The sequence below is a fragment of the Lygodium microphyllum genome, chromosome 24 (genome assembly GCF_053477565.2).
Source record: "Lygodium microphyllum isolate KBCC chromosome 24, Lygodium_microphyllum_v1.1.10, whole genome shotgun sequence".
NCBI lineage: Eukaryota > Viridiplantae > Streptophyta > Polypodiopsida > Schizaeales > Lygodiaceae > Lygodium > Lygodium microphyllum.
Genome location: NC_141158.1, coordinates 81,427,007 through 81,499,095, shown reverse-complemented (window position 1 = coordinate 81,499,095; position 72,089 = coordinate 81,427,007).

The following is a 72,089-nucleotide window of genomic DNA, read 5'->3' as shown; positions in this document are numbered from 1 at the left end:
GATAAGTCCCCCGAAAGGTAATCGGGAATGTCAAATGAAGAGTCTTCTAATCAAGACCCAAAAGAGGATTAGTCTGATGATAAATCAAAGGATGAAACCTCAAAAAACTAACTAGAAATGTAAACCATGACATTGGGGATGACTCATAAAGCAAATCTTAGTAGATCCATCTCCTCTGATGAAAGTAATTGTATTGTTAGTCTATGGTCAATGTTTGAGATAAACTCAAAATGGGATTGGCTAGTCAATTCTTAGATGCCTTTAATATGAAAAATGAAGACTATATTTACCAAATCTAGCTACTCTATTTAATGTAGGGGCACACAAACTAGGCACCACCATAGAGAACAATTCAACAAGTGGTTCTTCAATGTAAACAAACATTCATGATACTGACCTAAAATTTCCTTGATTTGCCAAAGGTAAATCAACAAAAAGGGATTTATCATGTTACTTACATCAATTAGAGCTTAAGTAATTAAGGAATGAAAGAGATTCTAACACTAAAGTGCATAAAAAACCTCAAGATGTTCCAAAACAATTAGTCAAATGCAAGAGAGGAGACCAAGTACTCATGATGCCAAGGGCCAAGAGAGAAGGCAATACTAGCAAACCTATAGAAGGCCCTATTCATATGAATGAAGTAAACTTGGTCGAAGAGGGTGGAAAAACCTAACCAACTTTTTAGTTGACAAACTCACCAAAAGGAGGAGGAAATAAAAGTATCGGACTTCAAAATTTCTTAGATCTATTTGCCTAGTCTCAAAGGAATAGCCCTTGAAATGGTTGCACATACCATACTAATGGCTCCTAACCTAGGCATACACATGAGACATGAAGGAGCTAATAAGCTTCTCAAAGTAGGTTTCATGAGCAAAATAGACACACCTATTGGGTATCACCTTGTGGCTATATTGACAAAGAATGCCCAAATCTAAGAAAATGAATAACGTAACAAAGAGACACAATTATCTGCTTCCATTCATAGAGGTTATGCTTAAGCATGTGTGGCAAGAAAGGAAACATATAGCTTTCTTGATGGATTGTTAAAAACAATTAAGTGCAAGTCCACTCGAGCAATAGGCACAAAGATAGCTTTTATCATGGGTGATATTCCAATGCTTAAGGTATACTATATTCAAGCACACATTGAGAGAGTTTCTTGAGGTGTTTATCTAAGACCTTGTTGTCAACCCCAAGTGGTAGGGACACCTAGATAGACTCAGACAAGTCTCCAAATGAAGCAATAAATAAAAACTCTCATTGAACCCCTTAAAATGCTAGTCTTGGGTGAAATATGGTTGTATTATAGACACGTGGTATTGGGAAATGTAATTGCAAAAATTTTCTCATAGGTAAAGGTTATAATGTAACTTCCACCTCTAACCAATGCCAAGGGTATTTGATGCTCTCTCAACCTTCTAGACCATTATTGATGGTTTTTTGTGAGCTAAGCAATCATTACTAGACCTTTATAGAAATTGATTTAATGTTAAAATGGACTAAGTAGTGCTAGGATGCATATTAACATTTTAAAAAGATCATGTATCAGCACCTATTCTATAAACCCCAAATTGAACAAGCATGTTCCATATTAGTGTCTGTAGGTCCATTGAAAGTCATTAAACGATGGTGGAAAACCTATGAAGGACCAAGGGCATTTTATATAGGCAAAAGGACCAAATAACAAATAGTAAAGAGATGAGGGAAACTCCTTATGAGATCCATATATTTTGAGTTCAAAACTAATAGAAAATCTCATTTTTGTATGTGCAAACTTGAGAACCAATGTTTCTCTACTTCATCCCCTTCTTCTTGCTTCCACCATAGTTTTTTGTGAGGTAGAATGAAGTGAGTCAAAGAACGCTTTAAAAAGGCTTCCCTTGTCTATTACCTTTCTTCTATTCTTCCCTTTCATCCTCCATTCTTACTCATGTGAAAAGCTTGAGGCCATTGGCATTGCTTGAGTGATAGAGTGAGAAAAAGGGTTTGGGAAAGAGTCAGTGTGCATATGTTTGGAAGAAGCTTCCTTTTCCTCTTCTTTTTACTTTTTTTCCCCTTATTCTTCTCCTTACCTCTATCATTATGAAGAATGATGATTCCCAAGGTATGTGTCTTTCTCTTCTTTCTCTCTTTTAGTAGGACATCTAGTCTTATGGCTTCTTCAAATACTTTATTCAACTTGACTCAATCTAGACTCGAATCTCTGACCATGGCTTTATATAGCTCTTCATCTTTGATCCCATTAATAGAGCACTTGTAATAGACTTGGGTTCTTTAATGAAAATTTATTTTATTACCATGAAAATTAGATGTTATCTATTTATTTACTAGATTGTAATTTTTGTATTCGCAACATAATTGTGACTTATTGTACATTACATGAGAGTGTAACATTGGTCACATTGTACCTAATGAGATGGATAAATGGCAATGAATAAATATCTTTTATGTTTTTTGTGAGTAGATTATTAGGCAAAACAAATGTAATAATTTTTATCAATGTAATGCAATTGGTGTGCATGATTATTGTTTGGGAACTATTACATGAGTTTATTTATGCGCTTATATGAAAAATTACTTGTTATTATTGTAACTTTTGTAGTATGGCCTTAAGATAAGACAATTATTCTTGTAAGGTTAAGTTTATTATTTGGGCCTTAACAGAATTATACAGATAATAGAAATTATTGTATTAAAATAATTAATTCATGCAAGGAAAGAAAAGGCCCAAAATAATTATTTTCATGAGATTTTAGCATAAAGGCATACAAATCCATAAATACCCACATGAGGGGAGGTGTTTGCTTATACATGGGCATAGATTGCACCCATTCGAGACCCATTCTCTTACCATGTACTCTTGTGCCTTTTTTTTATCGTGCTTTATTTGTGTTCATTAAATTTTTTATGAAGGTAATGTTATGGTAATTTATTTTATTACTATGAAAATAATATGTTATCTATTTGTTTATTTTGTGGATTTTCATTTGTATATTCTATGCATACTAGTGACTTGTTACACTTTGTGCACATATGTAACACTAGTTACATTGTGCCTAATAGATCAATGGCAGGGAATATATGCATTGTGTGTTCTAAAGGTATATAGATGCAACTATTTTTATCATAGTAGAGTGCATTTGGTGCACATGATTATTAGTTTGGAAGTTATTACGTTGAATTATTTATGCATTTATATGCAAATTTTTTTCATTTTTACTATAACTTTTGTATCATAGGCCTAGGGTAGGCAAGTATGTTTGTAAGGTTAGATTTAATATTTAAGCCTTAGCATAAATTAGATGCATCCTGGAAATTATTGGACAAAGGCAAGTCATTTATTTAAGGAAATAAAAAAACCCTAAAAGAATTCTTTTCATGATTTTTGAGCACAAAGCTAAGCATAAAATCTATAAATCCATGCATGAGGGAGGTGCTCTCTCCTTCATGGGGGCCAATTGTACCCAGTCTCTTATCATGTACTCTTATCTGCATTTTCTATCTTGCTATGTTTGCATTCATTCAAGTTTTGGTTAATAATTGGCTAAGCATAATCAAGGGAATAACAATTTTGGCCATTTAGGAGCATGGATTAGAGGCCACAAACATTGGTCACATAGTCCTTAATAGCCTCATTTCCCCTTTCCTTACATTCGTGATCTTGATTATAAGGTTGTTTGCATAGATTGTCTCTTAGAATCTTCCAATTAATAGGTCATTTATGATGATAAAAGTTCTTCTCAGTTGCATCTAAGATCATAAATCAAGTTCATCCTCTTTTCCTAAGCACAACCAAAAAGAATATGCTTTCTTCTTGCTTGTCTTAAGATAATTAGCCTTGTAGTAGACATGCTCAAACTATTCCAAAAATTTATAATGATTTTCTTTGGCCTAAAACTTCTCTTGATTTGCTTAGCAATAATAGGGATCTTAGTTTGTCTAGTCCTAAGACATTGATCAACTTTGTGACAAACGTCCCACTATGTCGGGTTGCCATGGAGTTTTCTATTACCTTTTTGAGTAAGAGATCAGGTAAGGGGTCAATGGAAAGTTCCAACAACTTCTCCCAGAGTAGTCATCTTTCTCATGCCCTCCATTTTCTTATCTGGTTTCTCTTAATCTAATTGTTGTTAGATGGTCCACTCAATCACGGGTTTTATTAGGCTTCTACAATGCCTTGGAGGTTTCTACATTAGTCAACTCTTTGTATATTGATCTTCCCTCAACTCACACCTTTTTAGTCCTCAAGGACTCACTAAAATAGGTGTGTATACTCTCTAGAAATTGGTTAAACTAGTCCTAAAGTACTCATTAAACTAGACTTCTATTCTCTCTAGCAATTGATTTACATGCTCTTCCACCATCTCAATGTGCTCTTCCTAGTTTATGAGTTCATCTATAAAAGTAAAGATTCATAAGATGGGGGCTTATTGAAGGAAGTGGTCTCTTGATTGACACACATTCAAGGTTTATATCTTCAAGGTATGGAAATTGAATTTTCCTTCTAGTGTTACAAGGGGTGGCTTTTGAACCTTATCGGCTTGATAGGCCTTCTCAAGTCTTTCTATAAGGTTAAGTTTGCATTATGAATCTTCAGTCACTTGTAGGTAGTATTTGCTTCTTGAGATCAAAGATAAGGCCAATACTTATGCTTCTTGACTTGATTTGAGAGGGTGGAAAACTAACTCTCTAGGTATTGTCATAGGCAAACCCTTAAGTGAAGGGTCAAGTGGATTTTTGTTAGATCAAGATTGATCCTTTGGTTTCCTTAGCAAGTGTAGAAGATCTCTAAATCAACTTCCATAGTTTTTCAAGGGATTCAATGTAACTTGGACTAGAGCTCTCTATTGATCAAGAGATTTTACCTCTATTGTCTATGGGGAGTCTATGGGACAATCGTCTCTGATTTTACTTGGCCTTCAAAAGTGATCCTTACAAGGGTAAGATTTATTAGCCCTCTTCAACAATGCTACCCAGTCTTCAATATAGTCAAATGAATATAAGATCCTTGATCCAAGACTATTAACCTCATAACAAGAAAAAAGCGGAAAAAGTGGAGTTGCACAAGTCAAGACTTAAAAGGGGCGGCCCAAAAGGAAATTAGACACAACGGAAGAAGCAGGAAGGGAAATGATTGAAAGTGCAAGTGTGGCCTCAAAAGCTAAGGCAAAGGCAAAAGCGCATTTTTAAATGTGAGGAGCCCCTAAAAAATTTTGTAAAAGAGTGAGAGACTCCCTCCTATGCAAATTGTAAAAGTAGAGGGGTGGGAGGAAGGAAGTTAGGAAGAAAGGAGGACAATGGGAGAGAGGGCCGCCATGGCCGACCATGTAAAAAAGGGCATAAGGGGATGATTGCCCAAAAGGGATTTAGGGTTTTGTATATAAAGTCAAAAAGTGAATGAGGAGCTCATTCTTTGGTGTGCAGCAAAGTGGACTCATCTTCTTCTCTTCTCTTCTTGCTTGCTTGTGTTGTGTGCTTAAGAGAGGAAGTATGAGTGTGAGGGAGTGAGTGTGTGAGGGTGAGGGATCTTGGAGATGAAGCTCTCCATCATCTCCTCTTCTCTTCTCTTCTCTTCTCTTCTCTTCTCTTCTCTTCTCTTCTCTTCTCTTCTCTTGCGTGTGGCTATGGAAGATGGAGCTTGGAGGTGGAGGCTTGAGGATGCTTGAGCTCACATCTCAAATCGTGGAGCTACCGATGTACTTGAGGGAGGAGGCAACTCATTTGGGCATCAAGGTAAGCTCACTACACCCCAATAGGATCAAAGGTGCATCGGCTAGGTGAGAGATAGACATAGGTGTTCACTTGAAATTCTTGAACAATAAGTGGTTCGTGGATCTTGGCAGTTGAGCGTGAGCTCCACCCCTACATTTTGGTTCAATTGTCGCGACTAACAAATTCAAGCTTGAGCATTTTCACACCTCAAATTGAGCAACAAAGTAAGGGTTTCATCCCCAAACTGGAGCTTGAGATAGGTAGGAGGTTTTTGGTTTTTAATCTTTGCAACAAGTAAGTATTTTGGTTTTTTTATGATTAGGCTAGGAGGAACCATTTCAGTATTTTGCTTTCAATTTTTGTTGCAATTAGAGTAGGATAGGACCAAGAAATCAAAGGAAAAAAACTTTAGGGTTTCTATTGTGAAACAGAACCAAACAAGGAAAAAATGGAAAAAAAGAGTGCTTAGAGGTGTTAGAATTGCACGGGGAGTGATCGGAAAGATTAAGGTTGAGTCTAGCAAGGGTTTAAAACCCTGGGATACAAAGGGAGACCCCATTTTTAGGTTCCATAGTAGAGAGAGAGAGATCTTGGGAGCTTGTGAAAGACTTGGAGCTTTCGGTGAATCAATTGACGGCCACAAGAGTTTTTTGCTTAAATCAAGTGTGTAGAAACCTTTATGTGTATCTATCCTTGGATTTTGGAGAATCTTGCTTGTGGGCATGGCCAAAATCATTGCTACAAAGTGATTTTTGTTGCGGCTATTTGTTTGCATGCCAGCGGAATCAAACATGGTCCGTAGGGGTCCAATTCCCAAAATCAAACGCTCTGACACCCTACACCCATCCCATTTTGAGAATTAGACACAACCAACACTCAGACCAACTTGAATTATCCAATCAGACTCAGTAAAATTGGACTCAGACACTGGGACATGCCAGACTTAGACACCCCAACAATCGGACCACTGCCACATGTCCGATCTTGAGGATTGGACACCTGAACCTATGACCACATTTGATTTTGAAAATTGAACTCTTGGACCACCTTGTCCAATTTTGACAATCAGAAACACTCAAATCAGACCAACCCATCCTATCCAATCGGACATACCCTGTCTGATTTCAAGAATTGGAAATCGAACATCTGATTCCTGAGATCAGACATTGCAGAATCGGACTAGATTTTGACACATCAAAATTGACAAATCTAGTGCATCCAAGATGATAGAGAGTACAACCCACTATAGGAGAATTAATTGAAATCCTTACAGGCAAATCTAACCCTAGAAATCACAGCCAAATGACCAAGAATAGTGCTAGCACTCATGTCAGTATATTCGACACACTTAGACCCGTAAGCTAACCAAGAGACCCCATTTGACCCTGATCAAGGGAAATGACATAGCACAGATGCTAGAGACCAAAGGAAGTGGCCAGTAATAACTGATTGTGAATCCCTATTCAGTTGAGAACTTAGACAAGAGTGCGAGAGCTACAATTGTCACTTTATATTTGCACCCACATTGTTTTCCAGCACTTGTGAAGTGCACTTAAGAAAAGCTGAAAGCTTGATTTTGCATAGTGCATGAAAGAGAGTATGCACACACACATCAAGTGAGTGTAAGTTGAGGGCTATCTGTAAATAATAAGGGACTTACTTAAACCTAAAAATCAGAACAAACCCACCCGTAGGAGAAGATCGTGAAACGTAGTGGGTGATCAAGAACCCCAAGTATAGGACCAAGCGGGGACACGACACAGGGGTAAAATGATGTAAGGACTGACACCATTGGAGGAGTGGATCTACCCCAAATTGGTCAATCTCATCGACAACCTAGTGGACAATGAGACCGAGAATATGGTAGAGTCAAGCACTAACCACGGATGTGGCGAAGAGCTTGACCTAGGCGATTTCTCGACGGAAATCCAGTAGCTAGTCACCAATTATGATCTACAGAGCCGGACAGACCGTCATGGTAGGACATTCGAGGATATCATAGCGGACCTCGAAGAGGAGAGGAGACTAGCACAGGAAGCTTTCTTGGGCATAGTGGCCTATAATCAAGAAGATCAACAGGCTAGAAGCTTGCGACAAAACAACAAGTAGAAATAGAACAGGACCTGACACAAAGAGGGAAAAAGCACTGGAAGGCAATCTCACATTGAGTGAGCTTCTTACAAAGCAACTACTATACAACTCGTCAACAAAGTAGAGCTCCGCTACAATGGAAACCTCATTGCTTGTAGGATTAGAGGTAACCAAGGCTCTAAGATCCAATCAAGAATCCCTATTGTGGGGTTAAGCAATTAGACAAGTACTAGCCATACAATGACCCATACAGCTTCGTACAGCATTTCAAGCAAGTCTATGAGGCCAACAGCCTCACCGATCTTACTTAGTGCTCACAAGCTTTCGGTCTATGCTTAGGAGATAAGGGTGGGACCTGGTACACAAGTCGAGCGAATTGATTTCAACAACCTCAAGAGTCTCTTCATTAAGAGATTCTCCGAGCCTAGGTACTCCGATAACCTTCTAGTGCAGTTGATGAATGTCAAGTAGAAAGACAAGGAGGACATTAGAGACTATGTCACCCATGTGCAGAGTCTCTTCAAGAGAATCCCAACTGGTGAGTGACCCACCAAAAGAGCGATCTCCATAGTCTTCATCAATGGGATACAAAGTGAGGAACTCTACAAGGCCTTGGCAAGCAATTCAAGGTTGCAGTGAGATGCACTAGCTAGGGTCTTTAACGAGGCGATTAGAGTGGATGACCAGCTCAAAGAGAGAAGCTCCAAGAGCTCGACCCAAGGGAAGACTAACGCTTGAAACTTTGAGAGAGTTTCAACTTCAAGTGAAAAATCAGGCCCAAGTACTTAAGATAAAGGAAAGGGCACAGATGCAAGTTAGGAGCTAGCGGAGATAAAGACGGAGCTAGCTAAATTACAAGAAATGATGAGATGACCAACACGCCCTCACTTCCAATGCATGTAGCCAATGCGTGTATTGTGGCAGAAACCACATGCCAACTGAGTGTCAGGACTAGAGGTTCCAACCTTGCATCCATTGTGGTAGGCTCGGCCACGATACCCTGCATTGTTGCAGGCTACCAAGGTGACTCCCATACTCGCAACCATACAGATAGCCTTACCTAGCAAATAGACCACAAAACTTTTTTGAGAGGGGAGCCCCATTGGCACTCCCAGCACCTAATGGCACCAAACTGGCCATTCCTAGGATGGAGATAAACCCCACATGCATACCTAGACCACCTGGACCCTACATAACCCATCCATCGCAAGCGATGCTCTAGTCCACTATGTGGAGGAGTCGAACGATGAAAATCCTTATGTGTACCCCTACATATTGTATGACGAAGAGGGCAATGCAATCCTTATGGATTACCAACCTATATTGGTGATGGCATTAGGTAGGGGTAGAAGCAAAGGCTTAGGGGTGCAGACCCAAGAACCCATTTCTTGTTGGAATTGCGGTCATCCAGGACACATCTCCTCATGCTACCCCAAATGGGAGAAGGCTAATCGTGGGAAAAGGCCAATCTTAGATGCCTAGAGTATGGAAACACTCACCTATTTGCCAAATGCCCTAGACAAAAGCCACCCTGTGTGGCAAACAAGCCATCTATACCATTGGGGTTGTTTGAATTTGAGACATTTAATGGAGAGGACACACCCATCCCATTGCATGTCATGACCTACGCATAGACAAAGTATGCCAAACCTAGCAACTTAGACGCAACCTCAATCGAAAAGAAAAGTTGTAGGTGAAGGAGAAAAAAATCTGACGCAAAGGTCATGCTAAAAATTGAGAGTGCCACGACGCTACCTGCCGAAAAAAAGGTGACAAACGCAAAAGCAGAAACATCATCTCCAAGGACAGCCAAAAAGGGGATGCAAAGGTCAGTGAAGTGCCAACTTGAAGGCCATCAAAAAGATCAAGGAGTGGGTGAAAGAAGCCCAAGAGCACCTAAAGGATGATGAGACCATATTGGAAGATGAGATCGATGATCTCTCAAGCGTAAGCACACCAGTCTCGCCTCCATGACCAAAGTTGAGGGATGTGGCTGTACCACAAGCAGTGCCACTTAAATAGAGCTTAAACAGAGCCTATACGATGTGGGCCAGCAAACCAGTCAAGGCCATTGGCCAAGAAGCATAGAGTCAGCAAAGAGGCAAGAAGCTAATGACCTCCTTACCATGCTAGTGATCACCCGGTGCTCTAAGCCTAGGAGATATGCTTAGGTAGCATCTGACACTATCGCAAGAATTGAAGTAATGGGCTAAAGAACTAATGGAGCAAGGGGCAGTTGATCTACACGATTCATGATGCGATAACTTAGATACCCAGTCTAACAATCCACTTGGTGCCCAAGTCCTTACATGACAATGCTTTTTGGGAAGGCACCGAAATGCATGCAATCTTGCCGGTCCTAGCTCTAGGAGACACCACGAGAAAGGGAATTGTGGACACAGGAGCAAGAGTTAGTGTACTGAGCCATGAAGTACTCCAAGTCTGGGGTAACCCGCCTATTGAGAATGTTAAGTTCAATATCACCCTAGCCAATGGAATGAAAGTGCAGCCATTTGGAGCATTAAAGAACTGGCCATTGAAAATTGCATGAATCCAATTCTCTGTTGACTTTATAGTCATGAAGGGAGTGGACTATGACATCCTATTAGGCCATCCCTATATGTGTAATGCATGGGTCATAGAAGTTTGGGGTAATAGTCTAACCTTCTTAGGCAACCAAATGGAGGCAGTAAATGTAGAGATGGATACATAGAAGACCACACTAGTCAACATGGATGCTATCTCCACCATGCTGAAGGGTGATGCACAAGTTATGAAATCTTATGGGCCACTGACCAAATATATCCCTTTTCTTGAAGATGAGCGAGATTGGATGCACGTGCTCGCCATGATAGATCTTCTATTCTCAGATAGTGAGGAATATGAACAAGCTACTAAGACAGGTGATAAGCCCAAAAACGCACTGTCAATGCCAATCTGCATGATGGCCAAAAGCTCAAATGGACGATCCAACCCCGTCGAACCCATGTCCCAAGTAACAAGAGAGAAATCCTGGAGATCCTAGAATATTTGACAAGGAAGCTAGCTAGCAATCTATAAGCTAACCTTAAACCTCTCCAAGATCTCTTGGACGGAACCTAATGGCAATGGACCAAAGTGCATGACTTAAACTTAATGTACAATTGGGCCTTAGTCACCGACGAGAAGGAAAGGACCTATCAAGATTTAAGAGACGACAAGCAGTTTGAGGAGGATGGTTCTAGCGAAGAATACAAGGATTGTTGTTCCTTCAGTGATGGAAGCAAAAGAATTCGATGGAATGTGACATTGAGGGAAGGGTAATAGAGTGCATTTGAGCTGACTCCAACCCACGTAGAAAGAGTATCTTTAGAATCGAGAGAGGAGTCATGCACATAGGGGCAATAGGCTACGAACAAGCAGGCATTGTCCAGTCAAGTGCTTTGTCAGTGCTTAGGACAAAGTTGTCTGAACTATAACCACCAGGAAAGACTCCCTTTTCTAGTGAAGACGAAGAGTTTTATTTTGAATCGAAGGTAGGTTCAAATAGTGATCCTGAGGTGCCACAACCACCTAAGTCCAGATGCACCAAAGGGGACCTACCAATCCACTTGAGAGGTGCTGAAGGTTGAAGGAAGAATGACACAAGTAGCCAAGAGATATGCAAGCTAAAGAGCAAAGAAAATCATAAGACCTGCCAAAGTGATTTACTAAGTTTAAGAAAGGCGATAGGAGAGTGATCTTTCTAGAAGCCAAACGACAAGGGAAAGCAAGAAAACTAATAGAAGGACCAGCCAAAGGAGGTTAATCTAGCTAAGGAAGGGGAGACATCCTGACCTATCTTTATTTCTGAGATGACTTGACCAAGGAAGAGGAGGCAAGTCTCATTGCTTTCTTGCGAGAGTACATGGACATCTTTGCTTGGTCTCTCAATGAGATGAAAGGTGTAGACCCCGAGTGTCGTAACTCATAATATCCCCATGACCCTCGATGCAACATCGGTCAAGTAGTGACTATACCCCATGAATCCCAAGTGTGCTCACACTGTCAAGGAAGAAATTAACAAGATGCTAAGGGTAGGATTCATTTACAAGATTGAACACACGGATTGGGTATCACCCATAGTGATCATAGTGAAGAAGAATGGAAGGATTAGAGTGTGCGTCAACTACAAGAATGTAAACGTTGCTACCAAGAGGGACAATTTTCCATTGCCATACACTCAACACAAGCTCAAAAGAGTAGCGGGAAAAGAGGCCTACAGTTTTCTAGACAAATTCTTATGATACAATCCGGTGCAAGTGCACCTTGACGACAGGCACAAGACCACTTTTGCCACATTGAGTGGGGTGTCTTTGCCTACATAGTCATACCCTTCGTGTTGACTAACGCACCTACTCCTTTTCAGAGGCTCATGTGCACAATATTCAAGGACATACTCACGAGAGACTTAGAGGTCTTTGTTGATGACTTGTATGTCCACTCCAATGGGAAGGAACACTGAGACAAACTCCGAGCAATCTTCGAACAATGCAAACTATATCGTCTCTCATTGAACCCCTTAAAGTGTCAGTTTTTCTAGGTAAAGCACAAATACATCCTGTGGCACATGGTGCCCAAGAATAGCATTGCCACTGACTTCTCAAAAGTTAGGGTTATTGTCGATCTTCCATGCCCAATTGATTACAAGGGAGTTCAATGCTTCCTCGGCCATATCGAATACTATGGATGGTTTTTGCCAAACTATGCATTGATTGCCAGACCCATGTATAAGCTACTGATAATATTCAAATGGACCCACGAATGCCAGCACGCATATGATGATGAGCTAAGGTCAAGGAGATAAACCTAGCACAAGAAGGGGAGACACCCCGACTAGTCTTTATTGCCGATGACTTGACTGAGGAAGAGGAGACGAGTCTTGTTGCTCTCTTGCAAGAGTATATAGACATCTATATACTCTCTTGCGAGAGTATATAGACATGTTTGCTTGGTCCTTAGAAGAGATTAAGGGGGTAGATCCGAGTGTAGTGACTCATAACATAACCATGATGCTAGGACGCAACGCCAGTCAAGCAGCGATCATACCTGATGAATACAAAACATGCTCATGCAGTCAAAGAGGAGATTGATAAGCTTATGAGAGCAAGATTTATTTACGAAATTGAGCATATAGTCTGGGTGTCACCCATAGTCATAGTGATGAAGAAAAATAAAAATATTAGAGTGTGCGTCAATTACAAGAAGGTGAAGGCTGCCACTAAGAGGGACAACTATCCATTGTCATACACCGAGCACATGCTCAAAAGAGTGGTAGGCAAAGAGGCCTATAGCTTTCTAGACGGCTTCTCTGGATACAATCAGGTGCAAGTGCATCCTGTCGACAGGCATAAGACTGCCTTTGCCATTGAGTGGGGCGTCTTTGCTTACATAGTCATGCCCTTCGGGTTGACTAATGCCCCAATCACCTTTCAACGCCTCATGTGCACCATATTTAAAGACATGCTTTGCAAGGAATTGGAAGTCTTCATGGATGACTTGTGTGTTCACTCGACCTAGAGAGAACACTTAGACAAACTCCGAGCAGTCTTTGAGCGGTGTCGCCTATATCATCTCTCCCTAAACCCCTTGAAGTACCAGTTATGGGTGAAACATGGATACATCCTAGGGCACGTGGTGTCGAAGAATGGCATTGCCACTGACTTCTCGAAAGTCAAGGTTATTGTTGATCTTCTGCCCCGAATCAATTATAAGGGAGTTCAATGCTTCTCAGGCCATACGGGATACTATCGGCGGTTTGTGCTAAACTATGCATTGATTGCCAGACCTTTATACAAGCTATTGATCATCTTCAAGTGGACTGAAGCATGCCAACAAGCGTATGAGGAATTGAAAAAAGCTCTGACTACTGCATCAATTCTACGAGCCCTAGATTGGACCATTACCTTCCACGTGCATATTGATGCTTCGAAATTCACTGTGGGGGCAATGTTGTGCCAACCTAGCGAACACAACCTCGACTATCCAGTGAGCTTTGCTAGCAAAAAACTCACTGAGATTGAAATGAATTACTTGACGACTAAGAGAGAGGGTTTCAATCATTGCCCCATCTCAGGCTCCAAGATTATATGGTATTTGTTGTAAAGAAGTTTCGGCATTATCTGTTGGTTATGCCTTTTACTTTCTTTGTGAACCATCAAGCCTTGCTATATCTAGAAAACAAACCCTGTGCTACAGGATGCATAGCTTGATGGCTCCTTCTATTTTTAGAATTTGACTTCTCTGTGGTTGTACGGAAGGGAAAACAACACTACATGGCTGACCACATGTCACGCATTCCCACAGGAGAGGCCGTTGGACAAGGCATTGCCGATGAATTGCTAGACGCTCATCTGTTTAAATTCAAGGCTGATCTAACGCCATATTGGGCAGATGACATCGTCCAAGTGCTGGAGCACAGACTGCCTAAGCGACCAATAGAAAAAGCCTGACTTAGGCGACTTATCCTCAAAATCCAAAAATATCAGTTGATAGCAGGCCAACTATATAGGATAGGGCAAGATGGGTTATTGCGTAGATGCATATGCAAGCATGAGATGCACGATGTGCTCGTAGAGGCACACAACGGAATTGCTGGAGGACACTTTAGCAGAGACACGACAGCCCGCAAGGTGCTGCAGTCTCAACTGTGGTGGCCCATGCTTTTTCGCGACGCAGCACGATTTGTCAAGCATTGTGACGAGTGTAAGTGGACAAAGGTCCCAATTCGCAAGGATCAAATGGAGCTGATCCCAATCATTGCACAACAACCCTTTTAAAAATGGGGGATCAACTTCATAGGACCCATTAGTCCTGCGACACAGTATTCGCAGGCCAAATATATCATTGTGGCCACAGACTACCTAACAAAATGGGCAAAAGTGAGAGCGACATGAAAGAATGATGCTAGAACGACTGCCAAGTTCTTATGGGAGCAGGTGATCTCATGATTCGGCTGCCCCATCAAACTAGTCAGTGACCAGGGCACGCACTTCATCAATGAAGTGATAGCGCATCTTCTATCCACCTTTCTAATTATCCATCAAAAATCCTCTCCATACTATCATCAAGCAAACAGGCAGGCAGAATCCCCAACTAAGATCCTTGTAAACATCCTAACCAAAGTAGTCTCTGCTTCGCACAGTGACTACGATAACAAGCTGATGGTAGCCTTGTTGGCTTACCGTACATCTTATAAAATGGTTGTCGGCCAGACTCCCTTTAGGTTGACCTATGGGACTGATGCAATTCTACCAGTAGAGTTCTTCGTTCCTAGCTTGAGAATAGCTCTTCAAGAACGATGGGAAGGGAAGGAGGCATGGACGCAATGCCTGGTTGAACTTGAAAGCCTCTCAAAAACTCGTCTTCTAGCCACTCATGCACTCATTGCAAGAAGGCCTGATGCAAGAGCTGGTTTGACAAGCATGTCAAGCAGCGCGACTTTGAATAGGGCGACTTAGTGCTCCTGTACTCAATTAAAGGACACAAGCAGAAAATGAAGTTTAGAGGTCATGGGCCTTTCAAAGTTCATGCAATCAGCTGCATGAGCCACCAATGTTAGAACCCCTATCAAAATACGAGTCGCCACAATCACGAAAATTGATGATGAGGATGAGGAAGCCGTAGAACCCGCATACCTCCACATCACGGTCACTGCCAAGCAAACATGCGCTTTCAATGCCTTGATCGACGAGGGAGCAGACTTCAATGTCTCAACTCACGATCCTAGGACCCAGCTTGGTAGACCACCACTACAGCCCACTAGTGCCAAATTAAGCCCATACGGGGGTTGCTCAGACACACTTCCTGGCAAGTGTAGGACCGATGTTGCTATTGAGTCTGAGACTGTACCAATGATCTTTTACATGTTGCGAAACACTAAAGACGCATGCACAAAGTTGCTAGGGCAAACCTTCAAGAAGAAAACTCACTGCAATGTCGATTATGAGTCGCAGCACATCCACATCACCATAGGCAACATCCGCATTATTACAGCCTTCAGCAAGGGCTGCGCAATCTCATCAAAGTCCGCAAGGCCACCGATAGAAATACTCGCAGCCAAGTCTATGGAGGGGGATAGTGCTCGGCCACCATCCATTGAATCTCACGAGCCAATGATCATAGAAGCAAAAGCTAAGTCCCAACAGCCTAAGTTTCAATGGAGGCCTAAACAACCGCAACTGCCACCTAGGAGTAGATTCTCACATCCTCATAACACAAGAAACTCTAAACCTAGGAGGCTGAGACGTAGTTACAGAAATTGAAGCATGATCAAGCCAATATGGGTTCCTAAAGCCCTCTTGCATGTGCAAGGCTACTATGAGGAAAATTCCTGGATATGGATCCCTAAGGCCCAAATGGCCCAAGGCACTACTCACACGCCGCCCTCAAGCTTGATCACCCTAAGCCCTATAAAACCTCAGAACTAGAAGCCGCAGTGCTTCCAGGACTCACCTCCTACAAGCTCACCTACGCATAAGCCCAGAAGAGTTGAGAAAGCCTATCGGCCCAAACCACAAATGCCTTTACACACTTCAACCCCCGCTAGTGCCGATAAGACTTGCCAAACCCTATCCGAGTGTAGTAGCCCATCTGTAGTAGCTACTACTTCGATGCTCATCCATAATATTCAGCCGCCGCTTCATGGGCAACTGCCACCATCTACCGCCAAGCCTTCTAGCCCCATCAAACCCTAGCCACATGCAGGCCTTAAACCTTCCTACGAGCAGAAATCATTCTTAACTCTAGTCACAGACCTAGCAGCAACAACTAAAGTTCGCATGATGCCTTGTTCCTAGGAAACATTCGAATTCGCATTTGTCAAAACACCCCATTCAGCTGCCGAGTTGCTACACACTGAGATATCAAGAGAACAAGCCATCAAACAGTGCCTCATTACATCCTATGATAAGCTCATGACTTCTTCCATCACTGACAAAGAAGTCGAGGAGTTGAAAGTGTTAGCTGACACCAACTCCCCATTTTTATGAAACTGGTACACTCGGTGATTGCAGTGGGAACTCAAAGGATGTCAAATCATGACCAATGCTGAGCAACGCCGCGCAATCAAGACATCGGAGTATGACCCAACCTATGTCGCACCCACCTCATATAGAATGTTAACCACTCTTTGTGGCCGACCCAGGGAAGAGCACGTTAAAGGACACCCATATCTTGATCGTCTCATGATCGAAGAAGAGCTACACATCGCTAGTCATGTCGATTTTGGCAATTTCCTAACGAATGTCCTTACTTATGTCACATACATAAGTATCCGACCCTTTGATTTGAACCGCAAGGCTCAGCTGGAGTATAACCCAAAAATCTATACTTCGCTCATGGGCAAATAACCCTTATATCTAAATATTGAATGCCCTTGACCTTCTAACCTTTAATCCTAGGAAGGATTCTTCTCAATCTGGAAGGGGAGGGGGTAAGGTGATCAAACAAACGCATAAACACATAAGAAACTGGTGATCTAGGAGGAATGTCACAAAAGCTTTGAAATAAAAGGCAAAAAGTCTGAAGGGAATAATCTATGTTGGATCTTAATGCTTTCATTCAACAAACATAAAGTCTTTCTTTTTAGCAAATTATTATTTTTAAAATCTCTAATGGGAATTATGGTTCATGACAGGAATGAAAGATGTTGCAACAAGACCGTGCCCACCGACTCCCCTTCATGGAAGAGAAGAGAACCTAGTACGGCATCTCCTTGGAAAGTCATGCCTACAACCAACTAAAATTTCAAACCATCCATAACATCGAGGAAGTAGTGGCCAAGGAGGAAGCAGCCAAGAGGATCGTAGAGCAGTGCAACCTCGCTAAGTACCTTGAGAAGTTTGCACAAGAGCCTGACCACACAAAGTGTGTGGAATTCCTCAGAACTTACAACCTAGATTAGGAATGTGGAACTGTAACAGTGGGAAGGGAAGCGAAGGAAAAATAGATACAGATACCCTTGAAACTAGGCTTGGTGGATAAGGCACTCGGGCTAGAGCCTAAGGTGGAGAAGAAGTAGAAAAGAGATGTCTATGCCATGCTTAAGATGAAGAGGGAAGAGGTGCTGACCAACGACAGCATTAGCATCCAGGATATCCCTGATGCTGAAGCCCACATGCAGGCAAAACTAGTGCACTCACTGTTCTCCAGCCAGCACTACAATTCCCTCATGCATTGGATCAGCGTGCCTGTGCTCGAGAACATGGCAGCTCGTACCCTGGATGAGGTTGACTGGAATGGCTATGTGTGCAAGACCATAAACCAAGCAGCAAAAGCACTAGCCTTGGGGATCAAGCCAGCAGGTAGGGAGTCCCCAGCCTCCAAAAGCACTGAGAGGAAGAAAGCCTCATCCAAAGCCTCTTTCATCGGCTATGGAATTTTTTTGACTGCCCTCATCTAGGAGGCAGTAAAAGAGGCACAGGATGCAGAGGAAGGAGAAGGAGAAACACTCGATAGATCGCCCCCTCACTAGGACCAAGAGTTGTCTAGTGACAGGATCGAAAGTCACGAAGAAGGGGGAGAATAGAAGGAACAGTCAAGCAAAAAGCAAGCAAAGAAACCTAAGTAGAGGACGACACAAAAGAAGAAGCAGGATGAAGGCTGCAAAAAGGAGAAGGAGGACTTAGAGAGAGCAACAAGGGAATCCCTCAAAGAGGCAGAAGAGAGGGAGAAGAAGAAGAAACAGGAAGCAGAAAAGTCGAAGGAAGAAGCCAAGAAAGCCAAAAAGGTGTCAAAACAAGACGCCGAAGAGAGGAAGAAGAAGAAAAAAAAAGAAGCAGATAAATCGGAGGAAGAATCGAGGAAAGCAGACGAAGAGACAGAGAGAAGGGCTGCTGAGGAAGAGGAGGATCTGAGAAGGAAGGAGGAGGAAGACATGGCTGCAGCCACATGACAGTCTATAGAGCAACAAAGCAGGGTAGATGGCCTAGGAGCTCTGAGCCCGCCTAGGGAGGAGGGGCCAGGCTCAAGCACTCAAGTGCCGAGATCATACCACTAGCCGTCACTGAAGGCAAGGATAAATCCCCCATCCATCCTATCCCAACCCTCCTGGTGCCTACCATCAAAGTAGCCACCCTCACCCCAAGCATCCCCACTAGTGATGACGTCTCAAACTTTGTGGCCTGGATGCAATATTTAATCAATAAATAATTATCCCAAGGGAAGAGCATGGAAACCATGGCCATGGGGCAGAAGAGGCCGACCACAGATGCCAATCTAGACAAGATCCAAAACGACAGAAAGTGGAGGCCTCAACGACTCCAATCAACACGACGATGATGCCACCAGCTAACTATGACGAATATGTTGCTGAATTGCTCTCTCAACTAGAGAAAGCTAAAGAGGAGAGGAAGATAGCTGTGGTCGAGTTAGCTGCAAAAAAGAGTCAGTAGCTGCTTTTTAGCTTGAAAAGACTCGACAGATAGCCATGCAACAAAAGGAGATCTTTGATCTCAAACAGGAGCTGAAGGCTAAGGATGACAGGGAAGGAAGCTGGAGGCAGCGGCGGCTGGAAGATGAGAATGAGGAGTTGGTAAGAATGCAGAGGGAGTATAAACTCTTGATCATGCAGCATGAAGAGCTAACCTCAAAGATTGATCAGATCGAACAAGACATGGAGGAGTTTGCCGCCGAAGAAGAGGAAATGAAGCAAGAGAAAGAACAACATCACAAGGAGATGGAGACCATGACTAAGAAGCTAAACTTAGAAAGAAAAGAGCAGGAGAGAATGAGCAAAGAATTGAAAGACCAGGAGCAAAGACTCATAGCTCTAGTGCAAAGGCAGGGGGAAGGCATGGAGGAAATGAAGAAGAGAGTCAAAGAATGGGCGGGATAGAATGGACGGAGGATGAGGACCTTGGTGTGTTGCTTGGCTCTCGTGGAAAAGGAGAAAATCCTCATAGAGAGCAGAACAGAGACCGCCCAAGTAGCCTTCAACAATCAACAGAAAGCCTTCTTGGATACACTAATGGATACCACCCACTCAGAGAAAGGGGAGTCCCTCGAGGTGGCAAAGAAGAAACTAAGCATAGCCTGCAGGGCCCTGCAAGTAGGACTGCACATGCCACCCCAACCCGATGTCGTGGGGCTAAGCCTTGATGATCAATGGAAGTACTTATTGATGGCCGACCTAACCCCCCAGGAGGTCGATGCACTAGGCTTTGAAGAAGAAACACAACAAGCAGACCGATAGAGAGATGAAGATCAACTCCAATTTGATATGGGCAGATTTAAAGAAGAGGTGATCCCATAATCCCCCTTGCCACATTCTCAAGAGCAGCCACCATCAATTGACACATATGCGGAAAGACAAGCTGCCCTCAAGGAAAGGAGAAAGAACCTGGTGGAAGAAACCAAGAAACAAATGAGAGCCAAGCCAGTCGTGCAACCATCCGCACCCCTACCACCATGCCCAGATGACCTCCCAGTAGGTTTCCATGCTAAATTAATAATTTGGGAGCGATAGGAAAGGGACAAAAAACCCTTGTCCTTTAGCTTCCTTCTGCCCAACAGCCTGAGGAGAGTCATGCCACTTAAAGTAGTGGAGGAAGTGATTGTGATTGGAAGCCGACTAAGCTAGCAATGGCTGAAAGACAGAGAAAAGAATCCCACTCTCTGGGGGACCGAAGAGGCAAACTTTTGGCAAAATAAGGTCTTTGAAGTGCCACATTCTGTACAAGGCTATAACTGCCAGTCCATGTGGAGGAGATGGGTGTGTGACATTAGCATGCTCGCTTAGATGGCCTTGCGTAACACCTTACCCTATGAGAGGAACAACCTTACATTTATGGCATACCCTCGTAGGGTAGGAGTGGATTTTGACACTACCCTCCATGATGCTATGACTTCCCCATGATCTATAATCCTAACAGTGCCTCTTTTGAACAAGCTCTCACCTTCACCTTTGAAAGCCTCGACTTTCCATGACCCGCTTCCTCGCCGACTTTTCCTCTTGCCCCAATCCAGCCTTCATAACCACCTGTAACTACCTTAGGCTTCTTAAATTCTTACTTAAGCAGGACACTACCCCACAAGAACGTGGCCTCCCACCCCTCTGTTTTTATCCTAACGCCATTGATAGTTGCCCCATGATGCACTTGATGATGAGAGCTAGCCTTCTATCTTCTTTTTGCCTAGTTCTTCTTGAAGATATGAACGATAGCCAGTTCACCCGATGGAACCACTCCTTCCTCTCCACCACTTCACTCCATGTTCGCATGAATCTCAAGGGATACATGCAGAGCTGGCAGTTTTTGAGCAAATCTATCCGACCCCCTTCTCCACCTTACTTTGACGATGAAAGTTAGAAACTGGCTGTCATCCTGGCTTAATACACAAAAAAAAGAAAAAAGAAAAAAAAGAAAAGAAAAAGAAAATAAAGAAAGGAATGCAAGAAAACACATCACAAAAACAAAAAGACATGGAAAGAAAGACTCACATGAAGACACAACCAGGACCACACAGGACATGATCACTACACCTAGGGGTCCTCAAGTTAGGCGTGTCCAGTGGCTTCGATCAGGGGCCAATCCATTCCTAACCCCCTGGTCCCTTTTTGACCCCCCACTTCACGCTTAGGGCACATCAAGGGCAGGACATACCTAGGGAGGTAACACTCGCCTATGGTTAGACCTGTCACCCTATGCTACACACACCGCACCTCCCTACCATATGAACGGGGTCCTCAAGTGTGGGACATCACCCAGGCCTGCCCGTGGTTAGACCTAGCTCCCCGTTCCACCAGCACGAGCACAATGCACCACACAGTAAGTTAAACACTCCCCTTAGGTAGAGCACCACACCTTCTCCTTTCAGGTACTACAAAATGTGACAAACCACCAACTTTGGAGGCCCCATCATCCACTTGACATCTGATTGGCTTCTCCGTCAACCATCATTGCCAAAGCTTTCAAAGCATCTGAGTCCACATGTGGCCCTACCATCACCTAACCAATAACTTGCCAACTACCTACCCTTTTCCAACAAACAGCTAGAAGTGCCATGGGACTAGCACCCGTCTCGAAGGGGGGTAATGTTAACCTCAATTCGAGATGGCGAAAAAATGAAGGAAAAAGCGGAAAAAGGATGGAAAAAGAGCAAAGGCATAGAGGCGGGCCGTAAAGCTAAGCTGAGGTAAAAAGCACAATTTTAAATGAAAGGTGCCTCAAAAAACTCTAAAAACTCTTGTAAAAGAGCACCAGGCTCCCTCCTGTGCCATTTGTAAAAGAATAGACGAGTATAGGCTTAGGGCATGAAGCAATAAGAGGGAATTAGAAAAAAGACCTTGCCACAATAGCCGATCATGTAAAAGGGATGTGTGCCCATGGGATTTTAGGGCTTGTATATAAAGTTCAAAAAGTAAATGGAAGCTCATTCTTTGGTGTGTGGCTAACAAGAGTCCTCTCTTCTTCTCTTCTTCTCTTCACCTTGCTTGTGTGTGTGCTCTTGAGAGAGGGAGTGTGAGAGTGTAAGGGAGTGAGTGAATGTGTGGGAGTGAGGGATCAAGAGGGTGAAGCTCTTCACCATCTCCTCTTCTCTCTTCTCTCTTCTCTTCTCTTCTCTTTTCTCGTGCGTGCGACTATGGTGGATGGAGCTTGGAGATGGAGGAGGCTTGAGGATGCTTGAACTAGCATTTAGGATCGTGGAGCTACCGGTGTGTGTGTGAGAGGAGGCAACTCATTTCGGCATCAAGATAAGCTCACTACACCTTGAGAGGATTGATGGCACTTCGGCTAGGTGAGAGATAGCCATGAGAGCTCGCTCGAAATGCTTGAAACAATAAGCAGTCCATGGATCTTGGCGGTTGAGCGTGAGGTCCCACTACAATTGTCAATTTCAAAAACGGATCCGTCCATCCGCTATTCTCCAAGAAGGATCCGTCTAACATGATCTTCAATTTCAAGAGACATATCCACCCAAGGTCAGCATTAGGGAGGGACCCACCCCAACTTTATCTTCAATTTCAAGGGAAACTCCATCCAACACCCTCCTCAGCAAGGGCTTGTATACAAACTCAAAAAAGCCATCTAGCTACACTCATCCCACTTTCCAACTACTACCCATTAGTACCATGGGACTAGCACTTTGCTAGGAGGGGGCTAATGTTAACCTGAGAATAAGAAAAAAGTGGAAAAAGTGGAGAAGCGCAAGTCCGGACCTAAAAGAGGCAATTGAGAAGGAAATCGGACACAATAGAAGAAGTAGGAAGGGAAACGACCGAAAGCATAAGGGCGGCCTCAAAAGCTAAGGCAAAGACAAAAGCACATTTTTAAATGCGATGCACCCCTAAAAATTTTTGTAAAAAAGTGCCAGACTCCCTCCTGTGCAAATTGTAAAAGTATATGGGCTGTAGGAAGGAAGCTAGAAAGATAGGAGGACAATGGGAAAGAGGGCCTAGGCCATGGCCGGCCATGTAAAAAAGGGGATAAGGGAATGAACGGCCAAAAAGAATTTAGGGTTTTATATATAAAATCAAAAAGTGAATGAGGAACTCATTCTTTGGTGTGTGGCAAAGTGGACTCATCTTCTTCTCTTCTTCTCTTCTCTTCTTGCTTGCTTATGTGTGCTTGAGAGAGGGAGTGAGTGTGTGAGGGTGAGGGATCTTGGATGTGAAGCTCTCCATTATATCATCTCTTCTTCTCTTCTCTTCTCTCATGCATGGCTATGGAAGACGGAGCTTGGAGGTGGAGGCTTGAGGATGCTTGATCTTGCATCTCGAATCGTGGAGCTATCGATGTGCTTGAGGAAGGAGGCAACTCGTTTGGCATCAAGGTAAGTTCACTACACCCCGGAAGTGCATCGTGCTAGGTGAGATATAGCCATAAGTGTTCACTTGAAACACTTGAACAATAAGTGGTCTATGGGTCTTGGCGATTGAGCATGAGCTCGCCCCTACAAAGACTCGAGGTGAGATACAAGTAGTGAGAGAACCAAGTTCTAGGTGCTCAAAGAGTATTGGACAAGAGATTTGAGCTATATCTTTAATCCAACTAAGGTGTTTAGGATATGAAAGTTGCAACCCAAGTCTCATGGATGGATTCAAGTTACTCTAAGGATGAATGCTCAAAAATCACTAAGGTTATTTCAAAGGAGGAATACCCCAAAACCACTTGAGGAATAAGGGTTTAATCTCTATCCATCAAGCTACTGTAGAAGGGTAATGTGTTGAATGGAATATCATTACTGTTTCACTCAAGGTTACCACACTAGGATTACACTCAAGGCATTGATAATCTAGGAATGGAAATCAAGGAATTACAGGTCAACCTTCAAGAAATTGAGACTCAAGTTATCAAATGATTCTTTCACCTATAGACTTCTTAAGGTATTAAGTCTTTCAAGCTCCAAGGTTATGAATGATGTGATGGATAGCTAGAGTCATTTGCACTCCAGGTAATAGTAAGAGGATATCAAAGTATTCTCTCCCTAATAATATTGAGAATAATTCATTTACACTTGCAATAATAGAAGAGGATATCAAGGTGTTATACCAAGGATTGTCTCCCTCAAGATAAGGCTTGCATGATAAGGTTTTGGAGATGTGGTTCAAGAAAATAGGGTATTTCTAATTATGGGTCTTTACTCAATGCAATTTATGTATTCCAAGGGGGAGACTAGCCTTAAGCTATTGAAAGTCTTTGTTCATGTGGTCAAGGTAATCAAGGCAAGTGTGAAACACTTGAGGTATAAGAGAGACTAGAGCACTAGAAGCACAAAAGATAGGGAATAAAATCTACGCTTGAGGTACTATAGTAATCCAATCAAGGTATCCCATGCAAGAACTTGAGATATTAATAAAAGAGACTCAAGAAATCAGCATATCAAAGCCTAGTTGAGGTATTGAAGGCTGTACTACATGATGCACTCTAGGTATCATGCACTTCAAGTATACACAATGGAAGACATTATGCATACGACACTAGTTGAGACCATTGAAGTAAGCCAAAATCCAAAGAGGTATTAGCGGTCTAAGGTCAATACTTGAGGTATCGAAACCAATTGAGGTATCCCTAGTTAGTCAAGGCATATAGCAATCAAGGTGTTGGTGAATGAGCTTCTCGTCAAGCTGAGATATTTAGGATCATCAAGAGTAGAGTTATTATACTTAGCTAGGTATCAAAATTAAGCTCGATGTATTACCCTACAAGTCCAAAGTAATTAACATTTGATGTAATACATGATCAATCCGATCAAGTTATTTTGTAAAACTGGTTAAGATATTCAAAAAAGTTGAGGATGAAGGTGTTGTGTGAGTCCTCAATTGTGGTATTTCATAGGGACTTAATGTATTCTTTACTTGAGATATCAATGATAGTGGTTGGCTAAATAAAACAATGGTCTAGGTCATCTGGAAGGCTTATTTTGATGAGAATTAACCAATCATACAAAATTAATTCAAGATGATAATTAGAGAATCTTAGATAACAAAAAACAAATCATGTACTTATAGTGGGTTGCTAAATGTAAATGTAAAATCATCAAAATAGGGCCAAAACTTGGCTAGAACACAATTTTCTATCTTTTTTTGTGAACAATGCCTTTAGAGTCATTTTAGGACTAAAATATCTCACTTTATAATTCAAATTTGTAAAAACTATGTCTAATAAGAGTTGTGATCTTAGTATGGACTAAAACTTGTGTTTACACAATTTTCAAATTATGAACCAAGAGAAAGTTAAAGTACCTACAAAACAACTACATAGAAAGACTTTAGGCAATAACATGGTGACTTGAGAGTTGTGGATGCACCATTGATTGCCAAGCTATCTTAGGAAGGAGTTTCACATCCACATTAATGAAGAGAGGGGAAACCTTACATTTATGAACAATTGGATAAAAGCTTAAACCATCAAACAATAGCACGCCTCTTGATGATGCTCTTCATGTATAGGATGAAGCTATGGTTGAAAACAACCACTCCACCAATCACCAAAGCTCTTTTACCATATAATAGTAAATATTAACTAAAAATTCAAGAGATATCAAATTGAAGAAGAGAGAAAATAGAGACAAATAGCTCAAAGTCCAAGACACAAGCATTGGGTATAATCTCTCCCCATGCATGGGCGAACACCTCCCCCATTTATGTATTTATGAATTTTTATTAGCTTTTTTTGCTCAAACTTCATTGAAAAGCATCTGATTTTTAGGCTTCTTACTTTCTTTGCATAAATGCCATGCTTTCATATAATAATATATCATTTCTATCTAATTAATATATCATAAGGTTTACAAAATAATAATAATCTAGCCCTTTAGGTCTTGCGCAAAGGTTGTATTCAAATGAATAAATTGCACATATATGGATATGATATCTATGTGCTAGAGAGCACCCAAAAAATATAATAATTCCATGCTATGAAGCACCTAATAATAAATAATTCTTATGCATTGAAATGTGCTCCACAAAATAATTATTCCACATAACTTTGTTTAATAATATAAAACACATGTTCCCTATTATCTATCTATGAGGCACAATGTGACTAGTGCCACATGTAGTGCCACACATAATAAGTCACTATTATGCAACAAATAGACAAAGAAAATCCACAAAAATAAATAAATATAAAATTATCTTGTTTTCATAGTGATTTTCATAACATTTCTTGGGGATTAAAAAGCAACTATCCTTATTTGATTAGCAAACAAAACTACACGTGTGGGGCCAACTACATGCTATAACTAAATCTTAGAGAGAAAAGCTATAGCCAAATCTCAAAGAGAAAGGCAAGATGCAAGTCTTCCAAGACCATAAATGGTGTCCAATTAAAAACACTTGAGCTAAATCATAAAAAATAAAGCTTCACATAATCTTACTCTAAAAGAGAAAAAATAGAGTAATGAAGTATGAGTGAAGTATATTGTATCAAATATCATTGATGCAGGGAGTGCATCTAAACTACCCCCATTGACATTCAAAAAACCATCCAAGGCATGAGGTTACTTGAACCCTAATCACCAATAGAGATCATAGATAGAGTGAGAATTGCGTCAAAGAAGAAAAAAACCTATTTGAGATAAGAGTTGAGGAGACGGAGATGGAGATTAGCAATGACAAGATCTTAAGCACAAAAACATATTCAGATCTCATTGATATCAAAATTATAACCTTAGGTGGTATAGAAAGAACCACTTTGAGGAATCATACATGAATATGATAGAGGATTTAGCTTCTATCGATCATTCACTTTGTCTTTAGTAGAATTACTTAAAGATAATATGGCCATTTTGGATTATCTTTAAGCTATAGATAGAAGGGAGATGAGATGGGGACAAGATGAATCATGAAAGATAGAAATGGAAGATCAACCTAGCCTATTAACACTAGCTTAATGCCAATTCAAACCCTCCATGCATTAGGAGTCAAGGCCTTCTAGGAAGGGGTTGAATGGCATGATATTATTCTAATCATAGCCCTAAGCGATACTACAAGAAGAGTTTTCATGTCAATAAAAAACTGGACTTAGCATAGTCATTAATTGATTTCTTGAAGTATAGGGAAGTCCATCAATAAAAAACATACGTTTGTAACTTGATTATGATAAATTCATTGAAGGAGAATTTCATAGAAGCTTTTTGAAATAATATTGGATTCTATTAATAACACCTCAGAGAAATCCCCCTTAGCTAAAATATGAAGTACAAGGAACTTTGCAAAGAGTGTCTAAGTAAGTTATAAATACAATGATTTTATGAATAACCGGTGTGGTGGGCTATGATGCCATTATAAATACAATGGGTTTGTAAATAACTAGTCTAGTAGTGGGCTATAATGCTAGGCCATATAAGGGGCCTTATGGAGAAAAGTACTCAAGTCCCATGTCCACAAGAAGGCCTCTCTCCTCCTCATCCTCTTAGAATCACCTTGCATCCTTTCCCATCTTCCCATGAAGAGTTTAAATGGTCTCTATCCAAATCCTAGAAAGAATATTTGCAAATGCATCTTGAAGCTGTATAGCATGACTGTCCAAATGTACTAGGCTATAATCCTAGAAATTAGCTTCCATCCTCCCATTAAGAGTGTATATGTTCTCTATCCAAATCCTAGAAAGAGTCACTATCTACAAATACATAATGAAGTTCTATAGCATGGCTGCACCTCATGGATAATACTAGAAATCAATTTCCATCTATGATATTTTCATTGGGTCCATTGTGCTTACAAGTAATCTAAAGTGAGGATCGTACTCAGATAATATCCAATATTGAGGAAAGACAATCTCCCTTGAATATCCTCATAGCCACATGCTAGGCCTCTATCTTAGACCCAAGCTACAACCTCCTAGGTTGTAACCATGGTCTATGTTATGAGTGGAATATCATCTAGAACTCTAGGACAATACCATAGATAGCATATTTGTCTCTCCTCTAGCTCACAACATCTCTCACATGCTAGTGGGCACCCACCATATCCAACCCACATGCCAAGTGTTAAGCTCTTGTGTAAAGAAATTACATGATACATCAGATAGAATCTGAGCGAGTAGAGAACACACAACAAATATGAGAAGAATAGAGATAGCTTTAATTTCAAACAAACTGATACAAAGATGGCTCTCTCCACCCATGTGCTTCCTCTGTGAAGCTTAGATGGCAATCCAAACCGATGATAGATGAAGTGCTTAGGGTAGTTGGAAGAACTCTGACTTGGTGCAAGATAGATTGATGATGACTTTAGAGGGGTCTTCCTTTTATAGGCCAGGAAGGTAGTCTAGCTGGCAAGTCTGACCATATTATGAACCCCTTGCCTAGTTGGCCAAGGAATATTCTAGGGAATATTCCCTTCACCATCGAGCTAGGGGCACTACCCCCGGACCCTTGTTAGAGGGGCTAGTGACCCCCCTGAAACTCCGGAGCCAAGGCCAACCACTGTTATAGGAGCATTAGATTGTGCTCGAGAGACTAGACTAAATGCAAGATTTGTTACAAGATTTCTTATTGCAATATAATCCCATGTAGGGGCACAAGGTATAATGATAGCTTAACAAGATATAGAAAATCCCACAACCCGGGACCATAGGTATAGACAACAGGACTTGATAGGATATGAAGGATCCCACAACCCGCCACTATAGGTATGGATAAAGATATTAGAATTACAAGATCTCCCTCAATGAGGATGAACAAGATATAAGATAGTACTAAACAAGATCTCGTACTACAAGATTACAAGGTGACAAGACAATAGGAGTATAATGGAAGACAAGATAAGACTAGATAAGAATTAGAACTTGAACTCGAAGTTATATTTGGAGGTCTCGACTCCTTGAGCTCCCAAGACTAGCATTGGCAAGACTGAGGAGCACTATAGCGAGCCCCTCCTTTTATAGGTGTTGGAGGGCATCTAATGGTATTCTAGAATGTTCGATGATGACATCATCAATGATACAAGTGATAACATGGTATATCTTCTAGAAGGTTCTATGATGACATGGCAAGGCTGGGTTTGCATGGTTGGCTTGAGGATGTCCTATTAAGGGTGTGTTCGCATGGGGTGTGGATTCATATGGCATGAGCAGGAATTAATCTGTACACTTGTTCATGGCATGTCCATGACAACCACTTTTGCGGCCCTTGGGCCGCCCTAAAATAGGGGTCCCTAGTAACTCCCACATCCCCCAACTCAATGCATTGTGCCTGGAGTTACTACCATCATAACTACTCTATCTAACCTGAAGGCTAGATCCACAAAGGTCACCTTTTTGCCATCCGATCACATAACCTCATCTGACATACAAGTCAAGACACCCACCCAATGTTAGTGCTCACACATGGCTTCTCCTCATAATGGGGCCTTTACAACTTAAAGCACCATGGATCATTGGTGGCACCTTACAAGGGTGGGGCATTGAGCATATCTAACAATGCGCACTTGTTAACCTTGAGTAATGTTCTCTGTAGGACTAGCCACAATAGTAGACTCCACCACAATCAATACCTACTTTGTGATCAAACCCTTCTCAAGAGGACTTCCTTTTGGATGTCCACCTCCTTATTAGATTTATCTCCAATCTTACCTATCTTTTTATGGAAAAATCTAGCAAAATGTCCATTTTTCATGCAAATATAGGAGGAATTTAAGAAGGGAGAGAATATGATTGGACAAACAACTTTGATACTAGACAAATCCACAAGCTCTAACACCTTCGGTGGCTCCATCCTCCTATTCTTAAGGATGCAAGCTTTCTTGTGATCTAATAAATTAGCAATTGATGGATGTATGTGTAGCACTTTATCAAGTGAAGTGGTAATTAATCTAACATTAGTTTCTAATATAATATGTAGTTTTGGGAATGAGACTCAAATAGGGCCCTTATAGAGGACTCCCTCAAATGAAAATCGAGCCGTCCAAGGTAAGCAATGCACCAAATCTCCAACACAACTTGAAAACAACCATTCTCCTACTTTTGTTGAAGCAAGCAAGACCTTAACAAACTCTTTCCAATAAATGAATATTGAGCCACTATGCATCTTACTTGAAAGACTCCCAGAAACCATCTAGGAAATCCATCCTCCAATGGAATTTTGCCCATGAAATACATGGAGACATTGGCAGTAGTGTAGTCGAAATACCTATTGTAGAGGGATTCCATGGAAAGAGAAAGTGTTTCCTTTTGCACTCATTTGACTTCTTCTTCACTCAATTTACACTCATCATGAATGCCTTTGACATTTGTTATGGCCTTGAAGACAACATTAGTGTCATAAGTTGAATGCTTCGCCTAGATTGCATAGGACACTTATGCCATTTCAACATCCTCAATAGCTCTACATTCAAGCTCTTGGGAATCAGCCAATGGATTAGGGGGTCATTTCCCTTACATGTAGATAAGGGACAAAGAGATAGAATCCTCGCACAAACCTAGATGGAAGCTCTTGCCACGTTTCGAGACCGTCTATTTTGAACGGTTAGTTCTTGCCAATCTCTAGGCAAAGATTGATCAAAGTAATTGTTGGCCAAAGTAACAATGGGAAAGCATGTCTGGACAAGAAGGATACATAGCCATTAGAGAAGGAAAGAACAATTGTGAAATGCATGAGAAAATTAGCTTTTGTTAGAGATTAGATATAGGAGTGACAATGTCTTTGATTTGTATTGAATATTTTGAGACTTGCCTAGAAGTTAAACTCATCTTTCTGTAAGGGTTATTATATTAGTATCCTTACTTGGAAAGTGATAAAACATGATGTCCACAAACTTGGTAACTTAGATGGTTTGGCATTTGACTAGTGAAAGAGAGAGAGAGAGAGAGAGAGAGAGAGAGAGAGAGCGAGCTTGACCAAGAGGTTGTGAATTAGGTTTTCTTTTTAGCATTTCATGTAGAAAAATCACAAAGTTTGCACTAAGTTTTTGTGAAAGAATGTCAAGATTGAGGGTGGTAGCCTTTAGATTTCAAGGTGTTTTTCCTTAAAAATAAAAATCCCAGAAACCCGCACTAGTATAAATAAAGCCCAGAAATTTTGGTTTAAAGTCTTAGATGTAACTAATTTTTCGCTAGAAGTAGAATATTGTTTACTTATATGGCACGTTAAGCTCTCATCTCTCTCTCTCTCTCTCTCTCTCTCTCTCTCTCTCTCTCTCTCTCTCCGTTTGACTAGTCAAATTCCAACTACGACTAGTCAAAGATTGACCGGTCAAAGGGGTCGTGTGGGTGTAGTCTAGGGGATCTCTCTTACACGGGCGATGAAGCTTGATGGGTCGGGACATACATACCATGATTATGCTCTCTCTCTCTCTCTCTCTCTCTCTCTCTCTCTCTCTCTCTCGATTGGAGGTTTCGGTATAATTATAATCATCACGAACGTGCCCTTGGATGTTATGATGTTGCCCAACTGTATGCATATGCATATGTACACACCCACACCATCTATGGACTAATCATCCATCGCATGTGCCATCATCTCCTTACTCTCTCAAGTACCCTTCGAAATTTTGCAAGGACACTCATCAACATTTCCGCCTTCACAATCCAATTATAATGCAGCATCCAACCATCATTGGCTTTCGTGATCTTCGAGTGTTTTACCGCTTTGAATAGCCTCGAGCCATGCTCTCTCTCTCTCTCTCTCTCTCTCTCTCAAGCATGTTGATCAGCATCACTTCAATAATTGAACTCTTCACAATGCTCTTTTTTTCAAAGGCTATCATCTTTTGCTTTGAGTCTGTTCAATTCCCCTAATGCCTTTACTTGAATGTTGAATGTGCACAAAAACTACCCTCCCAAAAGCTAACATGTGATATTCCTATTTGTCTTTTTTGTAAATGAAGGTGATTTTTCTTAACTAGTCTTTAGATTAAATAGCCTTATCCCCATATATCTGGTTCAAAAATTACACACACACACGCACACAAATATATGAACACTAGTCATAGCTGCACCAACACCTAGCTCAAGCTTGTTTATGACTTCTTAGTTCCAACTTCATATGCCTCTTCAACCCAATCATTAACACATATGGACTTCTCAGTCCCAACTTGCTCATCTCCATTTCTCATCTCAAGGGGATGGATAAAGCAAAACAAGAATAGAAGAGAGCTTGACCTCTCTAGTTCCTCAACCTCACATGCACTCTCACTCTCTTCCACTCTCAAGCAATCAAGCAAGTGGATAAGAAGAAGTATAGAGACTTAAGTTTGCACATGAATGAATAGCCTGCTCTAGGTTAAGCAGGCCAATTGTAGAACACTTAAGGAAAAAGATGTTTTTTTTTTCGAGTGGGGGGGCAGGGTTATCACATTTTGTAGCTTTTTTGAGATTTGAAGAGTATGTAGGGAATATTAAGAGGAGTTGAACAAGTCTAATATTGAATTTTCATTTTAAAAATAGTTCTATGTTAAAAAATATAAGTTTGAGAGCTAATGGTACATTTGAGGACTATTAATTTAACACTTCTTTAGCAAATCAAGGAGTGATACCTAAGCAATACTATTAGCATATTACTTATTTTTTGTCACATCACTAGCTTTAACATGTTTGCCTTTGGAAACCTGTTTTGCAATTGGCCCCTTATCCTATTATTTTTTGTCCTTTTTATATAAAACTCATGGTGTCCATCCCTTTTGGATATCTGACCCACCTCATGGACTCATGACTAGTCTCTTACAATTACATATTTCTCCTAGGGTTTGTTTAAGTAGTTAGATGAAAAATTGAATAGAGAACCTCACTACAATCTTCACATTCTTTGTGCATTGACAAGTCTACACGAAACAATAAAATCTTCATGGGAGCTACACAATTGATGAGTCTATAAGAAATAATAGATTTTTCGTGGGAGGTTGTACAATTAATACAACTAGCGTTTTGCACGTGCTTTGTGTGCATGAAACGCTAGGCTGTTTTGCTGCCCCAAAGTAGCAAGTGAACTCAACAATCCATTTCTCATCTTTCTCTCTCCTGTTTTCCCTCTCAATTTTTAATTTTTTTATTTTCTCTCTCTCTCCCCCCAAATTCCCTATGTCTATTTTGTTTTCCTCTCTCTCTCTCTCTGCCATATTTTAGTTTATTTTTTCTCCCCTCCTAGTTCTCTCTCTCCTTTTTTCTCTCCCCACTTTTCTTCTTCTCTCTCTCTCCTTTTATTCTCCCCCTCTCTCCTCTCTTTTCCTTCTGTCTCCCTCTCTTTTTTCCATTTCTTCTTCTTCTTCTTCTTCTTCTTCTTCTTCTTCTCTCTCTCTCTCTCTCTTCTTAAATTTTTTTCACTTTCTTTTAAATTTTATATTTCCTCTCTCTGAGTTCAAATTCTCTCTCTTCTTCTTTTCTTTCTCTCCTTTTCTTCTCTCTATCTCTCTTTCCCCTTTTCTTCTCCCCCCCTTTCCTCTCTCTCTCTCTCTCTCTCTCTCTCTCTCTCTCTCAAAGTTTTTATTTCTCCTCTATAATTCTCTTTCTCTTAGTTCCCCCCCTCTCCCTCCCTCTCCTCTTCTTTCTTTTTTGCTCTTTGTATATTTCTCTCAGTTTCTCTCTCTCTCTCTCTCTCTCTCTCTCTCTCTCTCTCTCTCTCTCTCTCTCTCTCTCTCTCTCTCTCTCTCTCTCTCTCTCTCTCTCTCTCTCTCTCTCTCCTTATTTTATTTTCCTCTCTCTTTCTCTTTCAAGTTTTTATCTCTTGCTCTCTTTTTTCTCTATATATTTTTTCTTCTCTCTCTATTTTTCACTTTCCCTTTCTCTCCCCCTATTTTCTCTCTCTTTCAAATTATATATTTCCTCTCTGTCTCTCTCTCTAAGTCAAAAACTATATTAAAAAAGGTTTAATTTAAAAAAGACAATTCTCTTTTCTCTTTTCCCCTTCTCTTCGTTTTTTTTTCTCTTTCTTCTTCTTCTTCTTTTAATCCTTCTTCATCATCATCATCTTCTTTTTCCTTATTCTCAAAGTGTGTGAAAAATTATGTTTAAAAAAATAAATTAAAAACTTTTAAAAGTTTTAATTAAAACAAAAATTTAAATTAAAAAGTGTAATCTAACATAGACAGAGAGAGGCTTTTGATTTAAAAAGAAGTTTGATTTAATTAAAGGAGAGAGAGAGAGAGAGAGAGAGAGAGAGAGAGAGAGAGAGAGAGAGAACCTAGGCCCTACACATGAGAGAGAAATCCATGTTTACCATTTGGTAAGAAAACCAAGTCCCATATATAACTTTTTTGTTGTACATCAAAACTCAGACTACATGGCCCTCTCCCAAGAGTGACTATCATCTATACTCATAGCCTTTGCCTAAGTAAGGGGAGTAAGGGGCTCATTAGAATATATTACCAAGACATAATGTATAAAGGGCTTTCTTGTCAACTCATATGGTTGGATTTACTTAGTCAACTAATTGACAAATAATGCCCATGGTTGATCATAGATCACAAGCATGATCAAAGCATGATGAGTTGGTCTTGTAGGCAAAGTTGATGCCTATGTTGGGTGGGATATATGCATCCTCATGCTATTAGTGTGGGCAAAGCTATTGATAAACATATCATGCCACTTAAGACTCACTCAAGTGTCTCACTCTAGAGTTTCCTCTCAAGCAGTGTCATCCCATTTGAGGTTTCAAGAGTTGAAAAATGCACGCATGATAAGTTTAGATTGTGGAAAATTGAGATATTAGGTGTGTTGAGTGCTCAAGTAGAGATGTACTCTAGTAAAGATGGATGTGCTCGAATTAAGACAATGAGTGGTTGCATGCGCTTGAGTGGAGTTGCAGTGACATATGTATTAGTGATTGCTTCACTTTGGGATAGTTTTACATACTGTTGTAATTTATCCCAGCAAGTTGAAATCTACAGATTTCGAGCACTTGTATGAGGGTAATGCTTATTTTTTGATGTTATCTTGGTCATATTTGGTGGACAGGAGGTTCTCTTGGTGATATCCACTCTTTCAGCTAGTTTTAGCAGTGGTTTTGGTGCATTTTTTGCTAATTACAACAACCTGTAATTTTGCATTTTTGCTTTGATTTGGGACAGTATGGCTGGTCATCTGAAATATTCATCTCTCTTTAACATTACCAAGTTGGATGATGCCATCTATGGGTATTGGAAGTCCCAAATATGGCAGGTTTTGGTACAGAAGTTGCAGATTAAACCATTGTGTTTCAAGGGTGCTAAACCTGAGGATATGGATGATGATATTTGGATGGAAGTTGATGAGCTATGGAAGTCTACCATTATCTTGTCACTTTCAGAAGAGGTCCATCATAATGTTGTTGAAGATGAGAATCAGAGTGCATGGGACTTATGGGAGAAGATTCAGGAGCTTTACGCGCAGTAGAGTCATGTGTCACAGATGTATTGGCTGAAGTAGTTAATGGACCTTCGCATGAAGGAGGAGACATCCCCATCATCTCATTTCAACCAATTTCATGCTATCATGAAGAATCTATTGTCACAGGGTATTGAGTTCAAAGACAATTTGCACCCGTTGTTTCTTCTTGGCACCTTGCCTAAATCATGGGATGTCTTCCGTACTGCCATATGCATGAACAAGGTTGATGGGCTAAACATCAAAGATGTTGAGAGTGCTTTATTGACTGAGGAAATCGACAGGAAAAACAATGATGCTTCCCGCTCTTCACATGCATTGACCGTTAGAGGTGGCACACATGGTAGGCATGATAATGATTATAAGGGCAAGGACTCTCAGAAGTCCAGGTCAAAGTCACGTGGCCATAGTAAGTCCCGTGGATGGAAGTCTGATTTTATCTGTCATTATTGTGGGAAAGCACGGCATATTAGGCCGCAGTGCCATAAGATGCGTGATGATAAGCACAAGGAAAAGGGAAAAGAGAAAGTGTAGGAAAACTCTTCTGAGCGCAATATTGTACCTGCAAAGTCTAGTGTAAAGATAGAAGAGGTTAATGTCATGCAAGCGACTGATTTAGATGAGGATTACATACTTGTAGCTTCTTCATGCGATGCCTTACAAGCCTTTGAGACACATTCTATGTATGCTCAGTGCTGGCTTTTGGATTCATGTGTGTCATTTCATGTGATACCTTGTAGAGATTGGCTTCATACCTATCGTACCATCTCTGGTTCTGTACGTCTTGGTGGCACCTTGTAGAGATTGGTTTCATACCTATCGTACCATCTCTAGTTCTGTACGTCTTGGTGATGACAAGTCTCTTGACATTGTGGGCATTGGAGATGTTAGGCTGCAGTTTCCTTCTGGCAGTTCTTTTGTTTTACATTATGTATGCCATATACATGCACTGACTCGCAGCCTTATGTCAGCTGATAGCTTGATGATGCATGGTATTTTGTGTCTTTTGGAGACTCTGCATGGAAGATTACTCGTGATTCTATGTGTCTTGGTGATGACATGTCTCTTAACATTGTGGGCATTGGAGATATTAGGCTATAGTTTCCTTCTGGCAATTCTTTTGTTTTGCATGATGTATGCCATGTACCTACGTTGACTCGCAACCTTATGTCAGCTGGACAACTTGATGATGCATGGTATTTTGTGTCTTTTGGAGCTCTACGTGGAAGATTACTCGTGGCAGGCTTGTGCTTGCAAGAGGTACCAAGTCTGGCAGCCTCTATCCCTTACTTGTATCTGGAGCTACCTTGAATCATGTTTTGTTTGTGGCTTCTATCCCCATGTATCCCTTTGGCGTGCTTGTTTGGGGCATATGTCCCTTAAAGGAATGAAAATGCTCCGTGCTTTGCAGTATCTTCCACCTATTGACTCTTCACATTTTGATTCTTGTGATCATTGTTTGTATGGAAGGCAGACTAGGAATACGCATAAAAAGTCTAGTAAGAAACGCATGGGTGAGCCCTTGGCTCTTGTGTAATCAGATGTATGTGGACCCATGCCCTGTCAGTCACTAGCTGGGGCAAAGTATTTTATTACTTTCATAGATGATTACTCATGTAAGGTTTGGGCTTATCCCATAAAGAGAAAATCTAATGTCTTAGACACATTTCAGTATTGACTTGCATAGCAGAGAACCAGTTTGGGAATAGGTTGAAATACCTAAGGTCAAATAATGGGGGTGAGTATGTATCATGTGCTTTTGAGCAGTTTTGTGATGAGTGGGGTATTAAGCATCAGTTGATCGCCCCTTATATGCCTCCCCAGAATGGTATGGCTAAACGCATGAATAGGACCATTCAGGAAAGGATTCGTAGCATGCTTAGCCAGGCTAGCTTACCATAGCACTTTTGGGTTGAGGCAGTTACTACTGCAGTGCGTCTCATTAACTGGTCACCTAGCAATGTCATTCACTTTCAGGTTGCAGAGGAGGTATGGTCAGGAAAGCCCCTCTCTTATGATCATTTACATGTCTTTGGATGTGAGGCATTCTGCCATGTGTCCAAGGACAAATGCAATAAGCTGGATCCTAAAACTATCAAATGCATTTTCATTGGCTATGGAGATGCAGGAGAGATGTGTTATCGTTTATGGGATCCGTAAGCGCGAAAAGTATCAAATGCATTTTCATTGGCTATGGAGATGCAGGAGAGATGTGTTATTATCTATGGGATCCGCAAGCGCGAAAAGTGATCCACAGCCATGATGTCATCTTTCATGAGGACAAAATGCATATGCAAAGTTATCTTTCAGGAGGAGCCACCTGCTCCTGTACAGCTCGCTCCACGGCTAGCTAGACAGCATGTAGCATCGCCTGATGCTCATGGCCCAAATGTTAGACATGTTAGATAGGATGCTGGTCAGGTAGCAGAGCCTGAGTTGAGGCATTCTACTAGAGATAGACGACCTCCTAACCGTTTTGCACCCTCTATAGATTATGTACTAGTTACAGATGCAGGAGAGCCTCTCACTTATGATGAGGCTATGCGCAAGGGTGATTGTCACTCTTGGGAGAGGGCTATGCAGTCTGAGCTTGACTCATTGCATAAGAATTAGACTTGGGATTTGGTTTCCTTGTCTCAGGGTAATAAGGCTTTGCCATGCAAGTGGGTGTACAAGCTGAAAAGTACCCCTAGACACCCCAAGCCAGCATACAAGGCTCGATTGGTTGCTAAGGATTTTAAGCAAGAGCATGTTGTTGACTTTGATGAAGTCCTTTCTCCTATGGTCAAGATGACCACCCTACGCTTAATCTTGGCTTTGGTTACACAGCTTGACCTAGACTTGTACTAGATGGATATTAACATGGCTTTTTTACATGGGGACTTGCATGATGAGATTTACATGGAGCAGCCTAAGGGCTTTACAGACCCTGGCAGGGAATACCTAGTGTGCAAGCTAAAGAAGAGGCTATATGGCTTGAAGTAGGCACCTAGGGAATGGTACCATAAGTTTGATGCATTCATGCAGTCACAGGGCTACAGCTGCAGTGCTATGGATTCGTGCTTGTACACGAAGAAAGTTGGTGATGGTTCTTTACCGATTTTGGTACTCTATGTGGATGACATGCTTTTAGTAGGGACAGCTCATGAGGAGCTAGATGCTCTTAAGGTTCAGCTCAAGAAGAGCTTTGAGATGAAAGATCTAGGATAGGCCTCTCATATACTTGGTATGTGCATTACGCGCGACAGATCTCAGGGATTACTCTATTTGTTATAGAGGGAGTACATTCATAAAGTCCTTGAGCACTTCCGTATGCAGGATATTAAGCCTATTGGCTGTCCATTACCTTCTCATGTGAAGGTTTCACAAGCTGATTGTCCACAAACAAATGAGTAGAGGGCCGAGATGACCAAGATTCCCTATGCATCCGCCGTTAGACAGTCTTATGTATGCCATGATAGTCACCCGTCCAGATATTACTTTTGCAAATGGGGTTGTGGCACGTTATATGGCTACACCTAGCAAGAAAGATTGGGATGCCGTGAAGAGTATCATGAGGTACCTGAAGGGCACAGTAGATATGTGTATTTGCTATGGTAGCCAGGATACAAGAGTCATGGGGTACACTGACTGTGATTATGTAGGACATGCAGATAGTAGGAATTCCACTTTTGGCTATGTGTTCACTTATGCTGGAGGGGCTATCTCTTGGATGTCCTAGGGGCAGAAGTATATGGCTCTTTCTACTACAGAGGCCGAGTATATTGCAGCCATAGAGGCTTGCAAGGAGGCTATCTGGTTAGGTCATTTGATTGCAGACCTTGGTATGACAAATGCTATGCCTACACTACATTCGGATTCTATGAGCGCCATTAGAATCTGGTCTTCCGTGCGAAGAAGAAACATATTGAGGTGAGGTATCACTTCATTCACGAGGTCGTTGAGGATAGGTCTATTGACCTTGTCAAGATTTTGACTGAGCAGAATCCTATAGACTTGCTCACAAAGAGCCTCACTACAGAGCGCTCTGCCTTCCTCAGGAGAATGATGGGCGTTGGATGAGATGACGTTTTTTCCCTCATCCTGTTGTACATGTGTACATGTTGTGTCTTTTCTTTTCTTTTCTCTCTCACTGAGGCAGATTTGCCTTTAAGTGGGAGGTTGTTGGGAGTAAAGGCGCCTCCGCCTAGCCGCCCATAGTATTACTACACTTTACTACACTGACAATACCCACCACTGCACATTGCAGGTGGCGGGCGCCCGTCTCACAGTCACTTATTCTTTATTCTTTTAGTAACAGTTTGAATAAAGGAAGGCCCGGTCACACATTGTGGTTGTTGGACTTCGCACTTTGAGTTTCTCTCTACCTTGCTCTTGCTCTCCATCCGCCATAGCTCTCACCGCCAAGCTTCTTCCTCCTGGGTTCCATTTCCCTTTCATATGGCACTGTGGCCTTATGTGACCATGCTACCCACAAAATTGACAAGTAAGAGAGGGCTTAGGACCATGGGATTTACTACATGATCGCCATGTGACTTAGACTTGCCCCTATTGAGTTGTAAGTCTCTACCACGATGGTCATTATTCTCTTTACCATCATATCTACCTCTAATTGTAAGTGGATGAGAAGTACAAATCACATCAATGTTCTTCCTATTCACTTCTTCTATAAGAAAGACTTTCTTTATTTCATAGCATTTAAAGCCCTCTTTAGGGAGATGATTACTCATAATAATATGGAAGGTATCCCAAGACTCAGGTAGTGTAGCAAGCAAGAATAAAGACTTAATGTTATGCTCAAACTAAATGCCCTGTGAGATAAGTTGGCTGACAATGGAGTGGAACTCATTCAAATGAGTAGATGTAGGGGTCCCTTCCTTCAAATGAAGGTCTATAAGCTTCTTTAGCCAATACAATTGTAAAGCAGGATTTTGTTTATCATAAAGATCACATATCTCTTTTCATAAACTATAAGCACCACTTTCAATTGCAACAACATTGAAGTAAACCTACTTGGACAAAGATAAGATAATGGTGGACTTCCATGCTAATCAAACTCATCCTAATCATATCTATTCTCTGATGAAATAATTGCAACATCATCCTTAGCTCTTTTTCTAGGATAGGTCTTAAAGAGAACTCCATTTCCTACCACCTTCACCAAGGCTCCATCGATTCTCACCAATGAAGACTCATCCCACCTTTGAGAGACTCAAGGCATTTTCCATGCTTTAGTGTACTTTCCTATCCTAATCCTGATACCCAATGTCTCTTTTATTAATTTTTGGGTGAGCTCGATATTGGCCTCCTATTCATTATAGTTCTAGCCAAATTATTGGTTATATATGAATCGGCTTGTTCTAGTGGCTAGGCCATTGTATCTAATTAGTCATATGTAGGTTAGGAATTGTATGTTTGTTGAGGTAGCTCTAATATACTCAATAAGGCTGAAGTTGGCTACAAGTTTCATAGTAGTCTGGTATTTCTCAACCAAGCTCTTGAGTAGGTCAAAAATCAAAATGGTAGGTGGCCCACTCCCCATATGCTTAATTCCATATTCAAATCTTGTCTCTAATGGGTAGAGAAAAATCTACACTTGATTGCTTTGATTGCATAGTAGGAGATTGAGAAAAACAGGGGTAGAAGGGATCTCAAGAGGGAAAGCGTGTGGAACCTTTGATGGCCTTGCCTCTTCCTCACTACCTATAGACCTTCCTTGATGTCTGCTTTGTCCTTGCCATCACCTACTAGAAAATGACAGGAAGACCAATCAAAAACTATGGACCACAAAGGATAAGATATAGTGCGAGAGGAGGGAAGCATGATCTCTGGAAGGACCTATTCGCACAGTATCATGGAGCTGCAGATACGGTGTGAGGGTGAAAAACCGTAATCAAGAAATACACTTTTTTCTCTATATCAAAAATCGGCTAATAGGACACGATCATAGCGATTCGTTATCTTTGGAATAGTTGTCCTCCTCGCTTGGTATTGTGGAGGAGAGGATACGATGCGATCGCAACGAGTCGTTATCTTCAAAACAATTACTATCACTCGGTATCGTGGAGGAGAGGATACGATGCGATCACAACGAGTCGTTATCTTCAAAACAATTACTATCGCTCGGTATTGTGGAGGAGACAATACGATGCAATCCTGACAATGTGTTAGCTTGGTAGGAGGTGCTCTCACTCCTTATCGTGAAGGAGTCGATATGGAAAAATAGAGGAAAAGCATCAGCAACACTGCAAAAGATCTCATCGCTCCATATCGTGGACTAGCAAACAAGTGCATGCAAAGCAGAGCATATACAGTGCAATAAGCAAGAGAGGCAAGTTGCGAGGGGTTTTTTTTCACATCGTATGGATGGTGGATGACTAAAATGAGCCACATAAGCCAAGGTCGGTCTTATATACTTGTGTAATGCATGACACATGGCATTGTATTATTGGCTAGGGTTTGCCACAGCACCCAAGTTGTGTATAAATATGTGTTACAAGGCTTTTGTTTACTTTTTTACAAAATCTTGCACTCGAATTGTTTTAGTCCTCTGAAGCTATTTCTGAGTTCCTTGTGTTATTTTTTGTGTTGTTTCCTTTTAGATGTTATAGGAATCATGATACGAAGCGAGAAGTGCTACTGTTCGTCAAGCATGCGAGTTTGTTTTCACTTTGTATTGGCATTTTATGATAGGAAGCGAGGATGCATTCTCCGTGTGGTTGGCTTCATCTATGGTTCAACTAAAAATCCATAATAGCTGACACTTTTTAATATCCTAGAAAAGTGTGGAGTATTGTGGATTTCCATTGTTGTGCATGAATTGAGGATAGCTAGAAAATTTAGACCAACCAAGGGAAACACCAAAATTAAGAGGAGGAATAGTCCACTAGTCATGCTAAATAATAAATATTGATGACTCCTCATTCATTGATTTCCTATAGATGCCAAATGAGAGCTATTGTGATTGGTTAACATTGCATTATAGTGTTGCTAACATAGCACTAGCCCTCCTCTTTTTCAAAGGGATAGTGGGCGTAGTGAAAGATTAGGAAATCCCTACTCCCCCTATTGGTAGTGGGTGCGATAGCACTGAGGTAGGGATATTGTACATGCTTCCCCCTTGGGTGGTGTTTGACCCAACCTTAACATTTTATATGTAGAATTCAACTCCCAAGGCTTTCGTGTAGAAAATCTTAGTACACCATCCCTCTCAATCCACATCCATCTACCTAAGTGCACATTAGGACGCCCATAAAAATCCGAGTGCTCTAGCAATAGTGCATTACAATGTCAAACTATACTAGTGCTCTCGCACTATGCTGCACTGATTTCATCCTAACCCTAGTACACTACATACTAGTGCACCACACATATTTAGTCCACCCTTGTGCATTCACATTATATCTCAAACAAGGCTCACACTCCTTAGAACACATTGCATAGTACTCTAGTGCACTACCCTTGAACATGTACACAAGAGCACATACAGTAGCACACCCACAATCCAACCTAGTGCACACATGCACTGGAATCAACCTTGCTCCTTGCACTTTAATTAGTGCACACATCCCTTAGGACACAACACACAATCACATACCTTTGCACACACGTAGTGCACATCACCACATATTAGCACACATACATTTCCATTCACATGCACTTGTGCACTTAGCCCACACTAGTGCACATCACACTTACACCACATATCATCTCTTGCATAGTAGCACACTCAAGCACTTAGCCTTCCATCTTAGTATATTACCCTAGTGCACTATAGTGCCCAAACCCTAGTGTACTTATCTCATCCTTGCACATCAACCCTAGTTTCCACCTCCATCTTCACAACACCTACCTACCTTTGTTGGAGGAGCCATATCTCTTCGAGCTTTATTCTAAAGATTTGTTCCTTAGTTCAAGGCACATCTTTCTAGCTCAAAATTCCTTGACATTGTGCAACATACAGCTTGACATTGTTGAAAAACACAGATCTGATGCAAATTTCACTGCTATAAATTGGACCTATTCTCTCTCCCTACTGTGAGCATTATTCCACAAGTTATCATAGAGAATTTGTTGGTCATATAGGTGAATTACTTGAGCTAAGAGGGCTTGAGAAAATTCCACTCTAGTAGAGAGATATTAGAAGATTACTCAAAGGTGGTACTATAGGAAGCCTTGGCCAGCTTGTTGCTATTCAATTGATGGCGCCATCATCACGCACCACAATATCAAGGGCTACCATAGAGCTTTTGAATTTTATCATATGGGATACCTCCTGAAAAAAATTCAACTCAAATGGTCCACTGGGTGAGCTGCTGATAACCCTTAGACGAACAAGGTGGAACATCGGGAAACTGTAAAGCAGAGGACAAGGCCAAGGAAAAAGTGAAACAGAAGAAGAAGGCACGCCAAGAAAAATATGGAAACACAAGAAGTGTAGAAAAGTCCTAAATCAAGGAGAAAGACACACAAGAAAAAGGGCAAGTCAATACTTTTGTAAAAGAGCGCAAGGCACACTGGGATTTATTTTAAGAGCGTCGGGCTCTCACACATGCAAATTGTAAAGGTAGATGGGCGGTGGGAAGGAAGGTAGGAAGGTAGGAGGACAATGGGAAAAAGGGCCTAGGCCATGGTCGGCCATGTAAAAAAGGGGATAAGGGGATGACCGCCCAAAAGGGATTTAGGGCTTTGTATATAAAGTTGAAAAGTGAATGAGAAACTCATTCTTGTGTGTGGCCAAAAGTAGCTCTTCTTCTTCTTCTTCTTCTTCTTCTTCTTCTTCTTCTTCTTCTTCTTCTTGCTTGCTTGCTTGAGCTTGTGCTTGAGAGAGGGAGTGTGAGAGTGTGAGGGAGTGAGTGTGAGGGTAAGGGACCGTGGTGGAGAAGCTCTCCATCTTCTCCTCTTCTCTTCTCTTCTCTTCTCTTCTCTTCTCTTCTCTTCTCTTCTCTTCTCTTCTCTTCTCGCGGCAATGGATCTTGGATTGTGGAGCTTGAGGATGGAGCTCGCTTGAAGCTTGCACTTGGATCATGGAGCTATTGAGTGCTCGGGAGAGGAGGCAACTCAATGGGGCATGGAGGTAAGATCACTACACTTGTAAAGATGGATAGCACGTCGGCTATGTGAGAGGTAGCCATTAGTGTTTGGCTTGGAACACTTTAAACAATAAGCAATCTGTGAGTCTTAGCGGTTGATCCCCTTTACATTTTGGTTCCGTCGCTAGGACCAACGGATTCAAGCCTTGAGCACTTGCACGCTTTGAATCGAGCATTGAAGTAGGGTTTTCCCCAAACCGATACTTGAGGTAGATAGGTAGGAAGTGAGGGAGTTTGAATAGGTATTTGATCTCCTTAGCAAGTAGGTTTTTGGTTTTTTAGATTTTGAGAAGTAGGTTGGAGTAGTGTAGGTGTTCTCTTTATGAATTTTGTTTACATTTAGGTAGGATAGGAGCGAAACAGTGTGAGCATGCAATAGGTTTTTTGTTGCTGTATAACATGCTGGAATAGGGAAAAGAAGGGGAAAAAAATGAAATCTTGGGTTAAATGCTGGTAAGAGGAGCAAGATTAAGCTGAATGTAGACTTGGGTAGGGCAATAAGAGGCCAAGAGTTGCAAGGGAGACCTCATTTTGCATTTGAGAGATTAAGGAGAGCTTGAGAGAGAGAGAGTCCTACTGAGCAGAAGAGATTGGGGCACTTGATTTTGGAGCTATTTCTTTGATCTAGGTATGCAAAATCCTTCCTTGCTTGGCATAGGTGTGATTTGGAGACACTTGCAGACAACCATGGACCAAGCTTGAAGAAATCGACCAAAATCATCATGTGCGCCCCGTCGGTTCACAGTCAGCGGACCACCGTGTCTTGATCCCCGACTCCCAAAATCGAAACGAAGGGACCTGTCCAATTCCAAGAATCGGACCACTTGGTCCGATCGAACATCCTGTCTAATTGTGAAAATCAGACATCCCATAATCGGACACACAACCCGTCGACCCATCCGATCGCGATGCTCGGACCACAAAGTCAGATCAACCCATCTTTCCGATCAGACAAACCTACCCGATTTTAGAAATCAAACATTCCACAATCGGACCATCCAAAATTGAAAGCCTTAAAATCAGACCAACAACATTGTTTGACATATCCAATCGGACCCGTGTCAATCAGAAAGTTGGACATGGCACAACAATCAAACCATCTTAAGAATTGGACCAACCTGTCTGATCGGACTACTCATTGGAGTCAAACCAACCCAGTCTGACCATCTGACTCTAAGAGTTGGACCACCTAGAATCGGACAATAGTCAGATTCTGTGAATTAGACCAACAAACCAGAATAAGAAAATAAAGACCCATGACCAATTCCACAGCTCAGAGTCAGCCAAGATTGAAACCAAAACACCCCTGGAAACCCACCCTGGCTCACTAAAGTCAGTAACTAGTGGAAACCGTGACTATACAGCCTAAAGGTAAACTCTAGGAGCCCAGTCACATAGCTGACTAGATGTATAGCCCAAAGGTTAGCCTCTAGGCTGCAAACCAACCTTGATAAAGCATTGAGGTAGCAGCATAGACCTTAGACAATCCTTAGGAGTGACCAAAGACGGCACTTAAAGCAGTATTAGGTCGTAGATAGGAAGGGGGTATAGCTAGAATTGCATAATCATTTTTGTAGGTGCATCCCACACAGTGATTTCTTCCACACAAGTGCACTGGAAAAGGACAGAAAGCCTAATTTTTCACCATCACAACAGAGCACCCAACACTGAGTGAACATAAGTTGAGGATTGTTTTCGATAACAAGGAATACATGTAGACTTAACAACTCGAAGGAACCCACCAGTAGGAGGAGACCCCAAAACATTGTTAGGTGCCTCAGAGTCTCATTAATAGGATCCGCAAAGACAGCAAGGGGACTAGAAGGACAGCAAGATTGAGGGCAAAGCACTACCAGAGCTACTGGGATTGATCGACAACCTTGGGGAGCAGGAAGTAGGAATGATGTCAGGAGCAAACCTAGACCAAGAAGATGATCTCAGCTAGACTTGGGTGAATTCCTAGTCACGGTCCAAGACATGGTCAATGAATACGACCTGCTGACTAGAATAGTAATCCACGGTAGGCTAGTAGAGAAGGTAGTGGCAAGCCTAGAGGAAGAAAGGAAAGCAGTTAGGAAAGTGCTACATGGCATGGTGGCCTACAACCGTGAGCACAGAGCTAGGAAGCTACAACAGGACGTAGATGTGCACGAAGCTTGACAAGTGCTAGCCTTACTTAGCTAGTAAAAGCAAGGCATGACCAAATGTGGAGAGAGAGAGCGCACTAGAGGCAGCATACTGAGCAAGCTTGTGACCAAGCAACTCATGGACGATATGGTTGCCCAATAGAGTGCAACAACATTAGCAACCTCTCTACTCTCAGGCCTAGGAATCACTCAGGGGGCAAAGAGCCAATCAAAAATCCCTACAATAGCTAAGCAACTAGACAAGTACCAGCCTAGTGGCGACCCATATAGTTTGTAGAGCAGTTCGAGCAAGTTTGCGAGGTCAACGGTCTCACGGACCTTGCTCCCAGGTGTTTGTGCTCTACTTAGGCGATAAAGGTAGGATGTGGTATGCTAACTTAGATGCGGCAAAGCAAGTACTGGCTAAAAGATCTCTTCATTAAGAGATTCTAGGAAGTAGGATACTCTGATAACCTCATAGTTCGACTGATGAACGTCAGTCAAAAGGACAAGGAGGACATAAGAGACCACATCACTCATATGCACAGCCTCTTCAAGAGAATCCCCATGAGTGAGTGACCCAATGAAAGAGCGGTCTCCACTGTGTTCATAAACGGAATCTGCAGTGAGGAGTTGTACAGAGGCTTTAGCGAATAAGTCTAGCTTGTAACGAGATGTGTTAGCTAGGGTCATTGACGAAGCAATTAGGGTGGATGACCAGCTCAAAGAGAGAAGCTCTCAAAGTTTGAATAGTGACAACTCCAGTCATCAGAGGACCTAAGAGAGGACCCCAACCCCTAGCGAGGGATCAACCCCTAGCACGCAAGACAAGGGGAAGAGTGTCAAGAATCGCGTGGCAGGGGGATTTGCTCAAGATGCTGCGCCAAACATACACAGAATGCACAAGGAGAAGCTCACTCAAGAGACAAGAAGAGAGATGGAGGCCAAAACGTTTTCTTGCTGGTTTCTTCTTCTTCTTCCACACTCTTTACAATGTACACAAAGTATAGATAAGATACAACATAAAGAAAAGTGGCCTACTAAGTCAAACAATACATAACCGACTACACTAGTCGATTGGCGCTATAACTATGCCAGCTGTAAATAGGTATAACAACCTGAATATAACAAGTAATGAGTCAGTGGCCATGTGAGAGTCATAATGACCACCGACGTGCTAAGTGTAGATATGTGGACCCATCTAACCAGGTGATCCATCATCAATGTCCGCATGTGTTGAGCTTGTCATCTCAACACTCCCCCTCAAGCTCAATTGCATCTCTGCAACTCCAAGTAAACTTTGAAATTTTTGAAGCTTCTCTGTACCCAATGCCTTTGTGAAGATGTCAACTATCTGATCATGTGTGCTGACATACACCAAGTCAATCTCACCTGCTAGTACCTTCTCTCTCACAAAGTGGTAGTGTACCTCAATATGTTTTGTCCTGGCATGGCACACAGGGTTCCTAGCCAACTGTATACTGCTCATGTTGTCACAATAAATGACAACTCGACCTTCCAACTGCACATCCAAATCAGCCAATAACTTTTGGAGCCATACTACCTCACATGCAGCAACAACAGCACCTCTATACTCAACCTGTGTACTCGACAAAGCAACTGTAGATTACTTTTAGTTGCTCTAAGTAACTGCTGCACTACCAAGAGAGAACATGTATCCGCTGGTAGATCTTCTATTAGACATACTACCAGCCCAATCTACATCTGTGTATCGAAACACCTGTATATCTGTATCTGCCTCATAGAAAAGTCCATAATGTAATGTGGACTTCACATATCTCAATATGCGTCTGACTGCATCCAAATGTGGCTTTCTAGGTACTTGCATAAACTGACTCACAAGACCAACATCATAGCTCAAGTCTGGCCTTGTAATGGTCATGTAGATCAAACTCCCCACTATTCTCCTGAACATAGTACGGTCTTCTATCTCATCCCCAACATCAGCACTCAACTTTACATTCTGCTCCAACAGGACTGAAAGTGGTTTGCATGATGTCATACCATACTAGGACAACATATCCAAGCCATACTATCTTTGGGACAACCATATACCATCATCACATCTGATCACCTCAATGCCAAGGAAGTACCTTAGCTCACCTAAATCCTTCATCTCAAACTTCTTCTTCAAAAATTCCTTGACTTCAACAATCCCACTATCACTATCACCTATAATAATTAAGTCATCCACATAGATGACTATGATGACCAAACCTGCATCTCCCTTTCTCACATAAAGTGAGTGATCAGCATCAAAAACATAAAAGCCAATATTGACAAGATACTCTCTGATCTTGTCAGACCATGCTCTAGGTGCTTGCTTGAGCCCATAGAGCGCCTTCTTCAACCTGCACACATATGTGGGATGCTCTAAATCTTCATAACCTGCTGGTTGATCCATATACACTTCTTCTTGCAAATCACCATGCAAGAAGGAATTCTTCACATCCATTTTCTACAACCTCCAACCTTTGGCTACTGCCAAAGCAATCACACATTTGACAATTGCCATCCTAGCAACTGGATTGAAGGTTTCTTCATAATCTATGCCATATGTCTGGGCATAGCCTTTTGCAACCAGCCTAGCTTTGTACCTACTAACATAACCATCTGCACTGTGCTTAATCTTATAAACCCACTTACATCTAATAGCTTTCTTGCCCTTCAGCAATGATACTAGATCCCAAGTCTTATTGGCCTCTAATGCAGCCATCTCCTCATCCATTGCTGCATCCCAATGAGCATGACCAATAGCCTCCTCAAAATATGTGGGCTCAACATCCTCAATCACTTTCACCATATAAGCATAATGGTGAGATGCATAACCTTCAAAACCAAATCTGTTAACAATGTATCTCACCTTGCTAGACCTGCGTACCACTGGATCACTCAATGGAGTCTTTACATTACTATGAGCTCTCTGTACACTTGGAGTCCTGACAGAAGGAATACCAAGCTCTCTGAGCCACTGAAGTCTCTATCAAGAACTCCATCAATGCCATCTGACACTTTATTCTTTCCTTTGTCTTTACCTGTAGTGCTACTAGATGCACTTGAAGATGTAGAGCTACTCCTTAGTCTCCCAGACCAAGGACTGCCAGATGATGTCTCTAGTCCACTAAGAGTTCGTGATTCTTGCTTTTTAGCCTGCACATGAGTGTCATGATCATCATCATCATCCAATGCATCACCACTAGATGCATACCAACTGCTCATTTCATCAAAGATGACATCCCTGCTCACTCTGAACTTACATGTGACAGGATTATAACAATGATACCCTTTTTGCTCTAAAGAGTATCCAATAAAGACACACTTTTTAGTCTTTGGATCCAGTTTCTTCCGCAACTCATCTGGCACATGAACATATGCAATATAGCCAAATAGTTTCAAGTGTGAGACATCAGGCTTCTTACCTGTAAAACATTCTTCGGGGGTCATACCATGAACTGCAACTGTGGAAGTTCTATTCATAATGAACAACCTCAGACAAAAAATGCTTAGGCATATTCTTTTCAGCCATCAAGGCACGTGCAACTTCTCAATATGCATGTTTTTTCTTTCTGCAATCCCATTTTGCTGTGGGGTATACTTGCATGTAAAGTGTCTCTTTATCCCATGAGACCTCAGAAAATCATTGAACTCATTCGAGAGGTACTCTCCTCCTCCATCTGACCTCAAGCACTTTACTTTCAAGCTTGTTTCTCTTTCAACTGCAGCCTTGAAAGTTCTAAAGTGCTCAAACGCTTCACTCTTTTCCTTCATAAAATATACCCACAGCTTTCTAGAACAATTATCAATGAATGTGACAAAGCATGAACTACCTCCAAGAGATACATTTTGTGTAGGCCCCCAAATATCTGTATGCACAACATCAAGGATATTTCTGCTTACATCTCTGTCATGTGAAAAGGGTTGTCTTGCCTACTTACTAAACTGACATGCTTTCCATACCTTATGAAATTCTGCAATTCTAAATGTAGCCAAACCTATAACCAACCCTTTGGACTGCATTAATTTCAGCCTTTGTACATTTGCATGTCCAATGCGTTTGTGCCAAATTTTAATATTTGCGACAACAACTTTTCCTTTAGCATACATAGCAGCATTCATAGTAGGAATTCCAACATCCAGAGTAAATATACGTCCAACTCTACTTCCCTTTGTAACCAACCTGCACTTGTCATTGAAGTCTTCTACAAAGCAGGCCTTTGCATTAAATCTGACTTGCAGCCCTTGCTCTACCATCTGACCGACTAACACCAAGTTCTTTGTAATAGATGGCACATGTAATACATCTGAAATACTCTTTGTCTTACCATCATGCAAGGACAAGGGAACTTTTCCAATGTGTGAAATTGGGTGGCATGAATCATCACCCGTCTGCACATAACCTGCATTTTGCAAATCCTGCATCTCTCCAAACCATTCTGCATGGCTGGTCATATGATTGGATGCACCTGAATCAACATACCAAACATCATCATGTATTCCCTTTCCTGTAACAGCATTCAACATATGCTGCATAACAAATAGACATTCATTTTTGTCTTCATTCTGTCGTGAAGTCGATGCATAGTTTCCTTGCTGCAACTTACCATTGCGAATATCATCTTTCTTAGCATAACATTGGGCTGCAATATGACCTGTTTTGCCACAGTAGTGACACATAATACCAGAGTTGTTAGAACCTCTATTCTGCCATCCACCTCTTCCTCTAAAGCTCCCCCTGCCTCTAAAGTTACCTCTGCCTCCAAAAACCTGCATTTCACCAAACTGTTGATTAAACCTGTTTTGCTGGTTATCGTCAGCACAACACACGTCCCATAACACGGCCTCTCGAAGAGGATCTTCCATGTCCCCTTCCTGAACTCAAGTAAAATGCTTGGACCTGTTCACCATTTCTTTTATATGAATCACCCTGTATATTGATCTCTTCAGTAATCATGAGAGAGATCAGCTCATCAAAATCTGGAAATGGCTTCCGTACATATACTGAATTAACAAATGATTTCCATGCCTTCTCATTGTTAAGGCCACTCAAAGTGGATGAAACCAAATCATCATCATCTAGCATTGCATCAATCGTTGCTAAGGCATCTGCAATGCTCCTCACCTTCAAAACATACTCATTAACAGACATTTTCCCTTTCTTCAAGGCATTCAACTCTTGCTTGAGTTGAATCTTTCGTGCCTTTGTATTTACTGAAAACATGCTCTCAAAAATTGTCCAAGCTGCATGTGAAGTTTCTACATTCCTGATATGTGCCAGCATAGTCTTATCAATTACTGTAGATAGCCAGTACATCACCTTTTTATCTTTCACATTCCACTCTTTCCATGCTTTTAACTCATCTACAGTCGGAGGGATACCTAGCTCTGGCTCCTTTTCTTCACCTAAAACAAATTCATAAAGGCCCTTTCCAATAAGGAAGTTCGTCACATGGAACTTCTATGAAGGGTAGTTGTTCTTGTCGAGCTTCTCAATAATGGGATTTCCATTGTTCTCTGCCATTATCACAAAACTAATACCAAACAACAAGCAAAACTTCTGCGACCCTCGACTTGTAGTGCACAGCAATACACCAGATAGCCTTTTTCACTGTCTGCTCAACAATACATGCAATCTGCCAACCAGTTTGCAGATAAACCTTGTGTTTATTCACTGGTAAACACCTTTGAACTTACAGATCTGAAATTCGTAACCTGTGCACCTGTATACGTCAGACACAGCTGAAATTGCAGGATATTTCGAACTACTGTCCGCAACCTTGCGAGTCTAAAACGGGACCTAAAATGACCTCAGATGGCCAAAATAGCAGTGGTCAATCCCAAAGGGCTAATCTATAGAATACACAGTGCTCTTTGCGCACACCAAATCTCACTGCAATCTAAGATTTTTGCTATGCCCTGCTTCCGGTGCCTCCACATGCACTATCCAAGAGAGAGAGTGGAAGAATGGAGGAGCTTCTTACCCGTTTCTTGCTTGCTCGATCCTTGCTTCTTCTCCTTCACTTCAACCTTCAAAATCAGTCTCTCTCAGTGGCGCAGCTCTAATACCATATCAAGAATCGCGTGGTAGGGAGTTTTGCTCAAGATGCTGCACCAAACACACACAGAATGCACAAGGAGAAGCTCACTTAAGAGACAAGAAGAGAGATGGAGGCCAAAACTTTTTCTTGCTAGTTTCTTCTTCTTCTTCCACACTCTTTACAATGTACACAAAGTATAGATAAGATACAACATAAAGGAAAGTGGCATACTAAGTCAAACAATGCATAACCGACTACACTAGTCGATTGGCTCTATAACTATGCCAGCTATAAATAGATGTAACAACCTAAATATAATAAGTAATGAGTCAGTGGCCATGTGAGAGTCATAATGACCACCGACGTGCTAAGTGTAGATGTGTGGACCCATCTAACCAGGCGGTCCATCATCAATGTCCGCATGTGTTGAGCTTGTCATCTCAACAAAGAGTGTAGATCAAGGCCAGGAACTAGCCGAGGTGAGAATGGAGTTAGCATGACTGCAATAATTGGTGAGGAGACCAATGCAACCGCACATCCAATGCGTGAATTGCAGTAGCAACCACCTCCCAGTTGAGTGCTAGGATCCTAGATCTAGGCCTTGCACGAACTGTGGAAGATTTGGCCACGATGCCCTGCACTGTAGGTTGCCTAGGAGATCCCCCTATGTCGTGCAGTACAACCCGCCATACCTAGGGAGAACAGGCCACCAAATTTCTTTGGAAGAGGAGCCCAATTGGCACTTCCATCACCAAACAATGTAAAACCCGTCATCCCTAGGATGGAGATCAACCTAATGGGCATACCTAGGCCACCAAGACCCTACGTGACCCATCCGTCGAGTAATGCTCTAGTCCATTACGTGGATGAACCTAATGAAGACAAAGCCTACATGAACCCTTACGTCTCGTATGATGAAGAGGGCAATCCAGTTCTGATGGACTATCAACCAGTGCCGGTGATGGTGTTAGGTAGAGGTAGCAGAAGAGGATTCGCATAGCCGATCCAAGATCCAATCTCGTGTTGGACTTACGGTCACCCAGGCCATATCTCATCGCGTTGTCCAGAGAGAAAACAAGTGAATAAGAAAAAAGCCGACCTCAGATGTGCCGAGTGTGGTGTCACTCATCTCTCTGCCAATTTTCCTAGACAAAATCCATCCCCTAGCTCAGCAATTGTGCCATCAGTGCCCTTGGGGCTGTTCGAAGTTGAGACATTCGATGGCGAGGATATACCCATCCCACTACATGTCATGACCAGAGCAAGATGAATTATGCAGGCATATCACTGCCAGGGTCCAACAATTTAGATACAACCTCAATAAGAAAGAAGAGCTGAAGGAGAAGGAAGAAAAAGAATGATGGAAAGGTCACACTTAAGATTGAGAATGCAACAATGCTAGTGACTGGCAAGAAGGTCGCAAATGTAGAGGTAGAGACCACCGCTCCAAAAAAGGAAGAGAAAGAAAGTGCTAAGGTAGGGGAGTATCCCCACCCTAGGCGCCAACTCGAGGCAATAGCCAAGTCAAGGAGTGGGTAAAGGAAGCCCATGAGCACCTCAAGGATGCTAAGCCTATCTTAGAGGACAAGATCGAGGATCTCTCTAGTGTGAGCACGCCAGTCTCACCTACATGACCAAGGTCAAGAGATGCACCCATGCCACAGGTGGTGCCACCTAGACCAAGTTTAGATGCCACAGGTCAACCAGTTAGACAAGACCAATGGCCAAGAAGCACAAACCTAGGAGAGAGACAAGCAATCAGCAATCTCCTCACCATGTTAGTGACCACCCTAGTGACTCTAAGTTAAGGAGACCTGCTCAGTCAACACCCCACGCCATGGCAAGAGTTGAAACATTGGGTAGAAGAATTGATGGAGCATGATGCCACTGACTTGCAAGATCCTGATGTAGTTACGCAAATACCTAGCTTGACGCTACACTCAGTGCCGAAGTCACTACATGTTAACGCCTTTTGGGAAGGCATTGAGACGCACGCAATTTTGCCTATCCTAGACCTAGGAGATGTAACTCGGAAGGGAATTGTAGATACTAGGGTGGGAGTGAGTGTGTTGAGCCATACTATGCTCCAAGCTTGGGGAAACCATGGCAGTCACATGAAGAAGTACTACTCTCCCACACATCCACTACATGAGCCACCTGTGCTAGAAGCCCCTGTCAATGTTCGTGTAGCCACGATTACGGAATTAGAGGATGAGGATGAGAAGGTTGTAACACCAACATACCTGTGCATCACAACCACCACCTGGTGCATGCATGCATTTGATGCCCTAATCGATGAGGGAGCTGACTTCAATGTCTTGGCTCACACTCATTGGACCCTCATTGGTCAACCACAGTTACAGCCCACCAATGATAAACTCAGTCCATTTGGGGGCAAGTCATATGCACTCCTATGGAAGTGCAAGATCTCTGTCTCTATCAAGTTTGAGAGCCTATCAATCATCTTCTATGTATTGCTAAATATGAAGGATGTATGTCAAGAATCACAATTAGGACACACTTTTAAAAAGCAAGCACAGTGCAACGTAGATTACAATCTACATTGTATTCACCTTGCCATTGGCAACGTTTGAATCATGACGACTTTCAGCGAGGGTAGCGAGGCTCCACCCAAGCCTGCCATGCCACCGATAGAGTTACCTAGACCAAGCCTAAGGAGGGGGGTCGTGGGTCATCACAGCCTACCTAGACCACAAAACCACTGCCAACTAAGGCCATCCCCAAGGCCCCAGAGCCCACGCTTAAATGGGTGCCAAGGCACCAAAAGTGGCCTATGTGCATCGAGCAAACACAGCCCTACAGGGCTAACAGCTATCATTCGAAACCTAAGCGATTGATCCAATGCTATCAACCTAGGCGCACAATCCAGCCATGATGGATCTCCAAAGATCTATTGCGAGCCCAAGGATACTACAAAGCAAACACCTAGATATGGGTGCCCAAGAAGAGGAATCCTAGAAGCATAGCCCAACCACGACCATCACTTGCCACCCCATCTCCAGGAAGCCCCGCTCTTGCTAATGCAATGAACACCCAGAAAACCCGAGCGGCCAAGACTACAAATCCCATAATGGCTACGGTCCAAAAAACCCAACCAATCTATCGATGCAAACAACAACTTGATACCCCGGAATCATCTAAGTCCAGAGGGCTTAGCACCCCAGTAATTGTGCAAGAGGAAGGAAACACACCATTTATGCCACTAGAGCCACCCTTAGTACCCCAAAGTAGCACTGAACACACTGATCAGACTACGGAGCTACCCTTAGACACACCATTGTCAAGTTCGCTGCCACTAGAACCATCACTTTCTAGCCCAATTCCACCCCAACCACCAACAGGTCTTAGGCCTTCATACAATAAGCGACGTTCATTTCTATCAGTCACCAAGGACCTTGCTGAGAATACAAAAGATGACTTGGTGACCTTGCATCAAGCTCTTGGATAACACATTTACCACATTCGCTAGGAGCTACGAAAGACTTAACCTTGGCTTGCTTGATGAACCCCTTACTGCTGAGGTTCGTTCCTTACCTTGCACTTGGGAAGAAAATGAGTTCATGACCGTAACGTCCCCCAAGGTCTCAAAGGAGTTGATTGATAATGGCGAAATCTGAAAAGAGAATGCATTCATCAGACGACTAATAACATCATATTGCAAGCCCCAAAGGCTTGCATCACCTATTGAGCTTGAGGAACTCACTCGCCTCGCTAACTTTGACTCATCATTCTTACAAAAATGGTGTAACCTACATCTCCAATGGGAGAAATAGGGTTGCCAAATAATGACTAATGCTGAGCAACGACATGCCATCAAAACAACTGAGTACAACCCGACTTACATAGAACCAACCTCTTTGAGGGTCTTGGCCATCACTTGATACAAACACCTGGACGATTAAGTCTTGGTCCATCCTTACATTGATCGTATCCTTACAGAAAAAGAGCTACATGTGACTAGCCACATCAACTCGGGTGATTTTCTAACCGATGTCCTAACTTACATTATCTAAGTATGCATTAGTCCTCGTAATCTCAATGGTCATACCCACATGGAATACAACCCTAATTTCTATGATTGGCTCATGCCAAAGTAGATAGTACCCTACGGTGCTCGGTTTTCTTGCCTCTCCCATGTCCAATCCTAGGGAGGATTCTTCTCATTCCCAAGGGGGGAGGGAGTAAAGGTGAAGAAATGTGAAATTAAGGAAATGTACCATAAGATCTTGAAAATGAATAGAGCTGCTCAATGGGAAATTCTTTTTGTTTGTTATAGCATGTTCTTCTTGCCATAAAAGCACGATCAATTCGTGTTTATTTTCCAGCAAGAAAATGCCTTAGGAATACTAATGGTGAACCATGATACATGACATGAACCTAAAATGGCAAGGCAAGATAAAGGCAACAAGCTTCCGGCTTGAAGGAAGAGCAAGCTAAGTATGGCTTGATGGTAGAAATGAGGGGTTGCAACCAGTTCACATTCAAGCACGCCATGAACCTAGAGGACGCCGTCATGGAAGAGCTACCCATAAAATGACTCGTGGACCAGTGCAGCCTACATAAGTACGTAGAAAAGGTTGGGCCGGCAGTCAACTACGAAAAATGTAGATAGTTTCTGAGGAGCTTCAATTCCGAAAGGAATTGTGGCATGGTGACAATTAGGAAAGGGGAAGAAGCCCACCAAGTAGAGGTGGAATTGAGCCTTGAGGTGGTGGAGAAGGCCCTAGGCTTAACTAGCAAGATTGAGAGACGCCCACATAGGGACATGTACATCATGCTAGGGATGAACAAGGCTGTCGTACGCACAGTGGATGGGATAAGTTTAGTGGATATTCCAAACCCTGAGATCAAATTGCAGGCAAAGATGGTCCATACTCTCTTCTCTAATCAAAGGTACAATGCCCTTATGAACAGAATCGAGGTGTCATTGTTGGAGAGCATCGTAGTAGGATTCTCAGATGAAATTGATTGGAATGCCTTCGTGCGCAAAACTATTGAAAGCTCAGCGAAATCTTTGACCACTGGTAGAACGGTAGCAAGAGAAGAATCCCCGACCTCCACAACAAGATCAGCTCAAAATAAGTCCTCCTCCAAAGCGTCCACCATTAGGTTCAGTGGGATCCTAATGGCCATCATCCAAGAGGCCTTGAAGGACATAGAGGAAGGTGGAGAGGGAGTAGTGGAAACCCCTGACCGACTGCCTCACCATGAACAAGTGCAGTCGAGTGAAAGAACTATAAGCGATAAGGAAGAGCAAAAGACACAGTCCGTGGCCAAGGAGAGCTGAAGGCACAAATGAAGGGAACCCCATCAAAGTTGTAGAAGGAGACAAAAGAAATAATGACAAGGGAGAAATGGGCCGAGTTGAGGAAGACCCAAAAATATTCCAAGAGGGCCAAAGATGAGAGAAAGAGAAGAGCCAAGAAAGAGGCAGAAGAGCTAAGGAGAAAGGAAGATGAGGACATGGTAGAGGCCATGCATAGGTCTGTAAAGGAGACCCATGGCTCCAGAGGAATGGCCACATTGAGCCCACAGCACGAAGGTGAACCAAGCGGCAGTGCTGAAGTAGCCCCAGTCATCCAGGGAAAGGGCAAGGCCCCATTGCACCCCCTCCCTTTTCGACTCTCATGCCTCAAACAGCCACCACCACCTCCACCACATAAGAGCCAGCGTTTGCAATAGATACCACTCAGTTTATGTCCATGATGCAGTTCCTTGTCACAAAAGTACAAGAGATGGCAGCAAAGGGCAGGAGCCAAAAGGTTGTCTGCAATGGACGTCGAGTCCAGGTAGGACCCAAAGCGACAAAAGCTGGAAGCATCCACCACAGCACTGCCAATGATGCCCTTGGCTATGGACTATAATGCCTATGTGGTTGAACTCCTAGCCCAACTAAAGAGGGCCAAGGAAGAGAATAAGGCCACTACTGTGGAGCTAAAGGCCAAAAGAGAGGTTGCCACAGCCCTATGACTAGAGATGACATGACAAGCCTTTGAGCATTAGAAAGAAATTTGGAGCTTGAAAGAGCAACTTAGTGCCCAAGAAAAGAAGGCTCAAGAAAATGAAGATCGCCTAAGGCAAAGACTAGAGGATGAAGCCCAAGACTTGGTGGCAGAGCAGCGGGACCACAAGTGGCTCATCTAGCAATATGTTGAGCTCGAACAGCAAATGGTACGGGTGGAAGCTATGCATGCAAAACTACAAGGAAGCCTGCAAGAAGGAGACCAGCCACCAAAAGAACAATGCTAAGAACAGGAGGATGCCCTGGTACTCCGGCTATGGGCAACAATGGAAGAGCAAGGAAGGATGGAGAGAGAAATAGAAATCTTGTCAAAAATGAGGGACGAGGCCATCGACAAAGCCATAGGAAGCCTACAAGACGACTTGAAGAACACCCAGCAGGAGGTGGAGGCACTAATGGCCATGGCCATGACCGAAAGGAAGCTACACCAGGCAGAGCTTGAAATTTGTGCACAAACCAATGAAGATCTATCAGAATGGATCGCAAAAGCCTACCAACAATACTTTGTGGCTGAGCAAGGTAGGAGGATAGCCGAATACCAATGGAACTGCTGAGATAAAGAGAAGACCCAGATGATGGAAATCTAGAGTGAGCAAAAACAGGTGGTAATGATGCTATCTCAGGAGATGGAGAGGGGTAAGGAAAACATGGAAGAAAAAGCACAGCAGTGGGAGGAATGAAACCTTGAAAGAGTGCAAGGACTGGCAAAGCGCTTGGTAGTATATCAGAATGTGAGAGGGTGCTCGCAGAGTCTAGAGCTGAGGCTATTGAATCATGCTCCAACACGCAGAGGCAAACCTTTTTGAGCACTGTGCTTCATCTCACACAAGTTGAAGGCAAGGACTCGGTGGAGAGAATGAGGAGGAAGTTGGAACTGACAACTAGAGCTTTAAGATATGGCCTGCAAGAGCACACACTTCCAACCGCCACGGGGATAACCAAGGAGTAGCAATGTAACTACTTGTGACAAGTCGGCCTCTCCACCGATGAGCTCAAGGAACTTGGATTTGAGGAACAAGAGTAGCCCCACCCACTCCCAATCCAACTCTCTATTGAACAAGACACCGAAGAAGGGCCTGACCTCAAGCAAGCATTCGAAGAAGAACCGCAAATCAAGGAGGCCAGTCCGGCGCCCTTACCTAATCTACCCCCAAAAAAGGGCCGAAGGGCACCCAGGTTCCCAAGCACTTTATTGCTACAAGAAGAAGAAGATGGGAACTTGTGGGGCAAGCCTAGCAGACGGCACAGGCATGGCCATAGCAACTTCCTGACGAGCCCATGCCGCCACGTAAGGATCACCACCCTATCAACTGGCCATAGAAGCTGACTATTTGGCAACAACAAGAGCTCCAATTCTCACCCTTCAAGTTCTCCTTTCTCTACCCATTGGCCTTAAACCGAATCTTATCCATAGAAGTAGTGGAAGGAATCATTCATTTGGGCAATACTCTAGCAAACCGATAGGTCAATGAGCGGAGCATCATCATCACACAATGGAGGCACGAGCCCATAGACTATTGGTAGGATAAGGTCTATTAGATTCCCAAAACTGTCCAAGGCTACGAGGCGCACATAGGGGGTGTATGGCAGGTATGACGTTTCGAAGATCTACAATGTCAATGCAGCAACTCCCGAGGAATGCATGACCTTTAGAGTAGGGGACTTGTACCCTTCTATTAACTGCTTCCTCGAGGATTTATATTCCTGCCCAGACCTTGTCTTCATAACCACTTGTAATTACCTGAGGATCATTAGATTTTTGCTTAAACAAAAGCTAGTAGCTGAGAAAGCCCACCTCCCCCCACTCTTTTTTTACATTAACCTAGGAGTAGATAGATGTGCTATGGCTAGGCTCATGATAAGGGCAACCCTACTTCCCTCATTTTGCATGAGGATCCTTGAAGACATGAATGATAGCCACTTTACGAGGTGTAACCACCCTTTTTTGTCAACCACACACCCTTTAACCAAGTTTCCAAGCTCGAACGCTTGCATTTTTTTCTACAAGGGGAGGAGAGCTTCAAGCATTCTCCAATTCTTCCAACTCAATGATCTCCAATTCTTTTAACTCCTCTATATGAGAAAAGTGATGATCATGCAAACCTTGACCATAAACCAAAGTAAAAATTATTTGTGGTAAAAGTTAAAGTAGGTAAAATAAGAGGTAAGTAAATGAAAGGTTTGATATTTTCTTAACAAATGAATCTAATAGGTATTCCCTTTTTTATAGATGGCGACCACATAGGCCCCAATTCTCTTATCAACATCCACCCTATACTCATAGAGAAGAGCCTTCCAAGCCAAGGAGAAAGAGAAGGCCTAATTTTTACTATATTCAAAAGTGTTTTAGTGAGATAAGAAAGGCCCAAAGAGCTATATATTATGTGATTCCAAAGATAGCTTTTATCAGAGTTGTCAAGGACACTTCTAGTAGATTATCAAGAGTGTCGATTGAAACTAGCATGCAAAAAATGGCATCTTGCAGCCATTCATTGTCTTCAAGAGGTAATTGCTAAATACTTTGTTATTGACTTTATGAATGATGCTTACATTGTTGCTGCTCATGCTCATAGGGTCACCTTGATGAACAAAGATTTTAGTATGGTCAGCAAAATCAGGTATAGGTTCGACAAGGTATTGAGGCCCTTGCCCACTACTAATAAAAAAAACATTTGAGATCCTTGACGTTCCACCAAAATTGTCCAGGAAAGAAAAAGGGCCAAAGATTGAGGATGTGACACATCTATACCCAACAAAGAGTGTGTGTCCTTGTCTAACAAGAAAAACCACAAGAGGTCAAAAAGTGAGGATGAAGTTTGCAAGATAAAAATCATTGTGCTTGGCCTTGTCAATGTTTCTTGAACTTCTAAGGATGACTATCTTAGCATATCTCCTAAGGACAAGTCCATGCTAGTTAAAAAGGATATTCAATTGTCAGATTCTGTAGTCTATTGTTGCATAAGGTAAGACATTTTAACTCTCAAAATTTTTAATATATGGAATGATGGTGTTATTTATTGCAAATAACACTCCTTTGTTTTTGCTCTTGGTTTTAGGACGTTGATTGCTTCTCTCAACCAAGAAATCTCTAAAAGTATATTTATTGTTGATCCAATGTTATCAATGGAATTGTTTTCGAGATTTGGTTTAAACATAGAAATATTTTTCAAAACATTTGATTCCATCACAAACTACCTTTTTTTTTTCTTACGTCGAAAGGTATGCAATTTTTCAAAAGGGTTAACGTATACTTCTTCGTTGTATTTATTACTTACTAACATTTCACTTTCCCGAGGACATTGAAATTTTATATATATTGATATACTCATTAGAGAAATTATCCTCATGAACTCTCTAAGTAGTATCCATGGCCATGCAAAAATGTATGTTGAATGGAATACTGCTTGCTTTTTGGTTACTTAATTATTTTGTTTTATTATCTATTTTTAGTTATATATTTTTATTTGTAGTGCTGCTGGGCTCATGACTACCTTCTTGGACATCATATATGAGGATATTGTTGATCTTGAAAAACCATATAACTTTCTCCAACAAGAAGTACCCTTGCAAAGTGGTGATACACATACTTATGGATGGAGAGTGATTTCAAATATTTGCAAGACAATAGATTCAAAGATACTTAAGATAGATGGGGTAAATGTCATATTGTTTACCAACTTGTTACATTTTTTCTTGCAATGCCAAGATTACCCCGATTCATATATGTGGTGGATATGGGAGTGATGTATTGAGTTGATTTTAGATAGGGCAATCACACACGTCAATCCCAACTCCAGTCCACAAAAATCTTCAACTAAGAGTAATGATAAGGGCAATGGAAAGTCATCTAGAAAGACTAGTAAGGTGAACTCAAAAAAAAAAGAATGCCAACACTTTCCTCTATGAAGCCTCATCCATCTCCTCTTCAACCTCCTGGCGAGAAGAGAGTCCCTATCAAAGTCAAATTCTTCCAGCAAACTAAAGAAAAAAACCACTATAAGAAGACTAGAGATTTTTGCAAAAAGTGACGAAGAAGTTACAATACCAAAAGAAGATAAATAGATGCAAAGAAACTTCGAGGAATCTCCTTTGTTATTTTGCATCCTTTTATATTTTTACTTCAATTTTGTAACTCTTGATTTAGATTTTTATCCTATGTAAATGTAATAAATATTTTTATATTTATGGCTCAAAACTTATCATTGTGGGATGCAAACAACTCATACAAGAGAAAGAGCGTTCAACTCTTGTTCCAATTACTTTACCATTGACTTTGAACTTATATCCAGGGGGTGTACTGTCTAGTAGCTCCAAGGTATCCCTTACATCCTTTAGACTCCAATTGGAAGTGACATTTATCTCATTTTCTTCTTCATGTGCTATAACTTGCACCTTAAGTTTGAAAGGCGTGCAATCTGTATAAAATTCCAAGGGAATCCAAATGCATGGTTTAAGTTTGTATCTCCTATAATCAAAGCCCAAAGCAAGAGCTTATCGTGCGATGTCATAACACAAAGACAAGGATTGGGGGCATACAATACATCTCATGGTATCACCCTTATGATCATACTCTCTAGATTTTCAAAGCCTTCCTATAATGTGGTTTAGTTCCTTTTCTACAAAATTTCTACTTAGCCAATATACCTTTGTTCTTTGTAAATTTGTTATTTTGAAGTACGCCACAAAGATATGCAAGGGTATAAACCATGATGGGTGTAATCTTCTTGAGATCCTTCACCATCATGGACTTTCGAATATCTTGATATATTTTGAATTTAAAATTGTGCATCATTGTCTTATCAAGAATCTCCCAATTTAGTGATGAAACACTTAGTGATGGAAAATCCTTGATATGTCCATATATACCTTCTCTAGAGGAAACCACATATTGTGCATAATATATAAAAACCCTTCTCTCACTAAAAGAACCCATGGTTTGATCATCATAGATAATGTCTATAAATGCCTTATAAATCGCATGGAAGATTCCACTTAAGCTCTCCACAGGTTTCCATTCAGTACTTGTTGACAAAAATATATCTATAACCAAGAATTCATTATTAGTACTTGCTTAAATGAAAAAAATATTATATATGTTATCAACTCAAGACTTACAATGTATTTACTGGAAAACACATTTGTTTGGAGGCAAGTGCATATCCTTGGCCATGTAAACATGTTGCACTTTAACAAACCACTCTTCGTGTACTTAATTTTGAAAGCAATGATACATCCCTTCCAATGATGTTTTATATCTTCTTCTTCTTCTTCTTCTTCTTCTTCTTCTTCTTCTTCTTCTTCTTCTTCTTCCTTTGCTCCATGATCTTCTTCTTCTTTTATAGTTGCAAGATAGGCCTTTTGAGATCTCTTTCTGGCATGGCAAAACTTCTCAATGTGTCCGGTCCTTTTACAAAAGTCACAAAATAGTTGATTCTTTTTTTCCTTTGTTCCTATTACTTAACATACAATAGTTGTTCATCTTTTGCAGTTTCTTCTTTGCCTTTAATCTTCTTTTCTTCTTCTAACAAAGAGGATTTAATGTCAACCAATTTAGGGTTTGGCATGTTGATTAAAGTGGTTGAAATATTATCATATTCTAAAGGCAAACTTAGACACCAACACAAATATCTTCATCCATTTTCAAATTTATTCCTACAAGATGTGTTAGAAGACTTTTCATGTAGTTTAGATGGGATGCTAAGGATGTATGAGGGTTCATGTCCAATATAAAAAAGTAAATTAACAAACCATACTTTGAGGACTTTGAATGTGTACCAAACACAGAGTATCCAATCTTTTCCATGTATCATAGGATGTGTCACGATTATCCACATGATAGATGTAGCTGTCATCCAACTCAAGCTTTATAATGGTTTGAGCCTTGTCATCTCATTTTTGCCAAGAAACTGCAAGAGTTGCATCCCGGGACTTCTTCTCTTGTCCATTGATGATGGCCCATAGGCCCTTCTTCATTAGGATGAGCTTGATGCTAGTCTACTAGGTATGAAACCCTACTCCTTTAAAGCAATATGTCAGTGAGTCTTTGCCCATGCTGAAGTGGTTGGAACAACAACAAATCAGCACCAAATTCTCAAAGTTGAGCAGTAAAAATTTTGATTGTGTCAAAAGACACAAGTGCTAAGAGCACTAGATGAGTGTCAATAGACACCATGTTTGTATCTTCTACCTTGAGTTTTCCAAATATTCAAAATCATTTAAAATCTTCTAAAATCGAATCTTTCCCTCCTTGATTTGATAGTGGAAATTTCAAATTTGAGTGACAGGGACTTGAGAGTGCTAGAGCCAGTTGGGAGGAAGATGAAGCGAAAAAAGCTTTGTTGGCTATGGAGAACTAAGAATTAGGGTTTCAAGCTGACTAGTTTTTCTTAGATTACAATAGCTACAGTAAAGCATTTGGGCTCAAATTTTATCAGGAGGAAGCTCATGTGATGGGCTTCAAATGCCTTATAGGCACAGATTGAATCGCAACACATAGACATAGATCTAGATGTACGACAACACGCAGGTGCAAAACAGGACAACAACTATGAATTTTTGAAATGTTGAGCTCTGGCTAGGACAATGTTGGTGTTTGATGTGCCACGAGAAGCTTTGGGAATCCAAAAACACTCCCAAAAGGAAGCATCGAAAGATATGGCCTACAAAGAGAGATCTAGAAGCTCTAACTGAGGTATGTCCTGCTAGCTATGGCTGCCATGGAAGGTCAATTAGGGTTAGAGGTGGAAATTGAGTTCATGAGCTGACTGACCAAAAGTAAAGAGGAGCTAAGAGAGTAGAGAAGGGATCTGAGTGACATACTCTCCATGGCTCTGATACCATGTTGAAATGCATGGATCTGAGCATGGCTATGGTGGCTTGAAGACATAGAGTGAACTCGTGAAGACATAGAGATGAAGATAGAATGTCACACAAGTGAATTAGGTTCCAAGATTGAGACTTGGACTCATAAACACAATCTTATGTGTGTAGACAATGACACATACACTTGAGTGGAAGGACAAGAGTACTATGGTATTCCATTCAAAATGAAAGGAAAGTACAATGCTTTACAACTTCAAGATAGGTAGCACTATGCACCACTGTGCTTATGGAATCCAATAAGCCTACATGTCCTTGGCCCAACTGCTCCATACAAAGAGGCACACTCGGTGTGATTGCCTAAATCTCAACAAGCTATAGACGGTGCAAGAGTTTACGAAACAAGAAGCATGCCTTTTGGATACCATACCAAGATTGAATTTGTAGAGAAAAAAGCTCATCGAGAAAGGTGAATGAACTAAAAATGAATATTAAGAAGACTAATGAATATATATCGGGTGCCAAAAAGCTCTTGATTTATAAAAAAAAGTCATTATTAACTTCACAATATCTTTATCATGTTCTTTGTCAGATTTTATAAGTAAATAAGGACTTCGAGATTACCAAAACATATCAAACTTTGGAGATTTTGGCTAAAAAGGAGAGAATCACGAAGTGGACTCTACTATCTCTAAGGAGACAAGAATACCATCGTCTTACACACATGGCAAACTCTCCTTGGCCCTTTTCTTAATCCCGTTGATTAACAAAAGTGCATTTTTTGAAGCATTATTTTCCCTAATGCTTTGTAAAACTAAGTAATAGGGTACTCAAATTAGTCCAATGTCATCTCACATCAATGCCATATCATCCCCCAAGTATCCGACAGCATTGATACATAAGCATACGAACATCCTAGAAAGCATACACAAGCTCCAATAAAATTTGAGAAAATTATGTTCAGATCTGTATAACAACAGGTCTGTTGTTTATGACAACAAGGAATGAAGGTTGGGAGCTCCAAGACTCAACTAACCAATGTCAAAGAGTATCAAGGATAATTGCCATGTGTTGGGAGCAATGCCTCCAATTAGGGAGAGGTGAGATGAAGCTAGAGATGGAGCAGGACAACCAAGCACAAATCACATTGGTTGTACCTGCTGTTGTGGCTACTATTGTTGATGGTATTAAAGGCTTGGGAAAGCTTAGTAGGTCCCAAGGAAGCCTTGGGACAAGCCTCAACTAGTAGGAAGAAGTCAAGGAGAAAGTAGAGCTCAATGCATATCTCAAGGTGAAGAATCCATGACTGCCATTAAAACTATGAACTGAAGCTTTTCTCCACAAGTTGAAGCAATGTAGAGTTGAGCTCCTCAATGCCAATACAATGGCTCTGATAAGAGCTATGGTGGAGGGAGCAAGAGCAAGTGGGAGAGAGATACAAGATATGGAAACTCCAACAGTCACAGCGTGTGACCAACCTTCCCTTTATTCAAATGCCACTAAAAAAATAAAGAATGAAGTGACAATGATGGACACTCGCCATCCGCAATGTATAGGCATGTGAATATGTGGATACTATCTATAACTAATACATGGGCGGCTAGTCACAAGTGCCTTTACCTCCAACAAAAAGATGCTTTCTAGTTTGTAAATGATATTGTACACATTGACACACCAATGTTTATGTATGGCAAAGTCTTCAATGTTTATATAATGTTAAAAATTTGGTCATAGATGTGATGCCTATGATACTCGTCACATATGTGATAGTCGTGCATTTTGGACCCCCCATCACGAAAGCCCATAATCTCTAGTAGTGAAAGAAATTATCCAAATATTCCTTTATCATCTTTGGTTAAAAAGTGAACTACATCATATCTACTAAGCATTTGGCACCAAAAACCAAAAAATATACTTGGATAACTAATGTCTATCAAAATATTAAATTTAATCAAGAAGAGAAGTTGAATGAGAAGAAAGAAGAAATTTAAGCAAATTCTTTGTATTGAAAAGGAAAAATATGATTTGAAAGTGTAACAAAAGAGGATTATTTCAATATTCTTCTATCTACTTTTTCCTATATTAAGGAGGGAAGGGGGGACCAAAGGGCCCAAAAGAGAGTTCATTTTTAACTAATGTATGACATAAGACAATCATGAGGACAATTGATTTTTCCACCATTTTGGAAATAGTGTAACAAAGTAGTAGGCATGTCACATATAATACTAATGCAATGGATCTTGAAGCTACATCCATATCAAATAACCAAGAATAAGGGTCAACACATGCCTACCCCGAACCTACAATACAAGCTTGTATAATTCTTTTTCTATGAATGTATCACTACTTTTAAAAAAATTATGAATAAAAACATAACCAATGTCTTAAAACTTTACTAGTGAGACTAGATCTCTATTTGTATCCATATTTGTGTAACCATTTATGCCGATATTCACCCCCATTTGCAATGCAAAAAATGAATACATAAATAGTGACGAGGACATGGACCATGATGAAGATAATGAAAATACAAATCCTAATAAGAGAATGAAGAGTTATACATGATGCTGTGACGATGGCTTCCCAAAGGATTCAATGATAATAGTGACATATAGTGATTTTCTCTCTTTATACTACTGCATGCTATTTGGATCAATTTTCATGCCAATTTGGATAGTACATGTGTAAACCTACCCTACAATAATGTAAATGGATGGAAAATCATATAAGCTACCTCATCCATTGGCATGAACCATTACTCAAACCTAGAGAGAGAGAGAGAGAGAGAGAGAGAGCGAGAGAGATTCAACATAGAGATCAAGAGCATCCTCAAAGAAAATGCAAATACAAAAACTGCAATTGTAATTGTTGGATCTGAAATCTAATTCCTAACTCTAGGCAAAGACAAAACATGGACGTTGATTCAAAGAGTGGGCTAAACATACTTAGGTCTTTTGCAACTATAGGGCATGCATAATATGACAATTTGTACTATTCACTCACCTCTCTCGCAACTATAGACATGATAATTTGGGGAGTTGTTTATTTCGTGTGAGAGAGAAAGAAGTATAAATGCCGATTGAAGGCCCAAATGACCAACGAGATCAGAATGGTGGATGCAACTGATCATGTGAGAGAGAGAGAGAGAGAAAAGAGTCATACAGTATACTATTGCTAAGATCACAAGTATGAATACAGTACACTGATACAACATAGAGAGAGAGAGAGAGATCGCCTTGCACCATGAAATCATGAAACTAATGTTAATATTGAGCACGCCAAGAATCTCTTTCCCTGGCAGTATAAGTTGACTGACATTCAATAGATCACACTCAGAAGATAATGATATGTTACACTCGACGGAGTTGGCAGCTCGGGCTGTGTTATATAAAGCGCCCAAGACATTCCAACGTATACTTCTCGGACTGGGTATTATTATAACACACAAACAGCAAAATCAAGGTAGCATAATCGAGCTTACTGTGATTATTGCCAGCTAATTATTACACGATTAACAGGCCGTGACTGCTCGCTTCTTGGGTGGTCGAGCGGGTGCAAAGAGAGCCTGCCACGGCTGGGGCAGGTCCGCCAGGTCAGCGGGCACGAAGAACTCCGGGGTGGCGGCGGCGGCGGCGGCCGACGTGTTGCGCTTGCGCTTCGGGGCGCTGCGCTTGCGTGGCGGGGGAGGAGGGACGCGCGGCGCGTCCGAGGAGGGCGGAGGGTTGGGTGGCGGGCTGCTGGGCGCGGCCACGTAGGCGTGGTCGGCAGGTGCGGGGGGCTCCTCGGGCCAATCAGATGGCGTCATGTGGACGGCGGGGGTGCTGCGCTGGCAGGCGGCACCCTGCTGGTGGCTGGTGCCCGTCGTCTGTGTCATCTGGGCTGGATTGACGACTCGGACGAGCTGGATGTAGATTCTTAGGCTGGGGGCGTCCGTCCACGTGATCATCTCGGTTAGGTGGTAATTAGGGCACGCTAATCACGTACTTAATTACACGCCAAAGAGATCACTGCAGCGAAGCGGGAGAATACTGCAGTGAAGACACAGAGAGAGAGCGAGAGAGAGAGAGAGAGAGAGGGAGAGAGCAGCAGCAGCAGCAGCTAATGCTCATCAGAGAACGACTCTAGGTATCAGATAGGTATCATCTACCTATCATACGACAACAAAGCAGAAGCTGCAGAAGAAGAAGAAGAAGAAGAAGGATGTAGATATGGCCGCTATCAGAAGCTATAAAGGAGAAAGTAGATATGGCTATCATAAGAAGCTATACCACGACATAGAAATACGAAGCTCCTGCAGGCGAAGTTTGAAAGCAGGCGCAGAATAAGAAGAAGATGATGAAGAAGAAGATGCCGCAGATGTCCTGAAGAAGACAAGAGGAACATGAGCAACTCAGTATGATCTGCCCTCCCTCACGAATCCATGATGATGATTGATGATGATGACGCTTGATGAGGGTGATGATGATGCAAAAACCTGGAGCCCCAAATGTGTTGTGCGTGCCTGATCCTCCCCTTCGCAGAAAAGCTGTTGCTAGCGAATTGTGATATGAATTCCCCCATGTGAGCTCCATAAATTAGAGGTTATGTGAAACTGTGCGAGCTTTCAAGACACACGCACACTCTTACTCACTCTCTTTTACACACACACACACACACTCTCTCTCTCTCTCTCTCTCTCTCTCTCTCCACACACACACACACTGGCCTTATGTAGACCTTAATATATCTTTCTTTCTTTCTCTCTCTCTCTCTCACCACACAGCCCCCCCTCCTCTCTCTCTCTCCGTGCAAAAGAAGAATAAGGACTACAAGTGCCCTACTTATCATATGTAGACATAACATATGTACATCTCATTATACCCATGCTCCATAATATATGTGCCCATCATGTATACCCCTCTTGTTATGTGCATAGTCCAATTATTAAAAGAGCTTTTGCCCTTCCTTCCATGTACGGTTTCCTTGTTCCCCTTTTAGCCCCTTTCAATGTTTCACATGTGGTGAGTAAGCAAAGCAAGATGGGCAAGGCACTAAGGCCAAAAACCTTCTCGATATGATTTCATCATAGTTGCATAAACCAAAGCATCCAATTTGCAGAAAGGGGCCTTTCTAACTTTAGAGCTGAATCTTGAAGCTACGGTAAGGAAGATGCATTCTCTAGGAGTTCAGACTCTGAACAAATGACAATTCAAATTCAAGGAGGGAATTGGTACTTTTCTCATAGAACTCACATATGATGTGAGCTCCAAAATTGCCCTATTTCCTTAAGACTATTGAAATTTCTAGGAGTTTCTTGTGCAAGTAAAGTGATAATATTATCTACAATATCTTGTAGCATTGCCAAAAAAAAAAGGCTTATCATAACTATTGATCAAACATCAACATATTGGTTGAATCTACCTTTGAAAAAAGGAGTTTGGTAAGAATGAAGAAAACATGAGATCTAAAGGAAACCACTTTCTACATTACTGATAAGTTCTTACTGTAATACTACATAGTTACTCATTCATTTTTTAAATTAGAAATTTTAGATTCTCCATTTAGAAATAATTGTCTCGCATCCTATTAATATGGATAGAATGGTGTTTTGGTTGCTCAAAAAATTTGTAAGGCTTCATTCACCTCAGCAAGGAATTTGAATAATCTTTCCTAATAAAAAGTAGTGCACATGGAGGGGCACTCCATAAGAATTCAATTTTTACATGAGAGAAGAATACATGGATACCAATGCCCAACATTAATATGTCAAGAAAACAAAGGTGGAGAGAGAGAGAGAGAGAGAGAGAGAGAGAGTGTCTGTGTGTGTGTGTGTGTGCACGTGCGTGCGATCATGCACTTCTAGAAAATCCAACAACCCCTAGAAGAGACATTATGGCCTTGTATGGTAGGCCCAACAAAGAGAAAGAGACCATTGCAAGCTTTTGGATTGGATATTGCAACGTCTCACTTGTATTGCACTATTCGAACTCTTAGATCTTTTTCACATGTAGAAACTATGAGATATTGAGAATGTAGTAGGAAACATCATGCATCAACAACCATAAGTTTCTTGAAGGTTCATGAGGAGCTTACAATAGTAGCCATTGATCAAAGGCAAATGTTTACACCTACAATGAGGCGGACTAGTCATGGATAAAATATGTTCACACCTACAATGAGGTGAACTAGTCATGGATAAAATATGTTAATTCGGATAAAACTCAAGGTTGTGACTAGGGACTGAGTCTTGATGTGCTCTATTGCATATAATGAAACCCCCCCCCCCCCCCCCAACCCCCTTGGGCCATATCTTCCTTAGTCACAATGACACATTCATTAGAGGATGTGTTGGTGCTAGCTGACTTGTTTGTTTGGGTTTTGTTTCCTAATTGGAATGCAAGTTTTGAGGA